Below are 72,089 nucleotides of genomic sequence, written 5' to 3' on the forward strand. Positions count from 1 at the left end.
ACCACAGGAAACTCAGGAAGAAGGATGACCAAAATGCATATGCTCCTACTCCTTAAAAAGGGGAAAATATACATAAGAGGAGATATGGAAGCAAAGTTTAGAGCAGCGACTCAGGGAATGGCCATTCAGAGCCTGCCCCATATGTGGCCCATATATATATATACAGCCACCAAAACTGGATAAGATTGATGAAGCTAAAAAATGCATGCTGAAAGGGACCGGATATAGACCTCTCCTGATAGATGCATCCAGATCACATCCAATACAGAGGTCAATGGTAGCAACAAACCACTGAACTGAAAACAGGACCCCCTTGGGGGGAATTAGAGGAAGTATTGAAAGAGGTGAAGGAGCTTGCAACCCCATGAAAACAACAATGCCAACCAACCAGGGCTTCCAGGGACTAAACCACTATGGAAAGACTATACACGGACTGACCCAGGGCTCCAACTGCATATGCAGCAGAGAATAGACTTGTTGGGGCACCAGGGGAAGGGGAAGCCCCTCGTCCTGCCAACGCTGGACCCCCAGTGCAGGGGAATATAGGGGGGCAGTAAGGGGGATTTATAGGGGGAATAGCCATATGGGGAGGACAAGGGAAAGGGGAGGGAGTGGGAGCTTGTGGACAGGAAACTGGGAAGGGGAATAACGTTTGAAATGTAAGTAAAGAAATATATCTAATAAAAGAATTTAAAAAAAGAAAGAACTTCCACCTGCATCATGTGCAAGAATTTTCTTGTACATATCAGAATCGCAGCATTTCTCAAGAGGGCACTCATGCGATATTTAATTCTGGTCTTGGTGTCCAAAGGATGTATGCTTTCTGCTGAATAAATACAGATTTCTTAACTAAGAACTCTTTGAAATCACATTGCCTCTGAGGCTTTCTCAGACATCCTGCTAGACATTAGAGCAAGCATTGCTCCTGTCAACGAGGAGTCCTGAACTTCAGTGATGAAGAAGGTCTAGAAGCTTCTTTACCATGGGCTGGCTTTAGCTTTCTAATAACCCTTCCCTTCACTGCTTCTCTGCGTGTCTTAGGATCACGTGCCTAATATATAAAAACCTCTTGGAGTTCATTAGCTTAGCAGGCTCCTACCTACCACCAACCGCCAAGTTAAGACGGCCATCAGAGGGCGCCTGCTTCCTGAAGCAAAGTTTCCTCGTTGTACTTTAATTATCTCTTGGATGGACCAACAAATGTGTTTTAAACTTGCATTGATTTATCGTCTGTTTTGTTGTATAATATTATATGATATTGGGATAATCTGAATCTGTGCTGCCTGACCACAGTCACTCAAATTTAAAACATTTATTTCTGGCTATTATGACTACGGCTGCTATGAGCATGGTGGGACACATGTCCTTGTGGGATGGTGGAGCATCTTTTGGGTATGTGCCCAGGAGTGGTACAGCTGCGTCTACAGGTAAATCTATTTCCAATTTCCTGAGACAGCACCGGATTGATTTTCAGAGTTGTAAACATTTGCAGTCCCACAATGGAGGAGTCTTCCCTCTTTCTTCACATCCTAGCCAGCATCTGTTGTCACCTGATTGGTTGCCATTCTGATTGGTGTGAGGTGAATCTCAAGGTCATTTTGCTTCGCATTTCCCTGACGACTAAGGTTGTTGAACATTTCTTTAAGAGCTTCTCCTACATTTGAAATTTCTCTGTTGAGAATTTTTTACTCCGCTCTGTATCCCATTTTTTAATTGGGTTATTTGGTGTTTTGGAGTCTCCCAGATGTCTATCACCTGGAGAATGGATACAGAAAGTATAGTTCATTTAAACAATTCATTACTATTCAGCTATTAAAAACAAGGTCATATTGAGTTTTTTGGGAAAATAGATGGAACTACAAAAAGTTCATCCTGAGCAAGGTAACCTAGACTCAAAAGGCCATGCATAATATACACTCACTGATAAGTTGATATTAGCCAATAAGTAAAGAAGACCCATCATACACCCACAAAGACCCAAAGAAAGTAAGTAAGAAGGAAGAACCAAATGAGAATGCTTGAATCCCACTTAGAAGGGAGAACAAAATAGTCATGAGAGGCAGAGGAAACAAGGGGTCTGGGTTGGAGAGGGGCTGGGAAGGGGAATAGGAGGACAAGATCATGTATGGGGAGAGATAGGAGAGAGGTCCAGAGGTCCAGGGGGATGAATGGAAATATGCAGCTCCAAGAGGTGGAATATATGGGGAATCTCTCGACACTCCCTGAGTCCTGGGATGGGGGAGGCTTCCAGGAGTCAATACGGCTGACTATAGCCAAGATGTCCAACAGTAGCGATGTGGAACCTGAATAGACCATCTCCAATAGTCATAAAGGACACCCAGTGGAGGGATGGGGAAACCAACCCACCTACAAAACTTCCAACCCAAAATTGGCCCCATCTAAAAGAAATGCAGGGACAAAATGGAGCAGAGACTGAAGGAATAGCCAACCAATGACTGGCACAAATTGAGATCCATCCAATGGGCAGGCACCAATCTCTGACACTATTAGTGATACTATGTTGTGCTTGAAGACAGAAGCCTAGCATGGCTATACTCTGAGAAGCTCTAGTCAGCAGCTGACTGAGGCAGATGCAGATACCCACAGCCAAACATTGGATGGGGTTGGGGGATCCCTATGCAAGATTTAGGGGGCAAGTAGAACTCCCTGAAGGCATCACAATCCCACAGGGAGACTAACAGTGTCAACTAACCTGAGCTTTCAGACACTGAGTTACCAAACAAAGAGTTGGTGTGTGGTCCCTGGCACGTATGCAACAGAGGGCTGCCTTGTCTAGCCCAATAACACAGAGACTTTATGCGCCAGTGTGAGGGGTGATCTGGACAGGGGCCACCTTCTTAGAGGCAAAAGGGAGGCCGAATGGAAAGAGGAATTCTGGGAGGGGAGCTAGGAGGGGAGACATCATTTGTGATGTAAATACATAAATGAATTAGGGGGATGTTTGCCCGGAAACGGGAAAGGGAATAACAATCGAAATGTAAATAAGAAATACTCAAGTTAATAAAAAAATAAATAAATAAAAAAAATAAATAAAAATGGAGGTTGGGGATTTATCTCAGTGGTAGAGCACTTGCCTAGCAAGCGCAAGGCCCTGGGTTCGGTCCTCAGTTCTGGAAAAAAAAAGAAGAAAAAATAAAAATGTTTGTATATGGCAATAAATAAATATGTAATTCCTAAGAAACATCAGCAACAAAACAGCAACAACAAAAACTACTTATTTCCTTTGAGGTGAAAGGTGTGTATTTGTTTTGACAGTTGCAGACAGAAGAAGGATTTAAAGGTGAGACATGCTTTTCCACCCCCCAGTTCACTTCATAAAACCATTACTTTTTAGTCTGGTTCCAACTTGAATCTAAAATCTTGTGTGCTGCTAACATCTGTTTTCAGATATTCTTCACGACAAGTAAGCTGGGCTGACACATGGTGTAGCAGATGGCAGGGTAGACTGGCCTATGTTGGTTATTGCAGAGAGCCTCCAGGAATTGCTTGTTTTGGAATTCCTGCAGTAACTGTTGGTGGTGATGTCGCTAGGGTTTCCCTGAGCTCTTTGTCAAGACATGCTACAGTAGGTAGATGGGAGCAAAGTAAAGTCAAAGTGGGATATGAAGTAAAGACACATATTTAGTAATGAATTGACCTGTATTGATATAAGCAACTGAGACCCATGGGGAGATTCTATGCAGTAAGGGACCCCTTTAAAATTAGGTATAAATAAATCTGATAACAGGTTACTTATGATTGATGATGATGCAGACTTATCAGATGAGACCAAGAGCACATGATGACTGATCCCTCTAAATCTGATACCTGTAAAAGAGATACAGATGACACAATATCATTTTAACATTGTAGGAAAATACAGAAGTAGATCTGAAATTTTGACTGTGTAATGTGGTACAGAGATAGACAAACCTCGTCCAAAAATCATTCAATTTCAGAATTTAAGTTTTCCTGTGAAAATAACATACGACTAAAAATGTGGGAATAGAAGCACAGGTAAATAGAATTTTATTTCCCGGTAAGAAAAAAATCTTATTGTGTGTGTGTGTGCTTAAGATGAATTCCGTGAAAGGATTATTCTGGCATTCAGATACTAAGAAGAAAGAAAAGCTATCTTTAAACTACTAACAGTTAAGATATAAGCATCTTTTGTTTGCTTGTTTTGGGGTTTTATATTAAAATTTTTAATGGTTAGAAATTAATAGGATATATCACAGTTAATCAGCTTTTGACTTTTCCATAAAGGAGTACTCTTTTTTCTTATATTTATTGGTTATTCTGTAGTAACATCAATATTTTGGTTGCTGTATAGATATTTTGTTCCAAACAGCTATTTATTATAGAAATATGCATTATTCAATGAGCTACTAAATATACATTAACACTAAATCCTATTGGAAAGGACTTGTTAGAATTAGCTATTAAATCCCTTGTATAATTTGATTGTTTCGTAGAACGAAAGAGTCTAATTTGACCAATTGACATGTTAGAGCTCTTTGAGAATTTGATTATACATCTGAGAATGGTGAATGCCATTTCAGTTAATGTTGGTCAAAGAATTCTTCCTGTCACCAAATTTCAAAACTCATTTTGTTATTATTCACCTATTCATGTTAGTTCAGGGCTGAAAACATTCATAAGGTGTTATTTAAGTTACTGTAATCTTATACATCTTCACATCAATGAAGAGTTGGACGAATTAAATAAAATTCACAAGAACATCTAATTAAAAGCAACATTGAGGGCTGGAGGGATGGTTCATCTGTTAACAGTATTGACTCCTCTTTCATGCTCCTGAGTTTAATTGCCAGCAATGAACATGTGAGTTCAATTCCAAGCAATGTCATGGTAACCCAAAACCATCTGTTATGGATTCCAGTGCCCTCTTCTGGTGTGTCTGAGTACAGAGATTGCAGACTCATGTGCATAAAATAAATAAAATCATTAAAAAAGAAAAGTTGAAAAATTGTAAAAACAAGTGACATTGAACAAATTATATATATTCATATAAATATATATATGAAGGGAACAACAATAATTTGGGGAAAAGGCTATGGTTTTGATAGAGAGTAAGAAGAGGTGTATATGAGAATACTTCTGGGGGGTGTGATGTAATTATAATCTCAAAAAGAATGAAGTGAGTGTCCCAAGCCAATTTCCACTTTCTAGCATCCCTACTGGAGACACACCCAGCTTTTAGCTTAAGTTTGCTTTTTATTGTTGGTGTGATTAGACATTGGTTGCAAGGTTTGCAGCATCCGTTGAGTGGTATCTCCTTGTTCTCCAATGTAAAAATGCAGGCTGGGCCTCTCTCGCTGCTCACACTAGCTTTTTTTTTTTTCCAACATTTTAATCTTGTACTGAACACATTAAAATAAGATACTAAAAGTTTATTTTCATCAAACTCATATAATCTGGATACTTTATTAAATTTAAAGGAATAAATGCCCAAGTGATTTTGTCTACTTATGCATAATCCTTTCTACCTACCAAATTCTACCTTTACATATTTCATAAAGATTATCATTTATATTCAAATATATTATACCGTTCCTTTCTGCCTCTTTTCAATTTTGTTTTAAAAATGTGATAATACCATAAATATTTCCATCATAAATATGTGAATTTTATGGTAGAAATCAAGACGAAACTATGTAGTAATAACATGCAATCGATGGAAAATATAGATTTCTTTTTTTCCCTCCATCTTTATTAACTTGGGTATTTCTTATTTACATTTCAGTTGTTATTCCCCTTCCCGGTTTCCAGGCCAACATCCCCTAACCCCTCCCCCTCCCTTTCTATATGGGTGTTCCCCTCCCTATCCCCCCCATTACTGCCCTCCCCCGAACAATCACGTTCACTGGGGGTTCAGTCTTGGCAGGACCAAGGGCTTCCCCTTCCACGGGTGCTCTTACTAGGATATTCATTGCTACCTATGAGGTCAGAGTCCAGGGTCAGTCCATGTATAGTCTTTAGGTAGTGGCTTAGTCCCTGGAAGCTCTGGTTGCTTGGCATTGTTGTTCACATGGGGTCTCGAGCCCCTTCAAGCTCTTTCAGTCCTTTCTGAATCCTCCAACGGGGGTCCCATTCTCAGTTCAGTGGTTTGCTGCTGGCATTCGCCTATGTATTTGCTGTATTCTGGCTGTGTCTCTCAGGAGAGATCTACATCCAGTTCCTGTCAGCCTGCACTTCTTTGCTTCATCCATCTTATCTAGTTTGGTGGCTGTATATGTATGGGCCACATGTGGGGCAGACTCTCAATGGGCGTTCCTTCAGCCTCTATTCTAAACTTTGCCTCCCTATTCCCTCCCAAGGGTATTCTTGTTCCCCTTTTAGAGAAGGAGTGAAGCATTCTATTTTTGAAGCTAATAATTTATTTTACATTGACAGTTCTGAAAAACAGGTCTTAGTTTGGACATATTTCAATAACAGGTTTGCACATTTACATTTTTAACTAAAAGTTATATTGGCTTCTTAGTCATTAATGAACTACTGATAATGTTTAAATTTCAATAATAATTGACAGTTTATTGTATAATGATTCCTTCCTTAAATTCCAAATACATTAGAGCTTATGATTATTTTAAAAGTGGATCTATATTACAAATCCTTTCATGAATAAAATAAATTCTTCAGTCTTCCAGGTTGGTTTTAAATTAAAAGATATTCTTCTCCTTTTATGATTTAATTTGTCCTTGAATTTTGAACTAACAGGATGGATTCTTATGCCTCTTCTCTTTATCTATGTTCTTATTTTTATGGCGTAAACCTTATCATAATTTCTTGAGAATAAACAAATGGCAATTTTAATTCTTTCCAAATATCATTTCTCCTTCTATGTTGGAAATTTTGTATTCAAAATCTAGGTTTATCTCTCTCTCTCTCTCTCTCTCTCTCTCTCTCTCTCTCTCTCTCTCTCTCTCTCTCTCTCTCTCTCTCTCTCCAATCACTGAATCACTTGTTGGATTTCTACCAGACATCTCCTGTGTCCCGCTCTAGTAAGATATGTTGTCACTGAGAATGAAGTATCTAGCAGATTCACATGTGATCACTATAAATGGAGAATTGAGGAGGACGACTGACTTAGGAAAAGAACCCTAGTACATGGTAATCATAATCGCAGTAGTGAGAGTACTTCAGAAGAAAGTGTGCATTCTCATTCTGTATTAAAGTTATTAGTAATTTCTTTTAAATATCTCTTATCTACTCTTCATATCTGTCTGTAAGTCCTTTGGAAGATGGGCATTTGAAGTGAAACTTGGTATTGTTTTTCTCTTGTTCCTTTCTTCTGTCAACTTTTATTACCATTTATTAACTGTAAAAAAACAAGGGCTTTCTTCACAAATACACATAGTATACTGAGATCATCTTCAAGCCACTATTGTCCTATCTTGCCCTGCCTTTCCATTGTTCCCTTTCTTTACCTACAGTGGGTTCTTCTATATTCATGAATTATCTGCCTTTTCTCTTTTAAGTTTTCTTTAATTACCATTATTGCATGTAGCATACATATAAATGTACATATACTACCTCAAGAATTGTCCTATGTGTGTCAGTTGGTTTATGCATGCCAGGCCCTGCTCTGGTCCTGTGTTCTTTTCCTCCCTCTTAGGAAGTCCTGGCAATACTGCACACCAAGAAGGAAGAATGAGTGGAGTCCATAAAGGGTAGGTGTTGGTATTAGGAATTGCCTTCAGCAGTGACACGGGCCACTGTTGCCAAGGCAACGGCCATACATTCTTAGAAGACCTTTTGGCTCAATTCATACCTCCATCTGGGATCTTTATGTCACATTCCAAATAAAAGGCCGACTCCCTTTGCCCTTGTTCTCTTTTCTCTTCTTTCTCTCACCCCTTCCCCTGGGCTTGCTCCCCATTAAATCTCACCAACGTGGAACTCTGTTGGTGTTGCTTTGGTGTGCTCTTTCTGGATGGGCAGGACCGATATTTAATAGCGAGATTTTAATAACAGTAGGGAGTGCAGGATCTTGGTTTGGCTAGAAGTGAGTTCAGGCCTGGGGGCAGGGGTAAGTTTCTCTGAGGATTTAATAAAACAGGTCTCTTAGATTATGCACATACCAAGTTAGCAGGTCGACTAACTAGTACTGTTGTTCAGATCCTATCTAGGCAATCATACATTTAATATGTGATTGTAGTATGTAAGTGTGTGGGGAGAGAACAGCAAGTATTATTCTTGCTGTATGATTTTCTAGCATATTATATGAATGTTATCACACTGTCATTTTGGTTCATAAACGTCATATTTTCTAAATAACAATATTATTATTTAAATACATATATATATTAGCTATATATATATATATTTAAGTGTGTATGTCACCAAAACAGCCTGTGAAATAAAACTTCTCAATAATCACATGTGTGTACAAATAAAAGTACTTCAGTAGTTATAGTTAAATTTTCCATAGTCTGATCACAATGCATAAAGGAATAGACAGAAAAATCAGTGGCATGCGTTACCTACTTGTCCAGTGATTTAAGAATTCTTCTAACTATGTATCACAGGATGTACACATTGTGAGTGTCATCCCTGAGCATTCTCCACCTGGATGATACCTTAGGTTTAGCACAAAGCCACAGTGAAGTTAATTAAAAAATCAATCCCAGAAGACATTTAGGGAATTTGCCAATATCTGAAATTAGATAACACTTTTATAAATCACTCCAGGTGAAAAGATCACACAGAAGATAATAGAAAAGATCTTCAGGGTACAAAGTGAACAGTTAAAAATGTGTACTGAATTAATGAGAGGGTTCAGTATAAATTTATATCTCTCAAAGTCTATTTGAAGAGAAAGATATAAAAAAAAATCTATAACCTGTGGTTGTACATCAAAGAGATTGAGAAAATAAAAATCATTTAATCCGAGACTAAAGACCAGATTAAAACAAATCAGAAAATAATGAATTTTTTGAAAATTCTAATATACCATATTACTATTTAGATAGACACTCCACTCATATATATATATATATTGCTGGAAAAATGGACTATTTCATGTTGCTACAACAATTTTCAAAGGTCCTGAGAGAATTATGAACAGATTTGTGTGCAATCATATTTGGCAGTCTAGAAAGCCATGGGTTATAAAACCTTAGCAAGTTGAGAAAAAGAACTAGCAATAAAGACATTGAGTTGTAATAAAATAATTTCCTACCTAGAAAAACCAAGGCTACACTAGTAATTCTGTCACAAATTTGAAGGGATGGCAATTCCATCCAGCACATACTCATTTTACATTAGGAAAGGAGGGTGTATTATTTTTCATTTAACACTTTGAGTCCACTATCACATGGGAAGGAAAGTCAAAGGCACTCATAGCCATTCCAGAACTCCTTCTATTACACACAAACAGGGAAATCTGTATGCATGTTAAATTAGTGATTTATTAATTAGGCAACTATTATTGTTTTACTTCATGATTGCTTCATCTGTAAAATTGAAGCATAAATATTAAATAGGAATAGTGAAGGTAAATGGTGGATGTATCCTAAGTTTTATTCATTTGGGGGTTTGGAAAAAAATTAACAATAGCTGCATAAAATATTCATTTGGGGATTAGATTTTAATGTTGTCTGTGGAACTTGAAGACTCTATAATTAGACTTGGGAAAGTGATGTAAATAAAGAGCCCAAATCATGAATAAACGAGAAGTGACATAGACTTTGGAAAGCAAGGTGACTGTGCAGAAATGCAGTACAGTGGCCTTCATGCTTCTAACTGTTGCAACAGTGAGGTCTTGAGTTTGTATTGGCAGCTTCTTTTCAAATCCCACAGCTTATACGTGTTTCATTACATACCTCTTCAAGGGACCTGACACTAGCTTAGAAAATAATATATATTTCTATGTTTTCCAATGACAGAGGGCTTTCTCATAAGCCAATCAAAGAGTAAATAAATAATTTTCTAGGATTAAGCAAATGTTTAGGTCTGGGGCCCAACTCAAAGGCACAATGTACATTTTAATAGAAAATATATCATCGTTTACTCATATCCAAAGAACATATATAAATATGAATATGAAAATTAATTCAATATTTTAATGAAGCAGGAACAAATTTATCCTTCCTTCACTTTACCCATGCTTCCTTCCATTTTCTTTATGATTTATAGAGAGCACCAAATATAAATATAAAGATGAAGGAAAACACATTTTGCCTAAAATAAAGTCATTTTGGTTATCAATATACTCACCTACAGACTTAAGGACATAGAGAAATTTGAAACACTTTGTTATTACAAGATGAAAGGCTCACAGCTTAACTACACAAACTCCAAAACAATGAATCCCTCTTTCCCAGCAGCATATGCACATGACTAGATTGCCCTAAAGAGACCTGGGACAACCCCCTCTGTCCCTGGAACTGGAGTAGAAGCCTGTTCTGAGTCAAATGACTTGGGAAGTGGGGAATATCTATGTTCTTCAAGAGAAGTATGTAGTCTTAACTGAGTCATTTCTCCTCCATAATTTCCAGAATTTTGTTTAAGAGTGAGAACTTAGACCTGGAGTGATTACTCATTTATTATTAAGTGTGTTCACTGTAATGTGTGTTACTTGTTTTGTCCCTAGATGTGGTTTTCACAACAACAACAACAACAATTAGGACTGGCTATAACTCCAGTTCCAATCCGGCATCCATCCTGCCGACCTGACCCTGAAGCCTCAACAACTGAGCCTTATGAAGAGCAATGGCTTCAGGGGCTCAGCTCACTTTGCTGATCTTTCGAGAACAGTCCTTATCTGTTTGTGTGCTTGCGTGTGTGCATATGTGCATGTGTGTCTCTGTGTGTTCTGTTACTCCGTCTCTTCATTTAAAGTGCCCTTTGCCTCTCTCATAACCTAAACCACGGACTTTGGTTCTTGATCCCCAATAAAGTAAACAATAGTTTACATGAAATGAGGCTTTCATGATCCGCAGACTTATGGGGCCTGAATCTGCATATTAATTATGGCAGAAGTTGCTGAAACTTGTAATGAAGAGAAAGAAACCATTTCCAACAATGATATTATGATGCCATTCTTTTCTTACTGTCATTATAATTAAATTAGGGTACCTGATCCTGTAGGGCTTAGGCACCTGCCTGACTTGCCAAAGAAGTATAAGAAGTAGAACAAGTGCTAAAGAGTATGCGTCTCGACCGGAAATACAGAGTCCTGCAGTGACCAAACAGGTAATTAGTTTTCCCAATGTGTAGTTTCATTTAAAGGTAATGAACACCAAAGGAGGAAAAAAAAACCGAAAACCAAACATAATTAACTTTTAAAGGCATTCCTTTCCCTTCTCTGAACTCATTTCTGTTTGCCAAAGACATTATTAGCCCTTCTATTTCACTCAGTTCCCTTTCTAATGTGAGCAATCCCGTAGGCAGAAGCTAGAAATAATGAGTTTCGTTTGATCCATCCACCAATCAGCTGTCTCACTTTCCTCTTGGAAAACCATGATACCAAATGATACAATGGTTAAGTGTCTGGTAGCCCAGTTCTGTGCTATTCGAAGTTCTTCCTGCTACTATTTAATATCTATGTAGTATATATAATATTATTATTTAATATATTATAAAATAGGCAGCATTTATTTTTTTAAACTAATCATAAATGTCATTTTGGGTGTAAATACATTTAGGTGACATGTATTTAGCTTCTGAATATGATAATATATTTTACTTAAAATATATTTAATTAACTAATATATAAACATAGTTACTTATTATTTATTTAAATCAATTTATTTAAATTTATTGCATATAACAATTAATTTTTAATAATATTTAATCGGTCTATAAAGAAAGTTTATTGTGGTTTATGACTTGGGAGATTTCAGTAGGGAATACTTGACCTCATTACTTATTCTTACCATCATGGACAATATATCAAAACTCATGACAGGGCAGAAAGAAGCTTGTTCACCTTACTGTCAGAACTGGGAGAGGAAAGGACTAGGTTTTTATTATCGCCATCGAGGACAAATTTAAAAGACCTTCCACCAGGTCCTACTGCAAATTCTTCTTCATGTTTCACCAATCTCAAGTGGAGAAGCCAGCCTTTAACACAGGGACCAATGGGTATTAGATACTATCCACAGTTACAATATTTTCTTAGCTGTTCAGGTAAGTGCAGTAAACTTAGAAATTGTTAAATATTAAGACTGTGTACCTAACAGAATGTTTAAACTGCTTAGGATTCATGTACGACTTCAAATATTTGGGTCCAGTTGGACTAAATTATACTTTCTTAGTTGTTATATTTCCTACCAAAATGTCAATTTTAAATTTTAAATGTTTTCAATATCTATGTTGCATTCATACACCAGGTCTATGCTATCATAACATATTTTGATATATAAATCAACACATATATTTTATAGGGCCTCACACTATATCCTGAGCTTCCTTAGCTGGCACTGACCTCACCATTTTCCTGTTTCCATCTTTCCAGTATACATGGACATGTCTGTTTCTGGTGTTACACGTTGGGGTATAAATATGGCTTAAGATACGTACACTATAAAAAATATTAAGAAGTGTGTTTTAAAAACTAAATGATCTCACTATATTTATTGTATGTATGTATGTATGTATGTATGTATGTATCTTGGCTTTTCATGATATTCATTTACAAAATGATTCAGAATTCCTTAGCAATGTAGCTGATTCTAGAAGTATGCCAACAATTTATAGGTAAGCATGATGAATACTGTTTTTTATGACAGACAGTTGAGAGAAACTAAAGAAGTACTTTTAAAACAACTTCTTAGTTCATGTTATTTCTGATTTTCTTTTTAACAGTGGTGTATAGCAAAAAGTATGATATGCCCCGGAATCAAAACCATACTGTTATGTTAAGGGGGCAAAATAGCCACTGAAGGCCAACTTAAAAAAAATGAACAAAAACTTATTGTTGACTAAAACTAGAAATAAGTAGACTTGTGTTCATAAACATAAAAACAAATAATTGCATAAAGAAATGTATGATAATAGATTCTTTCCCCCTGAAAGTAACATCACGTATGGCTTTTATCTAATGGAGCATGACTTAAATCCATCACGAAGTTGTTGGACCTCCCATGCATTGCCAGACTTTTCTTACTGCAGCTTTTGTGGTAAGAGCAAAAACTAGTTATCCTTGTGGACCTAGCTTCTTCTAGCCCTGTGAAAATTAACCGAAGAGATGAAACTTCCAGGTGATTACCTACTTTCTTTGTCCATATTCTGTCTTTCAAATATGTGGTGTCATTATTAATAATAACTTAGCATAAAGCTCAGGAAGGTAAACAGAAGCATTAGAAGTAGCCTGTAATATACGTAGGCATATGGTACCTCACTGGAGAACAACTCCAAAGTATGTAAATCATTCTTGATAATTGGATTTTTATTTATTAACCTGTAGTGTCTAATCAGATCAGTGTTGAACCATTATAGAATAACTCCATTTAAATTTTGTTTATATATATCTATATATTTTAGGAAGTCCCTACAGTATACTTATAGCTTATAACTCTTTGAAAAATCTTGCATCCATACCTGTATCCTCTTGTCTTTCCTTGCTTTCCATATCTCAATCCATTTAACATGTTCCATTGCATTATCCATGTATGATGAAATCACAAAGGAATTTTAATTTGCATTTTCCCAATAAGTAAGGATGCTGAAAATCTAAAAAACACGATTCTTAGCCACTTGAAATTGTCTTTTAAGAAAACTCTAATTAGTCTAATTTTTTAAATTGTATCATTGTTGTTGGTGTCTATTTATTTTATTTAATTTTTATTTAATTTGTTTATTTTTTCAGTTCTTTGTATATTCCAGATTCTACCCTTCTCTTGCATGTAAAGCCTGTAGATAAATTTCCCCATTCTTTGGTCTAACTCTCCAATAATCAAATGATCTTTTCCTTTACTGTTTGAAAGCATTTTGGTTTCATGTATCAATTATCTATCTTAAAGGATATTCTCCTAATGAAATATCCAGAAGATCTGTTGATGACATTTTCGCCAATGTGTATTTTAATTTTGTTTTGATCTCTGTAAAACATCAGCTGTCAGCAGGACTATGGTCTGTACAATCATCCTCCATCTATAATGTGGATTAGCGTGTATTTCTATATCTTAATCATTATGGTTTTATTTCTATAACTCTCATTAAAACTCAAAATCTGCCTGGTAGTACTTCACTTTTTATTATTATTCATGTTTGTTTTATCTATTATGATTTGGGGGATTTAATGTGGAATTTAAGGTTATTTTTCAATATGTCTGAAGATGGCATTGAAATTTTGATGAATATTTTTCAGTCTACAAATTGCTATTGGTAGAATGACTATTTTCGTAATTTTAATTTTACTCACCAAAGAACATTTTTTTCCTTAAAGAAAAAAAAAACATTTTTCTTGGATATTTTATGTATTGACATTTCAAGTGTTATCCCCTCCCCCATCCCATTAATCCTTCCCCTCCCCCTATTTCTATGAGGTTGCACCCACTCCCACCTACCCACTCCCACCTCAATGCCCTGACATTCCCCTTCATTGGGGAAATAAGCCTTCATAGGACCACAGGTTTTTCCTCCTATTGATGCTGGACAATGCCATCCTCTACTACATATGTGGCTGGAGTCGTGAGTCCCTCCATGTGTACTCATTGGTTTGTGATTTAGTCCCTGGGAGCTCTGGTGAGGTCTGGTTGGCTAATATTGTTCTTCTTACGGTGTTGCAAACTCCTTCAGCTCTTTCATGAAGTCTTTTCTCTAACTCCTCTATTGGAGTCCCCTTGTTCAGTCCAATGGTTGGCTGCAAGCATCCTCATCTGTATCTGTAGGGCTCTGCCATAGCCTCTCAGGAAACATCTATATCTGGCTCCTGTCAGCAAGCACTTCTTGACATCAACAATCTTCATTTCTTTGTACATAGTCCTAAATTTTCATTGTTCAAGTTCTTTATTTCCTTGTATAGATTTATTCTAAGATATATTTTTATTTTAAAGAATATCTATATTTTACCCTGATTATCTTTCAGTATTCTTGTCATTTGTTTATAGATTATCTATGCATTGTTATGTTATGTTCATTTTATATTTTCCTTTTCTCCTTCATTTGTCTTATTGCTATAGATAAGAATTCAAACACTATATTAAACAGAAGAGGAGAGAGTGTACATCTTTGCCTTATTCCTAAATTTAATAGAAATATTTAATTTTTTCCTATTAACAAGATGTTATCTGCAGGCTTATAGCATAATGATGCTATATGATGGTATTATATTGATATATATATTATGTTGATATATATATATATATATTATGTTGATATATATATATATATATATATATATTCTTGATTCCTCAAGAATTTTATCATGAAGGGATGTTGGATTTTTGTCAAAAGTTATTTCTACATCTCAAGAGATTATCATGTTATTCTACCATTGAGACTGTTTATGTAATAAATTATGGTACTGATTTATTTGTGTTGAACTAGTCCTTTATCTCTTTTCAGGCAGTACAGAGATGTGTGGTAAATCCCAATGGGAGATAGGGGTTGGAGCTACTGGATGCCTGGGAAAAATGGGCATTCATGATAAGAATCTATGAGGCTTTAGAGTAACCTGAGTAGCTGGGTCGTACTGTCAGTGGGCCAGCTAGAGATTCCATGGTGCTGAATGGGCTGGGAAATGACAAATCTCAAAGGGCCAGAGAGGCGTTCTAACAAATAATAAACTTAAAGAATAATAAATGCTTTAGAATTTATTCTGAGAATTAGAATATGAAATTATCAGGAAGAAAATGATTCATATTTAATAAAAATTTATTCGACTTATCAAGTGCAGTAAAATGCTAAAAGATACTTCACAGTTAAGCTGTTATGGCATGCATGAACCTAATTAAAAAAAAAGAAAAAAACCCAACATATAAGGATTTCTTAGTCATTTCATTTTCAAAATAATTTTCAGCCAGGAACTGTTACTTTTATTACAGAGTTTGGCTGTTGGTGTATCATTTTAGTTTACTACACACATAAGCTTAATTGCTTTTAATGTAGACCTAACTGTAGGTGGATTCAAATGTTAAAACAATTAAAGGACTAGAGAATTTTATCTTGTAGTGTAGTATATAAAATGTCCCATTCTGTCTCCTGCATCTTCTTTGTCCATCAATTTGATGGAAAGAGCTGCAAGGCTGGAAAAGGAATGTAAACATCATCACGTTCTTATATGACCAATCCATTGGAAATAAAGACCTTATTTTATTGAGTTACAACAAATAATTTCAACAAGAAAGCTTTGGTTGTGACAAACTACTAAAATATAAAATGCTTGGTATTTAATGTGACTAACATGATTTAGTAGTTGATTGTCCTTTCAATTCTAATATAGGTTCTTTGAATAGCTCATCACCACTATTGGCTTTAAATCCAGTTATTCCCTACAACTTTTGAGAGTCTTTATGCAAAAACTGAGTTATGAATTGTTCATGTGTGAAGGCACAAGTAATTTAAAAAATCATGTATTGATTCAGCCTACCTGATTGCTCTGAATCTGTTAGTTACTTTGAAATCTATTTAAGAAATACAAAACTCAAAACTCTGCACTGTGTATTTTCAGTAAAATGTATCCCATAAATACATCATGAATTAATCTATTTATTAATTTACTTTTGAAAAAATATATACACTGGCAGCCTAAACTTGTAGGAGATAACGGCTGCTTCTAAGCTGGAAGATATAACTGCAAAATATTTTAACCAGTTTTATATGTATTTATTTCTTACTCTGTCTCATTCTCTGTTGTTATTTATTAAAATATACATAAGGGCTATATCCAAACAATGGACTTGATTATATAATAAACTTATGAAGACAATAAAAAGTAATTAGGAAAATCTTTGCATAATTACTTCTTCAGGGCTGAACTGACAACTGTTTAGTGCTTCTTGGTATCTCATATAATTGCAGAATCGCCACAAATACCACAGTATTCATAGATAATATTGCTAATGATACCCTTTTCTTGAAGAGGGTACACTAAACTGATAAATATGAGAAATAGATCATTTAATGCAGTTCTGTTTCCCATGAAATGCTTATGTACTTGAAGGTACAGACAGTAAAATTAGAGTGATTCAAATTTGCTTCTTTGGAAATTCTTGTAGTTACAATGAATAAATAACTGAAAATACATATGTCTTTCAAAAGAAAAGCTTATTATTACTTTGTTTTGTACTTGCTATGGGTTTTCCTTGTGAAATGAAAGATTAGTATATACAAAAATTTTAACATTCATGAATATTATAATTTACATAAAAAGCCTCATAAGTGTTGTAAAAGAAAGGAAAATATATAAACCACATACGTATCCACAATTTTAGATAGTAGAGCTTTAGGTATTCATTTCAGTGACAAGAAAACAATATAAAATACTTATCCTCATAGGAAATGTTTATGAGCATTCTATTAGATTTCTATGCTCAATACTTTCAACATTAATAACGGATTTTATTTATACTAAATTGATAGACGTGTTTCCTGATGTAGAAAATGGAAAGAAAAATACCTCCAAAGAATATATTTCCTGTCTACATTGATAAATTCAGATCATATGGATATTAATGCCTACTCCTAGTCACATGCTCACTATTTATCTCCCATGACATTAGAGAAATATTTATATATGTCTCCATGTTTTGCAAATATTAATGTATATGTCTTTCCTTAGAAATTATATAATCAATGCTGACCAAGAATATAACCCACAATCAACCATGTTAAATTGTGTTAATGATTGCCCGGAAACTGGGAAAGGGAATAACACTCGAAATGTATATAAGAAATACTCAAGTTAATAATAAAAAAAATAAAATAAAATAAAAAAAATTGTGTTAATGAAATAATATTGTTATAAATGACAGATAAAGACAGCCATCTACACAAAAATGCTGCTCCTAAAATGGTTGAAACATTGTTATACACACAAATGGAATTAAAGGAAATTCAGTAGCAAACATTAAACTGCTTTTATGGGAGGAGGACATTCTCAATCTGTTTGTAATATGAACAATATATTGAAATATATGTTATTTACTGGAAAGTATTATTCAATTCTCTGAAAAATATTTTGTTTATTTAACATATAATATATGTAGTATTTGTATATTTTTGAATAACCAATATAACTTAAGTATAGTATTTCCAAGTCTAAGGTTGTTGGTTGTCAAAGAAGATGTATTGCATCAAAGCAGAAGGAATAAATTCAATACCCATTTAGGGGCTAAGTCGCTATAGCTAATATTGTACTTTATCCTAGAAAGCTATTGAAAGATTTTGATAGTGGTCATGACATAAAAATATAAAACTTTTTAAGGTAATGGAAATGCTAATGTTTTGGAAAGTATATTTGCTGCTTAGTTTTAACTTATAACCTGAGAGGTCCTAGAATGTCTGTATAAAAGAGTCTTAATGAAAATATACTCTAATCAGGTATTCTGTAGTGAATTGTCTTGATCAGTAACTGTTGCAGGGAGTCCCAGCCTGATGTAGAGGGTATTATATAGGGCTGTGGGTCCTGAATAGTAAGAAAGGAGGGAAACCAAGCCGAGAACAATTCAGCTAGTAAGAATCCACGTTTTAATTCTCTCTGCCCTTGAATGTTCCTGCTTCAAACTTTGGCCACTATCATTTCCCAACAATAATGGAGTAGAACCTGGCACTATACCAAATAAAACCTTTCTCCTCTCACTTGCTTTCTGTCCGGTGTTTGATCACCACAATGGAAAAGAAACTAGAACATCATGTGTTTATTGAAATATCATGTTACATAGCACAAAGGTATGCAATTATATCTGTCCACTAAATTAAGAATGACTCATACACTCAAAATGCTAAGTGTACATTTGCAATCTGCAAGCTGTTGGTGACTTCACAATTTATTACGTGAATCATTTTCAACTGAATTTCATTAGCTGAAGTAATCGTGAGACAAATAAGGATACATAATGCATGGTTAAAGCAATGATATTTTTATTTCTGGGATGTTTTGTTGCTTGTAAATAATTTTTTGCTATTTAAAATATAAAGGTTACAGGACCTAACACACCAAAAAATCAACATTTCAATGTCAATTATTTATTAGTTCTTAATAAAATACGTGCTTGAATACTAAGGGTATCATATTAATAAAGCTATCTGTGAGCAAGTAAAATGGAAAACTTCTGAGTTAATGTCTTACCTGTTAGGGAATTAATGACACAAGTCTAAATGTGTAGCAATTAAGATTAAAAAAGATGAAATGGTAATTATCCATTAAACGAGTTTACAAAAGAAAGTCAAATGTGGAAGAAGGAAACTCAGCAAAATAAAAGCACTTGAGTGTGTTGGGAGCAAGAATAGTAATGGTATTTTCTGTGTAGGACACTGTGTTATGGGAACTTGTAATTAGAAGGCAGATTTAAGTATATATTTTCAAGTGCTACTGAAGGGAAAATGTCCAAAGTACAGATAATGGAGTAATTAGTTTTTGAGATCTCACCAGCTATAGCTCGGTCAATGTTGTGCTGAACTCTACACTAAGGACCTAAAGACATTGTAATTAAAAACTCCAGTCAAGTCGTCCCAGAGCTACACTAAACACTCTCTAGGGACAAGTGCTGTGGCTGGCTTCTACAGGTGACATTAACATTTTGGTAAGACCTTAAAAGGTGACCTACAGATCAACGCATCACGTTTTGTAAAAGAACAGTTTAATCTCACTGTTTTAATGAAATGGGCAATAATTTGGAAAAGTGGCCGAAACAGTTGATGACTGTATTATTATAAGTTTATAGTAAGTTGATAATTTAATAAACATTTGCTTGATAACTGATGTTGTTGGTTTTGTAAGCCATTTTTTTCTGAGTACATTTTATGAGAAATGAATATGAAGTGACAGAAATTGTTATAGACCATGCAGTGAATGTATCTTAATAAGTACAGTATGTATTTTAACCAATTCTTCATTGTGACACCAGGCTCATGTGGATAAACTAGCATGCAAAGTGATAGGATGACCCAACTGGCAAATTCAGAGAAATGGTTTGTTAGCAACCTACATTCTACAGTAGTCACTCTTGATTTGCATTGTCTGCAGAAAATGATATGCTCTTGACATTCTAAGGACAAAAATTATAATTAAGTTGAAATTATAGACAACTAGTTTGCAGTGAATTCATGAACAATCTGTACTCTTAGAAAGTTGGAAAATCATGGCCATGCTTTCGTTTTCTTAAGTCTTAATTTCTTTAAACTCTAGTATACGACTTACCTTTATATTTGAGCATGGCCAAGCATCCTAACTTTAATGATTTTACCACTCATTATCACTGATTTTTAGATTGACAAAATTGTTCAATAGTGTCAATTGTTTCCCGTCAAATAGAAATGAATTCATGCTCATAATTTCTACATATTACTAATATGAACATTCAAGGAATAAATAAGAGAATAAATTATATAGGGAATCAGGGACAAGTGAAGCATTAGCACTGAAAAAAATGAAAAGTGGAGGAAGAAAGAAAGAAGGAAGAAAGGAAGGAAGAAAGGAAGGAAGGAAGGAAGAAAGGAAGGAAGGAAGGAAGGAAGGAAGGAAGAAAGGAAGGAAGGAAGGAAAAATCCTATGTTGAGTGTATTCACATCTAACTCTGAGAGCCAGAGGCTGGTGCTCCAGCACAAGCTCACCCTGGCACAGGCTAAATCGAATTGCCACTTGATGAACACCAGGGCTAAGAAGCTCTTAACATGAGTAAATCATGATCGAATTTACATTTTGAGAGAATACTGTGATATGTGATAGAATTTTTCTTTCCGTTGCTTTCTTTTGAAAAGTATTGATAAACTATAAATAAGAGGAATCTAAATACTGAGAGTAATTATGAGGTGGTCTAATGGAAATAGGTCTGAGGTAATTGAAGTAACTGGATTTTCAAATATACTCTAGGTAACAGACCTAACTGGCTAGGATGTTGGACTACTCCTATGCATAATGTTGAGATGAATGAAGCTCATGTTAGGCAGCTGTGAATAAAAAATTTTCTCTAATTTCTCCAGAAGCAGAGGATTGAAAGAAACACATTTTCCCCCAGTCAGTTATAATGTTGAAGGCTAATGGATTAGAGAATAACCCATTATAAAGTTTGTAGACTCATGATCTAATGTCTAATCTCCTCTCAATGGTATTCATAGTTAGGTACAAACCTTCAGATTTTGAGTCTTTTGAGGAACACTTAAATCCTAACTTTAACAGGAGGGAAAAGACATAAATGTGTTCATTACCTCACGATCCCTCATTCATTAGTAGGCAATGAATATGTCACTTCACTGATCTTCTGTCTGAGAAAGGCACCCATTACATTATCTGCCTGAGGTTTGAAGGCCATTCCTTGTGGCATATGAAACCACAAGTTTCCTAAAGTCTCATATTAATTATTTTAAAATTCCCAAAGTGTGTTATGTCCCCTCGGGCCTGCAAAGATCAAGCCATACTTATTAATGTTAATGCACTGAAGAGTTATGTTTACAGCATAAAGGAAAATAAACCCAGGGAGGGAGGCAGAATCTTGTAAAGTGTAAATTTTGAAATCTGGTAGTATCAGTGATTGTAAATGGGAAAATGGAAAGTCAATCAAACAGATGTGGAGGTGTGAGATACCAAGGACATCTGAGGGTTAGGTGTAAAATGTTTTAAGATAATGTTGTATAGTTGTATTAGGCATTAGTTACATTTTTAAAATTTCAGATTATTCATTGAGAAAAAAGACATACAATCTAATGTACCTCTCTCTTCACATAAACACATATATGAATATATGAGAGGACAGAGAGGGCGGGAGGGAGAGATGGAGCGAGGGAGGAAGAGGAAGAGGAAGAGAGTGAATACCTTATGTCTGCATGGATGCGACACCTGTCAATAATAAATCTGATAGCCTATGGCTTAGGCAAAAAATAGGCGGTGGTACATCCAGGAAACAAATGAGTCTGGGGTAGAGCCAGGCATGGGAAGACTCAATGGGAAGATGGACACGGGAAACTGAGCATAGGTAAACAGGCAACATGGCAGAATATAGGTTAAAATAAATGAGAATTTTAGGTTATATCTAGTAAGAAAAACTATAGCTATATGGCCAAGTATATTGGCTCAGAGTCTTATGTCTGGAGCATGATGCTATGAGGATAAAACAGACCTAAGCTCTCCAATGCCATGAAAGAGAGTCCAGAAAGAGGCCTGACATCCATAATTGCTTGATAGCTATAAAGTATACTTCTGATGTGTTGCTAATCCATGTCTCAATTCATAATTCATGACATTTTGATAGTATACAGCCCTTTCCCACTTCTGACAAAGTGTTTACTCACTTTCCTGCATGCACAACACTTCTTTCTTTTTTCTCTTTCTCTCTCCTTCTCCCTCTCTCTTTCACCCACCCTTTTACAACAAGTCAATATTTTTGTAGAGAATTCCTAAATATGGAGCCTCTCAAGTACTATAGTCGATATACTGTCACACCACTGATAATTCTTATTTCTGCAGCAATACAACACCAGTAGCTGGTCATCTAGGGATGGGACTTCCTGCCCACCTACTATTTTCCAAGCTGTTTTTATTTTTATTTTATTTTATTTTTTGGTCTGGCTTGAGCTTGATTAGGCATTACACATGCTGTCATAATTATTGTTAGTTCAGACAAGCAATAGGAAAGAAAAAGTAACTTCAGAGAACATAAACAAACCTGAAAGAAGATATGTTAAATAAAGCATAACAGTCTATACTGTATTACCTAACATACGTGAAGAATCAAAACTAAATGTTGAATTCATAAAAGAATAGGATGACACCAGAGGCTGGAAAGGTCAAGAAGGAAGGAAAGCCTGAGGTGGGTAGGAGATAAAAGCTTGAGATAGATGTCAGAGAAGGATGACTAGAGCCAACTGTAAATTACTGCCCCTTTCAAAATAACTAGGACAATATATTTCCAATGTGTCACCATTGAAAAATAAGTTAGTAGTTAATAATTATCAGGTATAACAAAATAAGTATTAAATATAGTTGAATAAATTATTAAATAAATAATTTATTAAATACTTAATAGTCAATAGATCTTCACATGTGTCTATAGGAGGTGAGACAGATATCCTACAAAAACTGGGTTAGCCATTCTATGCTGTAAACATGCTTTAAACACTCACAGCTTAATGCATAAACATGGATGACTTGTTCATTAAGACAACATGAATTAAAAATGAGCTTCTTAAAAAAGGACACCCTGGAGTTCATCCATTTTCCTACTGATAAAATCTAGATGTTTATACTGAACTTAATGCACATTAATGATTGAGAAGATGTTGGACAGCATTGTGTTGCACATTAAAATCTATGTGTCAAATTGGCTATTTTTCATTGTTAAATTTTGTGTATTGTACAACAAAATTAATTTTAAAAGCCTTATGAAATATAGTTTGAAAACATATATTAAATGAAGTTCTTTATTCTTATGGAAATTCATCCTGAACAGAATGTTACATCAGCTAAGGAAGAAGCAGCTAGTAGGCTGAAGATATGTCAAAGGGGTCCTGAAAAACAGATTGCTATTGGAGCCTTGAAAATTGGAAACCAGTTATTTCTTTGAATACTAATAAAATAGGAGTGGATATGATTGTAACATTGATTAAAACTATTCTAGGACATAGTGCTGAAATGACAAAGGTGCATCATTTGGTGGCCTCTTACTGATTAGGGTAAGAAGGCAGAAGATTATTTTGAAGGAGACTTCAACCAGAGCATAAAAAAATATTTTTACCCAAAGTTACTAGGTTGGGAAATAAATACACCTCCTATTTTCAGACTTACAGCTGGTAAAAGATTTTTAGAATACACTGATAGTCGTGATAGTTAGAGGACGTTATCCATAAAACTCAGATACTCAGAAAAATCATTAAGGTTTGGTAACAATTTGGCTGCCCAGAGGCCTAAATATCCACCTGAGTCTGAGTCCCATTCACTGGAATTACAAACTCATAGCAGCATGTAGTATTACATAGGTTTAGCAATGAAATTCAGATATTCATGTTTCTCAGCCAGCACTTTACCGACTAAATTATCTCTCCTTTTCCAAACTTGTATAGTTTTGAATGCTGTTGAAACTATAAAAACCTTTAGGAAAGTCATATACAGATATCTTCAAATAGAAAGGACTGGTTTAAGCTTCTTTAGGGCATGTCTAACTTTCCAAAGTATGGAGGATATAATTCAAAGAGATTTATGTGTTGAACAAGAAGCACACAAAGAACATTACTTAGCTGTGATGTGAGCCATTATTTGTTTTATCCTCAGAGTACAGAAGCACCATACAAACTCTTTTTTATGCAACTCCTCTCTGTACACACTCGATCTTACTGTCCATGCCTTGCTTTGATATTGATACTGAAGATATGGCTGAGTAGTCTCTTGTACTTATTTTTAATGTGCATGTCTCTTACAAAAAAATGGGATCTGAAACTAAATCAAGTAGCCTCATCTCTATCTGGAATTAACCAAGTATTTTTGCATTGATTTCAGTATTATCTCTAGGTGTCTACAGGGTAATTAAAACTCATAAATGTCAGTGGCCAGAGGTCAAATGCACTGACTAGTGCTCTGGGCTCTTCAGAACTCCTTCGTAAACACTGCCTCATCTTTCTTTACAAAATGATAGACTATGCCTAATACACCAGCAGAAATGATCCAGACATTCTGGGACACATTTAAGCTGGCAGAGACATTCATGCTGGCAGCACTTTAGGAGCTACGCTCAGGTTTGAGTTATGCCCTCAGACATTCATGCATTGAAATACTAATCTCTAGTAAGGTGTCCTCAGAGTGGAGCAAGGCTTGGTTGGAAATAAGCTTGAGATAAATGCAGTCATGAATTACAGTTAACATGGATTCTCATTCTACAAGGATCATGTCTTAATTCAGTGTGAGTGTTGTCTTCATTGAAAGGGAACATTTAGACAACCACAATGTTGGGAACCACCATGAGTAGATTAAATCTGAGAGAGATCAGTGAGGTTTTGTTTCCAAAAATCTATGGAATGTCAACCAGCAGACAGTCAGGAAGATACAGAAAATTTACTCTCTCATAGGTCACAGAAAAAGCCACCTCAGCCAAATACTGAATCTCTGATTGCAGCCCTCAGGTCTAAAAATGGAGGTGGTTAAATATCCATTAGTTTTCAGCATTTTTAAGCAAGCCTGTACTACAACTTAATGCCTTACTGCAAAGAAGAAAAAGTGCCATTTGCTGAAATTGGGGAATTACTGAAAACAAGCATTTTGAGAGGAGGAAGTACAGCAGGTGTCTTTTAAGATTCTTCCAAAGCAGCACCAAAATGTTTCTCCAGATTCATTCTCATGTTCATGGAATCCATTTAATTACAGAGACGCACAGATACACACTGTTTAATTTATTTTGCCACAACTTTTTACATAGCTGTAATTGTTATAATATATATTCTGATAAATATTACAATATATTTTTGTATGGTTGAGACAGTGTGGACTTGCACACATTCACTTTAGTATGTCTATTGTTCATTTTCAGCACATATTTTGGCTGCCATGTTGTTGAGAAGTCGTGGATGTGGCTAATGAGATAGTAATAACTATATTTACTAATGTAAATAACTATATTTACTAATAACATAGTAAAAAGGTGTCTGTAGATTCTTCTCCAAGTTTCATGATTTCACTAGTCCTGGGTAGTTTGGTAAGTTTCACAAAATGAATATTATTATAAGATATCATCATTGTCTTTGGTTGTCTGGAGTACTTGAATATAAGACTCTTGTCAGAGACACAACTCAGCCACAAACCATGAAGAAATCAAGCTGAATCTAACCTAGAAGCCTCCTCCTGTAAGACTAGCATTCATAGTGCTGAAAGTTGCTATGCAGTTTGGCAAGGCAGAAGAATTACTTAGTAGTTCTACCAAGTGAGACACTTATGAAACAGAACAATAACTAATATGGTGAAATATTCTAAATTTGCCGTAGTGGAAACTCATAACTTGCTGATAACTGGCAGCCATCTAATTTGACATTCAATAGGAGGTAATTCATGCCTGGCACCATAAACTAAGCCTTCTGTCCATAGATGATAAAATCTTAGTCTCAAGAGGACAACTTATGGCTGTCACTTTCCCAAGCAAGTATATTAAACTTAATTACCAATACTCACTCTTATAGTCATAGACAAGTATGGCTCACATCACTTGTTAAAGAACCTTTGTTCTTCGGTAGACGGAGATCATTATAGAAAGTCAAAACCAGTTTAAATACTCCGAGATATGGGTAACCAACCCCAATCAATTCATGTAAAGTGCAGTTCTGATACATAAAGCTCAGGAGACATTGTAGAAGAGGGGGAAGGAAGATTATACGGCTGGGCCACTGGATATCTGCAGTGAGATAGTATCTTCTAAATGTAACAGGGAACTCACCCATAAAATCTCAAAAGAGACATTTGGCAAAGAAAACCTGAACAATGACAACAGAATTTGATATGCCAAATTGCGTGGGTGAAAGACTTACCAATGAATGAGGAGGTAAAGTACCCTGTGTAGAGAAAAGGAGTCAGGATTCTCTAGGGGAAAGTTACCCCAATGTTTATCCCAAGTGGTTAGTCTGAAATATACATGCACATGAACAATATGGGGACTTAATATATGAACAGTATTGGACTCAATATACAATGTATACACACACACACATACACATACACACATGCACACACAAATACACACATGCACACACATACACACATGCACAAAGATATTATTAAAATGAGAACATGAGTTTGAAGGACTGTAGAGTGGAGAGGATCTGGGAGGAGTTAGCAGAGTTGAAGTGAGGGATGTTATAAAGTAAACATAGTACCCATTCATGTAGGAAACTCTCCATTTAAAAAGATGAAATAAAAATAAGGGAAAACATAACCAACAATATTACTTAGGATAGTGAAAGCAGATTAATAGAGACTAGAAAGGGAGCCTGCTTATGAATTGGGAGAGCAACTGTAAATTTATTACAATCCATACTGTATCACAAGTGGGGGTTAGAATGTATCTTGTATTAATATGTGAAAATGAATAAATATATTATTGGGTTAATCCAATGAAATTAAAAATATATTTAGGAAAGTGATAACACATGACTTTTGGAAATAATATAAAGATACTGTGTTTCAGAGACGAAAAATAGCAAGTTAATATATTCAGGGACTGGAAATATTTCAATAATTGAAGCCTTAATAAATAGTCAGTCACAAGATAACTTACTAATATAAACTAAGTAAAAAAAAGCTTTAACTTACTTATGCTATTAAATATAAGCCTACTTACTACGAGTAAATGACTCGTGTTTATAAGTAGGTGAAATTTGAGATAATTTCTTAAAAATACCCTTAAAAACTAATGGTCATATCCTTTTGAGTTTAATCTGGAAATTAATCAAGTGTCTAAAGCATTACAACAAACATAAACGTACTGAGAAGAACATACAACGTTCAGATACTTGGTGTATATGAATGTCAAGACTCAATACTTTGCTTTATAGAAAGAAATAAACAAAGACTATTTTCAGATTTTAGTGATCCTTTGAAAATCAAATTTGAAAAAGCTAAGAATGCTACTTAACTCTATCAGCCCAGTTGATTGGGAAAACAGGATGAAGACTTTTTTTTTTTCTGTATAAAAGAAATGATCTATATCAACTGCCAAAGCCATTTCATTTGCTCTTAGAATTTCTGTACGTAATACATGTAAAATGTGGCAAATGCAAAACTGTAAATTATTTTGTTTTCTCTTGTTTATTTTTCCCATTGTAAACATTTTTTGTTCTTATGTCCTTGAGCAAATTATTAACTATATTGAACATGCTAGGCGTTTAATTAATGACAACAACACAGGATGACTATTAATGATAAAAGCAAAAGCAATTATGTTATACATAAATTAAAAGGCAGTTATATCAGGATAATGTATGGAAACAAATGTGTGTATATGCATTCATGCATGCATTTATTACATTATAGAGTACCCAGGAACACAGATATTTCCTAATCTTTACAAATGGCCACAATGAAACCCCCAAATGTTGCTAGCAAGCTAGTATTCTCTACTTCAAAGAGGTTTGCCTCTTTGTAGGGATGATTTACTCAAAGCCTTAAGCAGAGAAGATATAAAAAAAAGTCATTAATGAGTTTTTTCAATTTAAAAGATTGTTAAAAGAATAATCAAATTTATCAAAGACAGGTGAAAATTTAAACAATGAACAATTTTCTTCATTTCAATTACCCCTCTCTCTCTCTCTCTCTCTCTCTCTCTCCTCTCTCTCTCTCTCTCTCTCTCTCTCTCTCTCTCTCTCTCTCTCTCTCTCTCTCTCTCTCTCTCCCCAAGTTGGTTTGTTTCCAGCATTTAAAATATGCTTAGTACATTTTTACCTGTTCTATACTGACCTCATCAACAAATAGGACACTATTTATATACATGCATACAAATTGTAAGTAGCCATGCAGTTAAGGAAATGTAAAAGAGCACCTCCTTTTTCTAGCTGAAACATTAACATATGTGTGAAAGAAACCATGCGATTAGAAGATATTGGATTGATGCTCTGTGAGGACTGAAACATGTATAAGAAAAGAGATGAGTATATTTTCACAAACTAAATCTACATAATTATTAAGTTCAAACAGAATCACCATCAGTTATTACTTGAATAATATCCCTCATATTAAAAGATATTAATTTTAAATCCATCTGTAATGAATTAAGGATGACATACTAGGTCTGTTGTGTTCCTCCCAAAAGTTCATAAACCCTGAATTTAGATAAAAATCACTATATAGGCCGAATTTTAAGGGCCTTTTGCACAATTACTTATCTCTAAATTAAAACATCAAAGTTAACATATTTAAAACCTGATCTCCTCAAAATTTATCATTTGATAAATCATACTATATATTCGTATAAACTATAATAGATGATACTAATTTTAATAAGTATAACGAATTTCCTCAGCAATAACCCTTCGTTCTAAGATGAAATACAGAGAATTTCATTTTTAAAACTTTAATAAGTTTATTGTTTGTGAACTTCATACATCATCACTGTATCTACTACACTTCTCCCTTTCTCTCTCCAACCTCCCTATTATTCCCAGTAAACATTTTATAATCCCTTCTTTAATTATTCTTACCTTTAATTTAATTTTTACACTTAATATTCTTTCATTATTTTTGGTTATTATGGTATGTCACATGCACACCCATTTATATATGTATATATGATTATATATCTCACACACATACATACACATACATACATACACATACATACATACACATACATATACACACACACATACACACACACACACACACACACACACATATATATATATATATATATATATATATATATACACACACACACACACACACACACACACACACACCATTGCAAAAAGGCATTCCTGGAGGAAACTGTTTTTCTGCTTCTTTCACCCATTGGTTGCCTGTAGCCTTTTTCCTGAAGTAGCGTATGTGGAATTTCCCTTGACTGTAGTCCCATGTCAGCTGGTGTTATGAAAGCTGTTCTTATTAAAGCAACTATGTTGTCAAAATTGACCGAGTACATTTTTTTTCTGTCATGTCTAGCGGACAATACCTACCAGCAGGCTTTCTTGGCACTGTTACTCTTAATTTTTTCTTTATTCTTTGACACTCCCTGAACCGTAGGTTCTGGCATAGTATTGGCAGATATATCAATTTGCTTGGAAATCCCAAAGTCACTATTTATTTCTGTGCTATGCATAATGACTACCTGCGCATCTTGGTAATGGTCCTCATCTGCTGCACAAAGAATCTTCTTGGTGAGGGGTGGGAGCTACATTTATCTTTGGATAGGAATTCAAATAAGTCTTTCTGCAGTTAGAATTTTAATAATGTGTTTTAAGTATACAGCAGAAGTATGTTCTCTGCCAAGGTCTATGACTGTCAAACCTCCAGCAGCTGTCTAGTTTACAGTACTGAGCATAAATTCTCTCATATGGAGTAGGCTTTAAATATAATTAGATACTTTCTGATATGTCCATGATCAATGGGTCCGTTTATATGATGGGGAAATGTTGTTGGGCCAGTATTGTTGTAGTTTTGAGGCTTTACGGCTGGGGAGAATAACGACCAGCCCTTTCCCTTAGAAACTTGAATATAGGAGGAGACTTGGAGAAATACAAAGGGTCAAGAATTTGAATGAAAATGTATAGACGGGGAACTAGGGGTAGCAACTAGAAAGTTTCAGATGCCAGGGACCCAAGAGGTTCCCAGGACCCAACAGTGATGACATTAGCTGAAATATTCAACAAATGGGAGAAAGAATCTGTGGAGACCAAATCCAGGGAATAAGCGCGGCCCCCGGTTGAGGGATGGAGCAGCCACCCATCTCAAAAATATTAACCCAGAATTGCTCTTGTCTAAAGGAAATGCAGAGACAACGAGTGGAGCAGAAACTGAAAGAAAGGTTATCCAGACACTGGCCCACCTAGGAATCCATCCCATCTGCAGACGCCAAATCCTGTCACTGTGTCGGTTGCCAAGAAGTGCTTGCTGACAAGAGCCTGGCATAGTTGCTTCCAAAAGGCTCTGCCAGAGCATGCCCAACACAGATGAGGATGCATGAAGCCAACTATCAGACTGAGATCAGGGACCCCAATGGAGGAGTTAGGGCAGGGACTGAAGGAGATGAAGGGGTTTGCATCCCCATAGGAAGAATAACAATATCAACTAACCAGACTGCCCAGAGCTCCCGGGGACTAAACCATCAACCAAACAGTACACATGGAGGGACCCATGGCTCCAACTGCATATGTAGCAGAGGATGGCCTTATCTGGTATCAATGGGAGGGGAGGCCGTTGGTCCTGTGGAAGCTCAATGACCAAGCACAGGGGAAAGCTAGGACTGCTGATGTTGGAGTGAATGGGTGGATGGGTGGGAGAGCGCCCTTACAGAAGCAGTGGGAGGGGGTTGCACTAGGGGGTTTGTGGAAGGGAAACTGGGAAAGGGGATAATATTTGAAATGTAAAAATAAGAAAGAAGTAAAGAATCTTTCAGATCACCTTATAATGCTATGAAAATTAATCTTCAGAGAGAGTCTTCAAGGCCAGTTCCCACTTAATATCTTTGAACTTCATTTTCTATGTTTGTGCTGTCATCGGCCAAATGATCTTTTGTTCAGTTTATGAAATGCAACCAAGCAAGGGCAAGAACTCATTTTATTAGAGAGACTCTTACTCCTCAGACCACAAAATTGAGATGAAGTTTCCCAGGCCTACCATGACGGTGTGTGTTAGCTACCTTCTAGTCTTTAGGGGTTCGCCTTCATCGAATCAGGAATAAATTATTTATAATATTTAAAGACGTTTATAAGTGGTATGTTTCACTATTGCATTTTCAACCACGCATAATGCTTTTCTTCTTTCCTGCGTTATTTCTATAGCTTCCTAGGTAAATTCTTTTTCCACCATTCCCATTACTCTTAACAGTACCTGTCTCCTATCTCTGTTCACTTAGAGTTCTTTATATACCTGCATCTTCATGGCAACTTTCCACTTTCCTGACTTCTTCGGGTGCTTCCTGTTTTATACTCAAATCTAAAGTGTAGGGCACAGCATCCAAAAATCGGAGGTTTGTCGTTCTTGGTCTACCCAGTTCCATTTATTTAACTTTCAAGTTTCATTTTTTTTAGTATTGCAATGTCTACATACATCATATTTTCACTGTCAGTTAGAGGACATTGATGTTGTTTGTATTTCTTAAATATTGTGAATGAAACAAAAATGAATGCGACTGATCAAGTCTTTCTACAGTAGAGTATTCAGCCATTTGGGACCATGCTGACATGTTATATAGGTTAGGCCAATGGTAGATACACTTGTAGCTTTTAGAGAACTCTCTGCATCTATGTCTTTAGTGGCTGCACCAGTTTGAGATCGTCCCAACAGTAAAATTAGACTTCTCCCTTTTCTACATCTTCACCAACATTTGTTATCAATGATTTTTCTAAAAAATTGTATTTTATATTTATATGTTCTTAATTGTTATAGAAACACATCAGTTTTCTCTTCCCTTCTGCATTTCTGACTCTGACCAGCTGCTTCTCCTCACAATCCAGATGTATCCATCCCATTTTTAAAAAGCCTCTCTTTCATTTTATTATTTTTACATGCATATTTATGTATATGTGACAGTAAATTTCCACCTTTTGTTTGCATGTGCATTGATATTGCCAAGGTCCCATACTTGCTTATATTTCTGCTTCCAAGAAAAACTGTTTAACTTGTATTTTGACACTTAAATTATTTCTGTGCCTTCTCTCAAAACTCTCCTGAATGTAGATTCAGGAGCTGTGATGTACACTTATCTTTTGAGGCTGGATGCCCAATATCTAATGATCTCTGAATTGTGTACAGTATGGTTTTCAGTGATATATACCATTGATGGATTAGTGAGACAGTTTTATAAGGGTTGGTAGCTACATTTATGGATACAAGGACTTAGTAATGTAATTTTTAGTTTTCATATAAACTCGAAGAGGAATTACATAATAAACACACACACACACACACACACACAGAGATAGATATCATAGACACCATTTTTTTTAAAAAAACAAAAATAAGATGTGGCACTGAGAGAAGGTAACTGGACAGAGCCACCAAAGTTATAATCATTTATGATGACAATGACAAATAACTTTGAGAAACATTCTTGTAGTTTATTCTTCATTTAATGTACATTTCTTGTCTGGAGAGTTTGTTTAGCAGTTAAAAGTACTTTCAACACAAGCCTGGTGGTGGTCTCAAATTAACCCTCTAAAAAAATATAAAGGGGAAATGAGTCCAGAGATGTGGCTCTGATGCCCAACCCTCTCCCACAACATGGACACACACCAAGTCACACACACACAGAAACACACAACATATAAGCACAAAGATATTCATCATTAAGAAGTCCTTACAAAGCAGGCCAGATTTTAAGGATTCACTAAAGTTAAAGACCTTTGTTTGGGGTTGTCTCTGGAGGTAAAAGTGCTTACCGCCATTCTTGACCACCCGACTTTCATCCTGAGATCCACATGGTGAAAGCAACGGACTGTCTCTCGCAAGTTGCCCTCTGATCTCCACGTACATAGACACTGTGGAGTGTCCATTCATACACATTCATGCACATTTACACGTTAAATAAATAATTATAAAGAAAATACTTGAAACCTCTGTTCCCATGGAAAACTAGATGCAATAACTTATACTTGTATTCAATCTGAAAAGAGTATGAAACTGACACGTAATTTTTTCTTCACTTTTCTTTTGTACAGTACACCAGGAGCATAACCTCCCCTCCTTACACTCTCACCATTCTCAAACACCTCTCCCCTCACTCACATCCACTGCTTCTACATTTCCCTTCAGAAAAAGCAGAATTCCTAGAATAGCAACTGGGCATTGCATAACAAGATGCAATTATACTAGGTACAAACCCTAGGTACAAATCAAGGCTGAATGAGGCAAACCAGTGGAAGGAAAAATATTTCAAGGCAAAAGAGTCAGTGATATGATTACTACCACTGTTCAAAGTCCCAGAGCAAACAGAACAATTTAATTTTCATCCATCAAATGTGTATGACTCAGGAATCAATAGTAGCATATTATGAATATGACTAACTAACTTGTTTGTTTTCAGACATACTAAATTGGCCGGAAAATCATTCTGTAAGGGAAGCTTTGAATCTCTAGTACTAATGTATCAGCCTTCCATTCCTGAGATAAATAGCATGAGATGCTTGCCTGGATTGAATCTTCATGACTGTCACCGCATGAAGAAACCACACTCTGAAGGTATATAACTCTTTGCAAAGGCATATGACTCCATTCAGACGGAGTTTAGGAAAATCACAACTAAATTTCAGTCAGTAATGCTCAGGCCCAGTGGATATTATAAATTAACAATATGACTGTTTTTTAAACATTGAGTATTAGATAATGTTAGAATGTTATAACAGCTTGATATAAGTGGGATAGGGCAGACAGCATCAGAGAGAGTCATAAGATTTCCAGACTACAGTGTAAATTTTAATGTGTTCAAATTAAAAGAAGAAGAAGAAGAAGAAGAAGAAGAAGAAGAAGAAGGAGGAGGAGGAGGAGGAGGAGGAGGAGGAGGAGGAGGAGGAGGAGGAGGAGGAGGAGGAGGAGGAGGAGAAGAAGAAGAAGAAGAAGAAGAAGAAGAAGAAGAAGAAGAAGAAGAAGAAGAAGAAGAAGAAGAAGAAGAAGAAGAAGAAGAAGGAAATATCAATCACAGTTTGGATGTGCTATCACAAAAAAGTAGACCCAAATGTGTTACCCAAAGAGATTGGAAGTATGTGACATGGTCTTATGACATGAAATAGAAAGACATGAGACAAAGGTTTGACTGGCTCCAGTAAGGCAATCACTAAAATAAGTTCACTCAAGTACACTTGTGGAGACACTATAGGTAAAAAGAGAGAGGTAAGTATTAGTAATTGTCAAACTATTCAATATGTTCAATACGTGGGAGAATAAATGAGATAGAGAGAGATAGATAATTAAGACAATGCCTATCAGAGAAATACAACAATTATGCAAATAGGAAAAAAGACATTGGAACACACTACATGGTGGGGATCATCGATGAAATCACGGATGTTCTGAATACTCCACAGCTAAGTAGACCTATGTAATGGGCTTACCCAGTTGAACTTCAGACCCAGGATACCAACACAGTCTTATAAATATACTGCCTTAATTCTTGCTCAGTTCTCTGCACAAATACCTTACCAGAACTTAGTGCAACTTCATGCTCTAGTGCCTTTGCATCTAAGTGTGCTCAAGAAGGCATCTCTCCTTTCTCTTATATATTTCTCTCTGTGCTATTTCATCATTTCCCTTTCTACCGGGGAAAATAACTATGGTGGACTTCCTCTTTGTCCTGCTGTCAGAGTGCCTGAAATAAATGGTTTTTGATTATTTAATAGTTGTTCCCTTTGTTAAACAATGAATATAGTTAAGGTAGAAGTCAAACTAGTAAGTCTATGGAAAGATTTCATAGGTGAAAATATTAATGATATGTTTAGTTAAATGGATTTTCCTGAAAGGGATTAAAATACAATGGAATAATATCAGAGAAGTAGTCACTAATGAATGTAGTAGTCTTCACACAGAAATGAATTTTTAAAAAAGTGTGCACAAGAATCTCTACATATATATATATATATACGCACATATATACACATATATACAAACACTCACATATATGTGTGTGTGTGTTTATGTTGTACCACTTTGGAATTTTTATTTATAATCTGATTTTCAAATTAATCCCATGTATAACTCCATGCCTACTTTGCCGAGATTTGTGGTGAAGGGTCAATACTCTGGTCAGACTTTCACATACAAAAACTTACTCTGAGCACTAACTCACACTTTATAGAGTCCCCTACTACATCACTGCTGAGAACATGCCCTAGTTTCCAAACCATAAGATCCCAAAAGCCAGAATTTCATTTCCCTTTATCCATATTTGAACACTTATCTCTTTCAATCTGAGATCGACCTTGCTGCATGAGAACTCGCTATATAAATTATGAATGAGAGAATTCTCTTCAAATATTTTTCCACTTGAATAACTTACATTCTCTAAATGTATAAAGGTAAATTACATAGATAAGAAAACCTGAGTCAAATATTTTACATATCTCAATATGGAAATGATCTAGACTTACTCAGCCATCAAACACTATTTGTTTAAATAAATCCATTTCCTTTGTTGCAGAGATTTCAATATATGTGGTGTGGGTTTTCCCCACAAATGCTTATAAGTGGTGATAGAAAATGAATCCACTTCCAACATTTTTATGATTTTAAAGTTTAATGTAAAGGGTTTGAAAGAACTTAGAACTATCAAGATTTGCTATAAGTGTGTATAGTTTTTGAAGTATCCTTTCTGTGGGTAATGATTTTCTGTTTAAATATATGAAAAATTATGCTTTAAAACCTATTGAATAATGCAACATTTATCATGGCAAGTACATTAACACCTCTCAAAACATGGTCAAGATTTTATATGTAAGGATCATCATAATTAAATGGGTAAAAATATAATCCGTTTCTATTTGTTTCAAATTTAATATTTGATCCAATTCACTAATGCCAGTTATTCTAGCTGAACTTTATTTCACAAAGTAGCTAAAAATAGTCATTTAACAGAAAATAATTTAAAAACAAGATTAGTGAACCTTTATAAGGTTGTATTCAAAATAATTCTAGACACTATAAAAACAATCAGCGAACTCACTCACTTAGTCCATTGCTCTGCTCAATTTCTAAAAATCCAAACAAACAAGGAACAAAACAAAACAAAAGAGAAACAGGAAGCAACTACACATCTACATCAAGTCATTTCTCACGTTCCAGACAAAACGACCTCGCTAAAGGGATCATTAGAAGCAATGCCTCAGTGTGTTCAACGTTTGAGGGTCAGTTAGGCCAATGCTATGAATGCTGTTTACTTTATCTCAGCACTGGCACAGTGCTGACATCACACACAGTCCTGAACTCCATGTATTACCTGAAAATATGAGAAGTACAGTTTATCTTGCTGTGTCCGGTTTTGGTTCCTCACTATAGTTTACAGAAGCTAAAGGAGAACTCCATGCATGACTGTTCTCAAAAGGTTGCATTTGATCTGTAAAAATAGAATAAGAAGACGGGACAAGCAAGCCGATGGAGTCCTGAGCAGAGTTAATACCTATGAAATAGGACAGGCAACTAGCGATAGCAGATCTGACTAGCCTTGCTCAGTACTTCGCTGTTCATTTAAGCTTACTAAACTTTTCTCTCTTGACATATTATTTATTTAATTACCATACATCACATTTTCAGTTTTCATTGTTTAAATTAGCATGAGAAGTTAGTTTTGTTTTAACAATTGTAGACATGTGTATATTTACTTGCCCATATCACCCTGCATTGCCTTCTCTTCTAGATTGTCCTTGATCCCTGACTGGTCCTGTTTCTCCTTTCACGGCACACACACCAAAAAATAAACACACACACACACACACACACACACACACACACATACACAAACTCCCAGCCCCCTAAACTAATATAAACACGTACACATACACTCACACACATAGACTCACATCCCTTGCACATAAACTCACATACATTTTCTTACACTCACATCATACATAAAGACACAGAGACAGCCATAAAAAAATTCAGAGTCCCACACATATAGCTATATATCGATACATTTGTGTGTGCGTGTATGTGTGTGTGTGTGTGTGTGTGTGAGAGAGAGAGAGAGAGAGAGAGAGAGAAAGAGAGAGAGAGATTTGATTTTACATGAGAGCAAATCCAGAGACCATTCTGATTTTTACATATTAGCCTGCCCTATTTCCTCTACATTTGTCTTTTCTTCGCAGACTATTCCCTTTTCTATTATGTTCTATTATGTCATATATAGATATAGATATAGATAGATAGATAGATAGATAGATAGATAGATAGATAGATAGATAGATAGATAGATAGATAGATAGATAACAAGATGCTGCAAGCTAGAGAACAAGCAGCAAACAGACCTTTTGCACAGAACTCAGGAAGAATTTACCATGTCAATACCTTGCCTCTAAACTTATGAATCAATAAATTTCTGTTTGTGGCTAATTCTAGTTTGTGGCTATGACTATTCCAGGAAGGTAATTCTAGGAAGATATTCCCATAGAATATAATTGGTGAGTTCAATTATAGTGATTTGAACACTGATGGTCTCTACTTCTCTGTCTCCACAAGAACTAAATTGGTGTCACAAGAAAAAGCACTGTAAGACCAATGACTGAGCAAAATTAAACAGGGAAGAAATGCTATATGCAAAGAAATTATATAAATCAGACTAGGTGATAGCAACATGACAGCAATGTGGGTTTAGAGTGACCCAGGAACCAGTTCAAAGGAATGTGGTCTTTGTTCTTCATTGTTATCTGGAATGAGGGAAAATCAACTGAGGCACGGGTTGTAACTGGTACAAAGACATCAGGGAGAGGGAAGAGGAGAGAGATATTTTATAGTTTAATAAAAATTCCTGACGATGTCTATGCTAAGGAATGAGAATGGACTGATCCTATGTTTGCTTTGGTCCTCGAGGACACAGATCATATTTGGTATGTACATGTGCCATATAAAAGATTCGTATTTAGCATAACTCACCTTAATCAGATTACAAAGCCAGCTCAGCTCACACTAATAAGAAATAGATTGATATGGACTATACCACATTGGCTGATAGAGGTGAAAATATTGTGATTGATAAATATTTAATCAGAAGTAGAAAGAAAACATCATGAATTTAATGCTTAATATACATATTTGAAGATATGTTTTCTAAAGACTTATCAAAATTACAAGCAATCACATACAACAAAATTTGAAAATAGTCACTAAAATAATACACATAATTCTATCTTTGTTGAGTATTCTTCAAATCCCTTTCATTTGTGATCCCATGTAACACATAGGTGTAATATTTATACATTTAATAATATTTTTCTGCTATCTTAATCCTAGACACTTTGGAAATTAAGTTTGAAATTAGAAGTACTTTTCAACTTTAATCACCTTACTTAAATATTTCACATTTTTAAGACTCATGCTTATTTATTTCTAGAATAAATTAATTTCAATATTTTACTTAAAATTACAGACTCTCTATTACATGACTTTATATTTGCTAACATACGCTGCCCATTTGTAGAATGTGTGTGTGAGTATATGTTCATATATAAATGATCTGTTTACAATGATTTAACAATGCAAGTACATTTTAAAATTCACTGCGAATTACTGTCATTTCACACATTTGACAAGTAGTATGAAAAATCAAATTGGTGCTGTCCATTTGCTATTACATTATTACTTTTAACCCTTGATGATTTTTAAGTAACTTTTTTATAATAATAACCATTACAATAATTTGAAAAACTACTTGCCAGTGCCTAGAGGGGATTAAGGCGTCAGTAATTGGAAAGTGGTCTATTTCAAACAACTTGGCTTCCTTCCCTAAAGTTAACCAAAAATTACAGTTGCTATTATTGAAGTTAAAATGTATTCAATGACTTGAATTTCAGGAATAAAAAAATACATTAAGAGGGGAAATGACTTGTACTTACACCACAGATGACAATTGTTCTGATGCTCATGATTAAAAACATCTTATCATATGCTCGTTTCCTTTTTATTTTGTCATTTTATTGAAAATACATTTCTCATATATATATATGTATATATATATATAGATTATGGTTTGTCCTCCTTCTATTCTTCCCCGTTCCACTCCACCTGATGATCCACACATTTTCTTTATCGTATTAGAAAACAAACAAGGTTCTAGGGACTAGTAATAGGATAAAATAATATTGAAATAGCTAGCACATAAAAATAAAACAAAACAAGGAAAAGGAAAAGATTCCAAGGAAAGGCTTATGGAAAAGACACAGGCAGAGATATACCCATACTTACCCTCTGGAATCTCATAAAAATGCTAAGCTGGAAGTTGTTATATATACAGAAAGAACCTGTAGGGTAAAAGGAGAGAAAATATATAAATTAATTTAAATGTAAAGAGGAACCTATGGCTCTAGCCACATATGTAGCAGAAGATGGCCTTGTCTAGCATCAATAGGAGGAGAGGCCCTTGGTCTTGTAAAGGCTTGTTTCCCCCAGTGTAGGGAAATGCCAGGGCAGGGAAGCAGTAGTGGATGAGTTGGAGGGGGAGTGGCCTCATAGAAGCAGGGGGAGGGGGAATGGGAGAAGGAGGACCCAGGAAAGGGAATAACATTTGAAATATAAATATAGGTATAAGATACCCAATTAAAAGAAATAAAGATTGGCATGTGTCCTACCTTTAAATGTAGCTTGCTGTCTCCAGTTGGACTCCTTTAGAAACTACTAAAATTTCATTTGAGAGTGGTTATCAATGGAAGAAAGCTTGTGAGTGAGGGATATGGTCATGAGTCCATTCTTTCAGATCTCAGACACAATCTGATACAGACCTACAGATGCATTTGCGAGCTCCCTGAATCTCTAACAGTTTACACGTGCATCTGTCCTGCTGTTTAGAAGGCTTTTCCCCCCTTGGCGTCCTCCAACTACTCCAGCTCTCTTGGTGTTTTTATGTCCTTTACTCCAGGTTCCCTGTGGCCTGACAGGAGGCATTTACTGGAGACAGTATTTACAGATGGGTGTTCCAAGGTTTCTCACTCTCTGTCTTTTGTTTGTCTATAGAATCTGTATTTGTTTCAATCTGCTCCAGGAAGAAGCTTCTCTGATGATGGCTGAGCAAGGTACTAATCTATGACTGTTGCAGAAAGTCCTTAGCAGTGATGTTACTGCAACATTGTTTTAGTAGAACAGTTCCCCACAGGTCCCTGTGCTACCATGTGTCAGGTTCTTGGTCTCCCAAGCACTGTTGGGTATGTGTCCCATCACATGGTGTGGGCCTTCTGCAAAATCAGGTATTTATTGGTTGGTCAATTTCAGATGGTTTTTGTGACCTTTGTACTAGCATATCTTGCAGATAGGACAAAGGGTTTGTAGCTGTTTTCATGTCCTTGTCCCATTGCTAGTTTGCAGAACACTTTGCTATACCAAGTAGGGTTGAAGGCTTTATGTAAGCAAAGGCTTGAGTTCTCCATATATAATGAGTTGAGTAGATTCTTCTTAGGCAATAAATCCCTCATGTCAATCTTTGGAGAACAACTTATTGTATTGGCAAAAAATCTGTTTGTAGCTTAATATGGGGCCCCCTTTTTCAGTAATTCAATTAGATGCAATCCATTCCAGGTACTGGAAACTTCATTTGGTGGCAAAATATGTCCAGTTGGGTCTCTATCTCTCCCACTATTTAGGGATTTTATTTAGACAGCTCTCACATATGGTTTTATTTTAGAAAACATCTACTTTATTGGGTATCCATACTGCCCCTCATGTAGTCCTTAATTTTAGCTATCTCTCTCCATATTCTCTCCAAACTATCCTTCAACCTCTTCCACCTGATTTTAACATTCTGTCCCCTGTTTATGACCCTTTCCTAGTGATAGCTACCTGCCCCTCCAGGCATGAAATTCTTACAATATAATAAAATATGATTAAAAGTAAAATAGTTGATATATTCTGATATATCCTTGGAAGAATAATTTAATTTCTTAGATTCAAACGGGAAAGGGTTTTATGTATTCCAATTTATAGAGTTTATGAAATAAATCTCATTTTACATTTAAATATACTTTCTAGATATTATTGGAAATATGCTCATTTCCAGTATTTTTAAATGCATATCTCACCTATCTCAAACCTACACAACTTAAATACAGAAGATGGAGCAGACAGAAAAGAAACTAACTATTCCTCAGAGTAACCATTTTTTTTTTCTGATTCGTCAGTCTACATGAAGTTTCTGAGCAGACAATTCTCAGTTTCTGGTTCTTTGTGACAGGCAAATACCAAATATCCATTTTCAGTTAATGCATATGAAAGATGTTAGTTGACCCTTGGTTTTAGCTATATTTTAATTTTATGATTAATTATTTTATTTATTTACATCCCAAATGTTGTCCCACTTCCTATTCCACCCTGTCAAAGTACTTCCCTCTATCTCTTTTCACATTCAACTCTGAGAGGGTTATAACTTCTGGCTTCCCAGCCTCCCAGGGGCATCAAGTTTCTACATAATTAAGTGAATCCTCTACTAGTGAGGCCAGACTAGACAGTTATCTGCTTTCTGGGGCCTTGGACCAGCCTGTGTAGGCTCTTCGGGTGTTGTCTCAGGCTCTGGGGGCTTCCAGGGGTCCAGGTTAGTTGACAGAGTTTATGTTCATGTGGGGTTGCCATCCCTTTCAGTGATTTCAGTCCTTCCCTTAACTATTCCATATATTCTCAGATGTACCTTTGGATAAGTAACTTAATTTCTTATATTTGATACCCCAAGTATAATGCTTGGTGGTGAGTACCTGCATCTGTCTCAGTCAGCTACTGAGAGAGCCTCTCAGAGTTTTTTTTCTTCTATCTTTATTAAATTGTGTATTTCTTATTTACATTTCCAATGTTGTTCACTTTCCCAGTTTCTAGGCCAACATCTCCCTAACCTCTATCCCTCCCCTTCTATATGGCTGTTCACCTCCCAATCTACCCCACAATAACACCCTCTCCCCAACAATCCCGTTCACTGGGGATGCAGAATTGGCAGGACCAAGGGCTTCCCCTTCCACTGGTGCTCTTACTAGGCTATTCATTGCTACCTATGAGGTTGGAGTCCAGGGTCAGTCCATGTATAGTCTTTAGGTAGTGGCTTAGTCCCTGGAAGCTCTGGTTGGTTGGCATTGTTGTTCCTATGGGGTCTCTAGCCCCTCCAGTTCTTTCAGTCCTTTCTCTGATTCCTTCAACATGTGTCCCGTTCTCAATTCGGTGGTTTGCTGCTGGCATTCACCTATGTGTTTGTGATATTCTGGCTGTGGCTCTCAGGAGAGATCTACATCCGATTCCTGTCAGCCTGCACTTCTTTGCTTCATCCATCTTATCTAGTTTGGTGGGTTTATATGTATGGGCCACATGTGGGGCAGGCTCTAAATGGCCATTCCTTCAGTCTCTGTTCTAAATTTTGCCTCCCTATCCCCTCCTATGGGTATTCTTGTTTCCCTTTTAAAGAAGGAGTGAAGCATCTGCATTTTAGTTATCCTTCTTGAGTTTCATGTGGTCTGTGCATCTTGGGTAATTCAAAAATATGGGCTAATATTCACTTATCAATGAGTACATACCAAGTGTATTTTTCTGTGATTGGATTACCTCACTCAGGATGATATTTTCTAGTTCCATCCATTTGCCTATGAATTTCATGAAGTCATTGTTTTTGATAGCTGAGTAGTACTACATTATGTAGGTGTACCACAATTTCTGTATACATTCTTCCATGGAAGGTCATCTGGGATTTTTCCAGCTTCTGGCTATTATAAATAGGGCTGCTATGAACACAGTGGAGCATGTGTCTTTGGTGTATGTTGGAGCATCTTTTGGGTATATGCCCAAGACGGTTATGGCTGGGTCCTCAGGTAATGCAATGTCCAATTTTCTGAGGAACCTCCAGACTGATTTTCAAAATGGTTGTACCAGTCTACAATCCTACCAACAATGGAGGAGTGTTCCTCTTTCTCTACATCCTCGCTAGCATCTGCTGTCACCTGAGTTTTTGATCTTAGCCATTCTGACTGGTGTGAGGTAGAATCTCATGGTTGTTTTGATTTGCATTTCCCTTATGACTAAAGACACTGAACATTTTTTAGGTGCTTCTCAGCCATTCGATATTCCTCCTGAACCCCATTTTTAATAGGGTTATTTGTCTCCCTACAGTCTAACTTCGTGAGTTCTTTGTATATTTTGGATATTAACCCTCTATCAGTTGTAGGATTGGTAAAGGTCTTTTCCCAATCTGCTGGTTGCTGTTTTGTCCTAACCACAGTGTCCTTTGCCTTACAGAAGCTTTGCAATTTTATGAGATCCCATTTGTCGATTTTTGATCTTAGAGCATAAGCCATTGGTGTTTTTCTTCAGGAAATTTTCTCCAATGCCCATGTGTTTGAGATCCTTCCCCACCTTTTCTTCTATTAGTTTGAGTGTATCTGGTTTGAAGTGGAGATCCTTAATCCACTTGGACTTAAGCTTTGTACAGGGTGATAAGAATGGATCAATTTGCATTCTTCTACATGTTGACCTCCAGTTGAACCAGCCCCATTTGCTGAAAATGCTATCTTTTTTCCATTGGTTGGTTTTGGCTCCTTTGTCAAAAATCAAGTGACCATAGGTGTGTGGGTTCATTTCTGGGTCTTCAATTCTATTCCATTGGTCTATCTGCCTGTCTCTGTACCAATACCATACAGTTTTTTATCACTATTGCTCTGTAATACTGCTTGAGTTCAGGTATGGTGATTCCCCCGGAAGTCCCTTTCTTGTTGAGGATAGTTTTAGCTATCCTGGGTTTGTTGTGCCAGATGAATTTGCAAATTGTTCTGTCTAACTCTATGAAGAATTGGATTGGAATTTTGATGGGGATTGCATTGAATCTGTAGATTGCTTTTGGTAAAATGGCCATTTTTACTATATTAATCCTGCCAATCCATGGGCCTGGGAGATCTTTCCATCTTCTGAGATCTTCAATTTCTTTATTCAGAGGCTGAAGCTCTTATCATATGGATCTTTCACTTGCTTGGTTAAAGTCACACCGAGGTATTTTATATTATTTGGGACTATTATGAAGGGTGTTGTTTCCCTAATTTCTTTCTCAGCTTGTTTCTCTTTTGTGTAGAAGGAGGCTACTGATTTGTTTGAGTTAATTTTATATCCAGCCACATTGCTGAAGTTGTTTATCAGCTTTAGTAGTTCTCTGGTGGAACCTTTGGGGTCACTTATACATATGATCATATCATCTGTAAATAGTGATTTTTTTTTTGTTGTTTTTTTTCCAGAGCTGAGGACCTAACCCAGGGCCTTGAGCTTTCTAGGCAAGCGCTCTACCACTGAGCTAAATTCCCAACCCCTGATATTGTGACTTCTTCCTTTCCAATCTGTATCCCTTTGACCTCCTTTTGTTGTCAGAATGCTCTGGCTAGGACTTCGAGAACTATATTGAATAAGTAGGGAAAGAATGGGCAGCCTTGTCTAGTCCCTGATTTTAGTGGGGTTGCTTAAAGTTTCTCTCTATTTAGTTTAATATTAGGTATTGGTTTGCTGTATATGGCTTTTACTATGTTTAGCTATGGGCCTTGAATTCCTGTCCTTTCCAGGACTTTTATCATGAAGGGGTGTTGAATTTTGTCAAATGCTTTCTCAGCATCTAATGAAATGATCATGTGGTTTTTAATCTTTGAGTTTTTTTATATTGTGGATTACACTGATAGTTTTCCATATATTAAACCATCCATGCATACCTGGGAGGAAGCCTACTTTATCATGATGGATGATTGTTTTGGTGTGTTCTTGGATTCGGTTTGCAACAATTTTATTGAGTATTTTTACATCAATATACATAAGAGAAGTTGGTCTGAAGTTCTCTTTCTTTGTTGGGTCTTTGTGTGGTTTAGGTATGAGAGTCATTGTGACTTCATAGATGGAATTTTGTAGTGCTCTGTCTGTTTCAACTTTGGACAGTATTTTTATGAGGTCTTCTGTGGAGGTCTGATAGAATTCTGCACTAAACACATCTGGTCCTGGACTCTTTTTGGTTGCGAGAATTTTAATGACTGCTTCTATTTCTTTAGGAATTGTGGGTTTGTTTAAATAGTTTATCTGTTCCTGATTTAACTTTGATACCCGGTGTTGGTCTAGAAAATTGTCCAATTCCTACAGATTTTCATGTTTTGTTGAATATAGGCTTTTGTAGTAGGATCTGATGATTTTTTGAATTTCTTCTGATTCTGTTGTTATGTCTCCCTTTTTGTTTATGATTTTGTTAATTTGGACACACTCTCTGTGCCTTCTGGTTAGTCTGGCTAAGGGTTTATCTATCTCTTTGATTTTCTCAAAGAACTAACTTTTCGTTTTCTTGATTCTTTGTATAGTCCTTTTTGTTTCTACTTGGTTGATTTCAGCCCTGAGTTTGATTGTTTTCTGCCTACTACTCCTCTTGGGTGAATTTGCTTCTTTTTATTCTAGAGCTCTCAGGTGTGCTGTCAAACTGCTGACATATGCTCTTTCCTGTTTCTTTCTGCAGGCACTCAGAGCTATGAGTTTTCCTCTTAGCACGGATTTCATTATGTCCCATAAGTTGGGGTATGTTGTACCTTCATTTTTATTGAATTGTAAGAAGTCTTTAATTTCTTCATTGACTAGGTTATCATTGAATAGAGCTTTGTTCAACTTCCACGTATATGTGGGTGTTCTTTCCTTATTGTTATTAAAGACCAGCTTTAACCTGTGGTGGTCTGATAAGACGCATGGGATTATTTCTATATTTCTGTATCTGTTTAGGCCTGTTTTGTGACCGATTTGGTCAATTTTGGAGAAAGTACCATGAGGTGGTGAGAAGAAGGTTTATTCTTTTGTTTTAGGATGGAATGTTCTATAAATATCTGTTAAGTCCATTTGGTTCATAACTTCTTTTAGTCTGTCTATGTCTCTGTTTAATTTCTGTTTCCATGACCTGTCCATTAGTGAGAGTGGGATGTTGAAATATACTTTTATTGTGTGAGGTGCAATGTGTGCTTTGAGCTTTAGTAAGGTTTCTTTTATGTATGCAGGTTCCCTTGTATTTGGATCATAGATATTTAGGATTGAGAGTTCATCTTGGTGAATTTTTTCCTTTGATGACTATGAAGTGTCCTTCCTTATCTTTTTTGATGACTTTTGGTTGAAAATCTATTTTATTCGTTATTAGAATGGCTACTTCAGCTCGCTTCTTCAGACCATTTGTTTGGAAAGTTGTTTTCCAGTCTTTCACTCTGAAGTAGTGTCTGTCTTTGTCTCTGAAGTGTGTTTCCTGTAGGCAACAGAATGCAGCGTCCTCATTGCCTATCCAGTTTGTTAATCTATGTCTTTTTATTGGAGAATTGATTCCATTGATGTTGAGAGATATTAAGGAATAGTGATTGTTGCTTCCTCTTATATTCATATTTGGATGTGAGATTATGTTTGTGTGCTTTCCTTCTCTTCGTTTTGTTGCCAAGACGATTTGTTTCTTCCTTTTTTAGGGTGTAGCTTGCCTCATTATGTTGGGCTTTACCATTAATTATCATTTGTAGGGCTGGATTTGTAGCAAGATATTGTGTAAATTTGGTTTTGCATAGAATATCTTGGTTTCTCCATCTATGTTCAATGAGAGTTTTGCTGGATACAGTAACCTCGACTGGCATTTGTGTTCTCTTAGGTCTGTATGACATCTGTCCAGGATCTTCTGGCTTTCATAGTCTCTGGTGAAAAGTCTGATGTAATTCTTATCGATCTGCCTTTGTATGTTGCTTGACCTTTTTCCCTTACCACTTTTAATATTCTTTCTTTGATTTTTCCATTTGGTGTTTTGACTATTATGTGACGGGAAGAGTTTCTTTTTTGGTCCAGTCTATTAGGAGCTCTGTAGGCTTCACATATATTTATTGGCACCTCTTTCTTTAGGTTAGGGAAGTTTCCGTCTATGATTTTGTTGAAGATATTTACTGGTCCTTTGAGCTGGGAGTCTTCACTCTCTTCTATACCTATTATCCTTAGGTTTGATCTTCCCATTGTGTCCTGGATTTCCTGTATGCTTTGTGTCAGTAGACTTTTCTGTTTTACATTATCTTTGAGAGTTGTGTCAATAATTTCTATGGAGTCTTCTGCTCCTGAGATTCTCTCTTCTATCTCTTGTATTCTGTTGGTGATACTTGTATCTACGTCTCCTTGTCTCTTCCTTTGATTTTCTATATCCAGTGTTGTCTCCTTTTGTGCTTTCTTTATTTTTTCTATTTCCATTTTTAACTCTTGGATCATTTTGTTCATTTCTTTCTCCTGTTTGGTTGTTTTTTTTTTTCTTCATTAGTTTTTTAACGGATTTTTGTATTTACTCTTTAAGGGCTTCTAGTTGTTTATTTGTGTCCTGTATTTCCTTAAGGAGCTTATTTATGACCTTCTTAAAGTTCTCCATCATCATGATAAAATGTGATTTTAAATCTAGATCTTGCTTTTCTGGTGTGTTTGGATATCCAGTGTTTGCTTTGGTGGGAGAATTGGGCTCTGATGTTGCCAAGTAGTCTTGGTTTCTGTTGCTTGGTTTCCTGTGCTTGCCTCTCGCCATCAGGTTGTCTCTGGTGTTAACTTGTCTTGCTGTTTCTGACAGTGGCTTGACAGTCCTGTAGGCTTGTGTGTCAGAACTGCTGTAGACCTGTTTTCCTGTTTTCTTTCAGCCAGTTATGGGAACAGAGTGTTCTGCTCTCAGGCATGTAGTCATTCCTGTCATCTGGCTTTCAGCTCTCCTTGTGTGCAGGAACCAGAACGGTTCTTTCCTTACTTTTCCCAGGTCCCTGTGCACAGGGACACAGATGGCACAAGGTGTTTTCCTCTTGAGTCAGGAATGTGGGCAGAGAGTAGTCTCCTCTTTTTTCCCAGGAATATCTGCCCTTCTGATGGTCTACCTCTCCCCGCTCCCTCCCTGCCATGGGACTTGGGTGTAGGAAGTTGTTTGACCGGTTCATTTCAGATCCAGGTTCAGTCTGGACCATGGGGATCTTGCAGCTTGACTGTTCCTATATACCTGTACCCAGAGGCACTATGCAGTTTCTTCTTGGACCAGGGATGTGGGCTAAGGTGGGCAGAAGTGGCAATCTCTCCTGCCCTGAAATATCAGGATTGCCCACACTTCTTGGTGATCAGCTCTCTCTTCCACAGGTTTTTGGTCAGGATCAGCAAAGCCTGAGCTCAGCTAGAAACTGGAAGTACCTAGTCCCAGAGGAATTCTGCCTTTGTGTGTCCTGAGTTCACCAGGCAGCTCACTAGGAGCAGAAAAGTTTGTCTTACCTCTGGTCTCAGACCTAAGTCGCTCCTCGGGGTTAGCCTTCAGTTCTCTGTGAGGTGCCTCTCAAGAGTTTTAATTGTAATAGTAGATTTACAATAGGTTTTCTGAGTATATAAAGTGGTTTTGCTAACATCTTTAATATAAGGGATACATGACACAAGAAAGTACTGCCTTTATCTAGGCAATAACCATTGAAATCACTGCAGCACCAGAGCAATTTATTTTCAAATCTAATTCTTTTATCTTTTCTTTACAAATAGTATCCATTAGATAACTTAATCTTCATAAATCATTAAGGAATGTGTTTATGCCTGTGTATTTTTTGTTTCTCTTTCTCTTTCTTTCTTTCTCTCTTTCTTTCTTCCTCTCTCTCTTACACACACACACACACACACACACACACAAACACACATACCACCTGCATAACTATATAACTATGATATATTATAGACTCACTTTTACATTACCATGATTTAAGAAATATTTGACAACTTTGGCTGTCTAAGTAAATGTTTACTGAGTGTGATTATTCTGTTCTTAAGCAGTCATTGACCCTGAAACTCAAGTCATTGCACATATTAAGCACAGATACCACTGCTTAGTTAAGCCCCAGTTACATACTTAAAACAACTTCAGTTCTTTGCCCAGTTATTGTAACCCATCACTAAGAAGTCATTTATGGTGTGACGTTAGTCTGATTTCTCATTTGACCTTCTCAATTTTATAAACATTCACACCACTTAGACATTTTAATCAATACTAATCTTTTACAAATTAACATCAGCATAGAACTTGATGCTAAAAGGGATTCATATACTTGAAACAACCATTATAGTCGGTTGATACAAATTTCAGTTAGAGGAAAAATAATTCAGTTGAATGGCTACTTGTATCAATACAATCTCAGCAGAAACTGTAGAATGTGTGATTTTCTAAGTTGACAGTACTGTTGCAAAGGGAAACTAATAAAAACAAGATTTTAATGTTTCTTACAAAATATATATGTAATAAAATGTATATTACCCTACTTTCTCAATTTTAAGGGAGTATAGCTTTTAGCAAAATAAAACCTCAGGAGGAAAAAGGAAAACATGTATATATATATGTATTCAGTGCTCAGTGACCCTTTTTAGAAATTTACATTTGTAGGAGTTCTCTAACATATTTTGTATATGCACCATGTCTTTAAAACATAATGTATTAGTGATTATTTTTTGGAATTTCATGTTATATCATGTACTACAATTACACTCACGGCCCAGTTCTCCAAGGTCTGCCCCAGTGCCAGATCTCTCAGATTTGCCTACTACCCTTGTGACATCCACCAGCCCACTCCAAAAAAAGAAAGAAGGAAGGAAGGAAGGAAAGAAAGAAAGAAAGAAAGAAAGAAAGAAAGAAAGAAAGAAAGAAAGAAAGAAAGAGAGAAAAGACTGAAAGTCCAATTTGTGTTGCCCATATACTTATATACTTACTGGAACATGGTTAAAAGTCCAGTAGCCAGACCCTTAAGGAAAACTAAGTCCTTCTCCAACTTTACCGTTAGCAGAAGCTATGAAATATGAAGAGTCTAAGAATTTCATGCAGTCATTGATTTTAATAGCTGAGTAGCACTCCATTCTGCAAATATACCATATTTTCTGTATCCATTTATCTGTTAAAAGACATCTGGGTCCTTTCCAACTGCTGGCCATTATAAATAAGGCTGCTATGAACATACTGGAGCATGTGTCCTATATGTTGGAGCATCTTTTGAGTATATACCCAGACACCAGAGGTAGTATAGCTGGGTTCTCAGGTAGTACTATGTCCAATTTTCTTAGAAACTATCATACTGATGTCCAACATGCAATCCCACCAACAATGGAGGAGTGTTCCTCTTTCTCCACAACCTCACCAGCATCTGCTGTCACCTAAGGGTTTGGTCTTAACCATTCTGACTGGTGTGAGATGGAATTTCCCTGATGATCATGGATGGTGAATTTTTTAGGTGCTTCTTAGTCACCTGGTATACCTCAGTTGAGAATTTATTTGTTTACCTTTGTATCCCAATTTTAAGAGGATTATTTGATTCTCTGGAGTCTAACTTCTTGAGTACTTTTTATACATTAGATATTAGCACTCTATCACATGTAGGATTGATAAAGACCTTTTCCTAGTCTATTGGTTCCTTTTTGCCCTATTGACAATGCTCTTTGCCTTATAAAAAGTTTGCAATTTTATGAGGTCCCATTTGTTGATTCTTGATCTTAGAGCATAAGCTATTGGTGTTCTGTTCTGGAAATTTTCCTATATGTATGTGTGTTAAAGTCTTTTCCCCATTTTCTCTTCTATTAGTTTCAGTGTATCTGCTTTTATGTGGAGGTCTTTGATCCACTTGGACTTGAACTTTGTACAGGGCAATTAGAATGGATCAATTTGCATTCTTCTACATGTTGACCTCCATTTGAACCAGCACCATTTGTTGAAAATGCTCTCTTTCTTCCATTGGATGGTTTTAGCTATTTTGTCAAAGATCAAGTGAACACAGCTCGGTGGGTTCATTCCTGTGTCTTCAATTCTATTCCATTGATCTATATACCTGTCTCTGTACCAACACCATGAAGTTTTGTTTTTTTTTTTTTATTTTTATCACGATTGCTCTGTAATATAGCTTCAGATCAGGGATGGTGATTTCCCCAGAATTTCTTTTATTGTTGAGAACATGAAATTCTTAGGCAAATGGATAGAACTAGAAAATATCATCCTGAGTGAGGTAACCTAGTCACAAAAGAACACACTGAATGATAAGTGGATATTAGCACAAAAGCTTAGGATACCCAAGAAAAAAATCACAGATCATGTGAAGATCAAGAAGAAGGGAGACCAAAATGTGGACGCTTCATTCCTTCTTAGAAGGGAGAACAAAATACTCAAAGGAGGAAATACAGGGACAAGGAATGGAGCAGGGACTGAAGAAAAGATCATCTAGAAACTACTCCACCTGGGGATCCATCTCATATGCAGCCATCAAACCCAATTTAGGCCTCTCACTGGACTTCATTTCCCTCAAACTCTTTTCCATTTTTTGTCTCTGAAGTTCCTTCAGACAGGAACCATTCTGGGTCAGAACTTTTGACTCTGGTATGGTAAACACATCTCTTCACTTGATGCCCTGCCCCTCCACTGGTAATAGATTCTATAAGTTTCCCCTCCCTGCTGTAGGGCATTTCTCCAAAGTCCCTCCTTTTGAGTCCTGAGAGTCTCTCGCCTCCTATGCCTCTAGTACATACCTGAGAGTTGCCCTACATTTTACCTCCTGAAGTTCTGTTTCCATTCCTTCTGCTTGCTCTCAGGGATTCATTCCTGCCTCTCCCCCCAATATCTGATCATGTTTCCCTTTTCCCCTCACTGTTTCTTCTCTCACCTAGATCCTTCCTTCCCTTTGCCCATCAGTGATTGTTTTCTTCTCCTTCCCAAGAGGGATTGAAGCATCCTCACTTGGACCCTTCAACTTGTTAGTCTTCTTGAGTTCTGTCGCTTGTAATCTGGATATTCAATACTTTTTTGGTTAATAACCACTTATTGATGAATCCCTACCATGCATGTCCTTTTGGATCTGAGTTTTCTCACTCAGGATATTTTCTCAACCTTATGTGAAGACCAGCAGTCCTAATTGATCTGGACCCCTGAGATTTCTCAGACACCTAGCCACCAACAAGGCTGCATACACTTCTGATGAGGCCCCTGACACATATACAGAAGAGGACTGCCAGATATGGTCTCAGCAAGAGAAGATGCAACTAACCCTTGAGAGATTTGAGGACCCAGGCAGTGGGGATGTCTGTTGGGGTGGGGTTGGAGTGGGGAAGTGGGAACATTCTCTTGGAGACAGGGGGCATAGGTATTGGATAAGGAGCAGTCAGGGATGTAGACACTGAGGGGGAGGAAGACTGGATTATAAAAAAAGGATTGAAGAATAAAAATAAAAATGAATAAAAACACCTTCTTTGGTTCTTACAGTTAGCCCACACATGGAACAGGGAACTCCTTCCACATGTTTTCAGAGTGGTTATGGACACCCACATGTCTTGGTACAGACCATGGTCATCAACACAGCCCTCTACCACATCATGGGGCGTAGACACCATTATAGCCCTTGGCGGCGGTACAGGCTGAGGATATCAACATGGGCACTAGTGCACCTGCACCATGAACACCAGTGTGGTCCCCAGTGGCAGCATCACTAAAGGAAATCAGCAATGCCTCGGGAGGCAGCAGAGGCTTCCCACATGAATGTGGACCCCACCAACAGCGCGGCTCATAGACATCATCATGGCTTCAAGTGGCAGCACAGACCATGGATGAGTTATGTGGATCAGAAAACCTTGTCCCAACCCCAAAGAAGAGTATTCGAAATTAATGAATTTCATTTAATTTGTCTATATTTGCATCATATATGAGTAGAATGCATAGCATCACATACAATACTTTGAAATTTAGACCCTTTAAGACCCAGTAGCCACAATAATTGAATACTAGCCACAATCTAAACAAAATTATTTGAGGTGCTGCTTCGCTTTTCTAGCGTCTAGCGTTTGTACATTTTTTTTTTTGGCTCTTGGTGCTTTACTAACGTCAATTCAAATTATTCCTATCATCTTCCTTCTTCCTTTTAATTTTGTGTCTTCATTTTACAAGGATCCTGACAGGATTGTTATGACAGAACTTGAGGCCTTTCCTACAGAGCAGAAATAATGATCTCATTAATTCACAATCCTTAACTTGATTCTGAATCTACAATCGTAGTTTGTCATGCAATGTAACAATTAGAGGCTTCTGTTATTGAGTTAGATACTGTGGACAGGTAGAGTTGGGGTGGATGGGGACAGACATTTAGCTTGCCATACTATCGTTAATTGTACATGAAGGAAAGCTCTGTGAAACCTGAGGTATGTCTTGGTCAATGATATGAGGTAATGCATCTTCTTCTCCTTTTATCTAGTGTTCCATTCATACTGACTTGTCCTCAATTTCATGAACTTTCTCTCTTTCAGGCCTCATTTGTCTCTTTCCCTTCTGAGTCTCACAAGCTTAACTTGATACTATATAATCCCCCAGGACTTACATCTCCAACTTAGGACATGGTGCAATACTACTCCAAATGTGTCAGGCAGTCTTTACATTGGATTGAATTTGTATTTTTAGGCTGAATATCAAGTTACAGTAAGTTTATAAACTGAACACAACTTCTATGTATGATTTCACAAATTCTAACGACCAGAATTCTGTGCATGACTTAGGAGAATTATTGTTTCTTAAGTTGTCATAGCTTAGAAGTGAAGATGGCAGTCAGAACAGTGAACTAAGATAGATTGGTAGAACTTAGGTAGTGCTTCCTAGTTTCTGGTGTTGTGTCCTTAATAGCTGACTAGATTAAATGTGTTCAGCCTCTAAGGCTACAAACAGGTTTTCTGTCACAGATAGCATGTCAAGTTTCTTGTTCCTTCTGTAGCCTCAGGACAAGACTGTCTACTATTTCTTTTAATTTGTCATATAGTTTTATAAGATCTTCCCTCCTATGAACCTTTACCAGTTGTCCCTGTTCTGACTGGGAATTTTAGCTGTTTGCCCAAATCTTTTCTTTTTTTTTTTTTTTTTTGGAGGTGGGGACCGAACCCAGGGCCTTGCACTTGGTAGGCAAGCGCTCTACCACTGAGCTAAATCCAACCCTCCAAATCTTTTCTTTATGTAATGTAATTTTAGCTAAGCAGTGATGTTCTGTCATGTTCATTAATCTCAATAACATTTAAGCTGGGGAAATTGTACAGGGGGTACATGTCAGTAATGTCTATTTCGATGGCCATATTGATCTGTTGGTGTAACATGGAGAAGTTGTCACGGTATCCCTACTCACACTGAACAAATGTACTGCAATTGTCATCTCTCACTTAGCATCACTCCACCACTCACCTCAATACTGGACTCCTATTAAGGACTTAAGCCATATTTGCCTTATAAATTACTATGCAAATAAACAGGATGCAGAAACATAAAACTTTTGTGTATTTTTCAAAAAAAATGTCATATGAGTGTTTTCTAAAATTAATGAGTTATTTTGTGATTACAAAATAGGTTATGCACACAGAATTATAATTGATATGACAGCTAAATTAACTTCCCAACACAAACATGTATCTAGAATAATTATTAAATCTTAGAAATAGGCAGTTATAATAGAGATGGTCCATGACAACATTTCATCAGAGAAAAATTCTGTATGTATAAGACAGTTGCTTGTTCAAGTTGATTCCCCTTCTTTAGGAAGAAAAATACTTACAGAAAAAAATATAATATGTAGTACATTTCAATCTCAAAATAGTATAAAAATGAAAAAATTGGACCCGAATTCTCCAGAGTAATTTATATAGCACTTGTCAAAAGTGGCCTTGTAAAACATTTATTTATTTTTGAGCAAAGCTTTATTTTAATATTCTGTGGTTAGGGGGAAGGTCTTCTAAGGATTATCCTTCCTTTTCTGATTCCTGTGCTTAGAAAATAAAGTTCAAGATATCTACATAATTTAGTGTAAATTATACTGACCTTAATTGTCTACACTATTTGTAACACACTGATGCCATTGTTGTACACAATGTCAGTATCTTCAGCTACATCACAGAAGGACATCTGTCTTGTGCTTCATATTTGGGAAAACTGAATTTTTTCCCTACTTTCTCCTGTTCCCATCTACTGTTCTTCCTGATTTTTTTTACAAATGTTCACATGTTCTCCAGTTCTTTCATCATCCTCCAACCCTATACTTTCAAATTTGTCCAGTAAACCTGAGTAGTTGAAGAAATTAAGGATTATCTAATATTCTTGCCACACCTGTAGGTGATTGTTTATAAATCTGTGGTAATAGATGAATACTGGACACGTGAGTGAGACTGATAATCATTTGAATACTATTCCTATTGCTTTTAGATTATTATATTTTTTTTTACTGTCAAGCCTTGAAAATGGATGCCTGAATCTTCATTTTGCTATGAGAAATAAGCTGGTTCTGTAAAAGTTGTACTTCTCTGGGTTATAGATTCTCTGGGATTAAAAAATCCTACTTCTTATCTCTAAACACTGCATACATTTTATACCAGACAAATCACTTTATCTGCTTATACTCTCGAGTCAAATCATAAAAGCTAATTTCAGGACTAGGGTTTTCCCATAAAGAAAAGAGCTTATTATAATGATCTTTTTCAGTGTTTATTTGTTTTGAGAGAAGCAATAAATCCATCAAAGCAATCTCATAGTGATGACAACCTCTAGGGTTCTGGAAAGAATACACAGGGGCAATCAAAGTATTAATAATGTATTTTTAATTGCAGTGTCTTCATTGTACATTGTTAAACACAAAGTAGGCCATATAAAGAAACAAACTGGTATTTTAAAAGAGCTGTTTATGGATATTGCTGCATACCGATTCTTTGATTAATGAGGCAGAAAAATTAAAAATAAAAATAAATCTTAATAAAGTAAGAAGATGTTGTAGAATGGGAAAGAGGATTATGAGTCAAAACATAGAAATTAAATGAAATACATTAATGCAAAGATCAGCTAGGTAAATGAGAGGGCTTTCAGGAACTGGTTCATTAGGCAAGTATAAGTACCAGATTCTTCTTTTCCATGTCCTTACTGTGAATTGTGGCGTTGTGAGGTTAACAGTTCTATTGAGACTGAACTCAATGACTGTTTGAGAAAGAATTTTGGTCCCAGGCTGTAGTCAAACACTGCAGTCCCAGCACATCCTCACAGACACATTTATGATGAGGATGCCACTCAATTACTCCTCACATATGATTTAGGGTTTGACAAAGTCATGGGAAGGTCTAGGGCACCTAATGCTTACTGACAGTAGGTTAGTTGACCATCAGAGCCCATACAAATTACTTTCACTGATGAAATCCATTGCCAATAAATTCACTTATCATTTGTCAGAACTCAATAAATGAAGGGAAATTGAAAAATATGGCATCTCTGATATAAGAATTAACATATAAAGGAGGAAAGCAAGAATCCCAGAGTAAGACAAATACAAAGGTGGATGCTCACAGCCAACTATTTTACTGAGCACAGGGTCCCCAGTGGAGGGGTTAGAGAAAGGAATGAAGGAGCTGAAGGGGCTTGCAACCCCATAGGACGAACAATAATATCAACACATCAGACCCTCCAGACCTCCTAGGGACTAAACCACCAACCAAAGAATAAACATGGAGGGACCCATAACTCCAGCCATATATGTAGCAGAGGATGGCATTGTCAAACATCAATAGGAGGAAAAGCCCTTGGTCCTGTGAAGGCTTGTTTCCAGAGTATAGAATAATGCCAGAGTAGGGAGGCAGGAGTTGATGGGGAGCAATGTTACTACTTTCATAGAAGCAGGGGGAGGGAGGATAGGATGGGGTTTCCAGAGGGGAAACTAGGAAAGGGGATGATATTTGAAATGTCAATAAAATATCCAGTAAAAACTCTATTGGAACAAAAAATGAATATTTGAGAGGGAATTTTTTGTATGCAGAAAAACATGTCTCATATTTATTGAAGCTTACTACAACAATAAGGAATTCTTTCATGAATTAAAGGTATCAAGACACGAATAGAAAAAGAATGGCTCCTGTCTGCCATATCATACTTATCTCATATAAATGTGTTTGTAAATAATCAACTAAATGTCAACTTAAAGCATTGTGTTTGAGTATACCTGCTTTGAAAATAATATGTATGAAACCTATTTCAGAAAAAGATCAATTACAAGACTAACTCACATTTGCAAGTTGAGGTAAATGCAAGTCCATGGTTTGTGTATTTCTGCTAAACATTAAGGCAAAGAGCAGGGCTTTGCTCTTGCTGTGACAGGACACTAACAAAAAGCAATTGGGGAGGAATGTGTGGTATGGGCTTACAAATCACTGTCCATCATGAAGAAAGGCCAAGTAAAGAACTCGAATCAGGAACCCGGAGGGAGGAACTAAAACAGAGGAAATGGCAGAATGCTGCCTATTGTACTGCCTACAAGGCATGTACAGCTAACATGTTTGTATAAACCAGGGCCACCAACCAAGGAGGGACACTCTGGACTTGATCCTCTTAGATCAGTTCAATGCCTAAGAAAATACTCTACAGACATGTCCAAAGGCCAAGCAGATAGAAACAATTATTCAACTGAGACCCATTCTTCATGTCTGACTAGGTTTACATTTACATTAAGTCAACACAAACTGTGACAAGTTACTCCTTGTCAATTTTGAGAAATATAACATGATGGGCCATGTCCTTTATATCTCTTGTTAATAAGATGTCGAAGATCGCTTAAAAAAAAGATTATAGGAACCAGATTTGAAAGATAATAAAATAGGTGATAAAGCATAAAAAATTCAGTTTCCTGTTACTGTCTATAAAGTCAAAATCAAAATGTTTTTATTTCAAGAGAGAAGAATGTAGGACCACTGAAAATTAAATCAAAGCAAACTTCGGTCTAGCAGTGTGATTCAAATACAACAAATCCCTGTTTGTTATCTAGCACCAACTACCTATCTTCTGGGATCCAAAAGAATTGGGCAACTCCTTTTCTCTGGCTGTATGATCCAAAGTACGTAACGTTCATCTTAAGTGCTCTGGCTGGTCCCGTTATACATGGTCCACTGTCCTTAGTTTTGCATCATAGTCTTGGTCTATCTGCTACATTGGCTTCCATGCAATTGAGGCTGTTCCATTGCAAATGGCCTTTCCTGACCTTACACGGTATACCTTTTCAGCAGTTCTTCACGACCCCTTAGTGGCCTCAAAACCAGTACTACATGCAAGACTCTTAGACATTGCCAATTTGGTTTTTAATTTGAGTATCTGTATTGACTCCCTTATAAACCATAGGTTCTACATACAGTCCCTAAAGATAATTCTTTCCAGATGATCCCCCCCCACCCCGAGATGCATGTACTAATAGTTTTTGCCAGCAGGAGAAAAACTAGATTCATCTGGGAAAAGTAAATGTCATTCTACAGAATGCCTCCATCAGATTGGCATATAGGATTGTGGGAGGATGGATGGCCTTGAAGAGCCCAACCCCCCAAGTGTTGTGGCATCTCTGGGCATCTGGTATGGGCTGTATAAATAAACACGTTGAAAAAGCAATGAGATGCGAGCCTGTAAGCAGTGTCTTTTTGCTTCAGTCCTTGCCTTTAAATTCCGTCATTGTGTTGAGTATGGATGTACTGTCATTATGGACTGTAATCTTGATATGTAAAGCAAGTAAACCCACTTTCTCCTAAGTTGCTTTTGCTTGTGGTTCTTCATCACAGTGATTGAAAATCAAATTAGAACAATATAATTCTCTTATTAATCACTACTAACCTTTCAGCCTCTATGAGTCAGAGTCCATTTTCCCAATAAAGCACCAAACTTTCCTTTCCACAATCTCGATTCAAATGCATCAAATGAACTACCCAAATAGAGTCTTAGCGGGATAGCCAAACCTTCCTCTGAATCTTCACAAGCAACGCGTTCATGGCCTTCATTTCTCACAGCACTTTTATCTCTCAGGAATCCACAGAAGAGCTCATTAAGCTCAGAGAATGTTCAACACAAGTTTCCAAACACTTTTTCGATGAGCCCATCACCCTATCTGAAAAAAAAGAATCAGACACATCAAAGAAAAACTGTATGCTGGATGCTAATGTCTGCCCTCGCCTAGTTTCTTTTGCTGTGACTTTGGACAGAGCAGGTTAATTTGGCTTAAACTTACAGGTCACAATGTCACTGAGGGAAGTCAGAGCAGGAAAATGTAAACAGAAGCTGAAGAAGAGACCATAAAACAACTTTGCATACGGGCTCACCAAGCTACCAATACTATACAGTAGGACCTATCTGCTTAGGGATGACACTGTTCATATCAAGCTCAGCCCTATGATAATACTATGCAGTCAAAAAAAAAAAAAAGCCCAACTGCTATATACACAGGACAATCTAAAGACCGGGAGTTTCTCAAATGAGATTTTTTTTTCTTGATCACAATGTTTAATTTTGTGCTACTACATTGGCAAAACTAGCTATCACAATTCATTTAAAGATGTATATCTGAATAAAATTGCTACACTTATAGTGTCAGCTCATAGTTAGCAATAGAAACGAGGAAACGAACCTCCCATGCTTTTTGTTTCCTTTAGAAGTATAAGCAAGCATTATGTCCACCTTCATTCTCTGGGGTATGTTCAGGTACATAGTACATTTATTAATGTCTCAGTATTCAAAAGCACATTTATGACCAGAAAGGTCATACTTTACCAGGACTTTGTCTCTCATACTTTTCATTTATACGATTAACTTTGTTGTTGTCATGAAAAAATAATTTATCATGTATCTGCAGAGTTATAGAATACTTATGCTGAAATTTAATTTGAGACTAGTTGTTTGTGCTTGCCAGTATGGATTAGGATACAACCCTGAAACAGTATAATGAACTTATCTTAAAATATTATCGTGATTGATGATATTCTACAATGTTGTAATGGCTTCTAATGGCATATGACTTTAACTTAATTATCTTGTCATTTATAATGCTATGCAAACCATACAAAGAAGCACTAACTGAAATAAGTGTATCACATAAACTTATCTGCAACTATCCTTATATATTCATTAACCTTTTGTAGTCAATGATGGTTTAAAATGGATACAAGTTGCAAAGCTATAGTAAAACTGAGGAAAAATCTTATTTCTATTGGTGTCAGTTTTCTTGTCTCGTGTTGATGACTCTGTCATGGCATCCTTAGAAAATCCAGTTTCACAAGGTGTATTTTCTTATGGCATCTGGAATCCAGATGCTAGTTAAATTCCATACAATGCATCGAAATGGATCCCCAGATATAAGCACCCAAGGAAAATCCTGAAGGGTAATAGAGATGTTGAGGGCTTGTGGAGTAAATCACTTGGTGAATCTTGGAATATTGCAGAAGCACTAAGGCTGAATATCAGGACATGAAATTACAATTGTCCCAGTGTCCTTTCACACTGTCACCATCTTCCTGAGCTCCTCCAATCATCGTAGTTTTCCCATAATTAATGTAAAAGCCACTCTTTTATAAAATTAGAATTAAATGTGACAACTGTTTCTAAGTAAGACTTCAGTAGTTGATCATTATACAAAACTTAAACAACCAATGAGTTAAGTCCTTTATTAATGAGAAAATTGCACCCTAACACTAAGCACTATAAAAGATACCTGCACATCATGTAGAATGTATAGTGTCTAAAAGAGAGAATATTGAATATTGAACATTATCCATTGTGTCTGTTATAATTATCCTAGTTTCAAATACATGAAGGTTTTTAAAAGTTATATAAGCAACTGAGCATACACTAGTCAGCCTCAATGTCAACTTGACACAACTTATTCATTCTGAGTGTGTTTTCCATTGAGGCATTGCCAAGATCAGGGTGACTTACAGCGTGTCAGTGGGGAGTTGTCTTCATTGTTGATTGACGTAGGGATTGCCTTGCCTACTGTGGGTAGCACCATCCCTGGGCAAGCGGTCCTCAGCTGCATAAGAAAGTGGTAGTTGAAGTGCCTTGGGGAATGCGCCAGCAAGACTTACTCTTCCACTCTCTCTGCCATGATCCCTTGGCTGGGAGTTCCTGCTCTGAGCTCCCTGGATGAGGGGGTCTGCCAGAAATTGTTAGCCAAAGAAATACTTCCCTTTCTTTCTCCATGATGTCGTTGGTCAGTGACAGAAAGGAAACTAGAATGCCATGATAGCTATTCAAAATACTGTTCAATACTGTAACCTAAAATTAAATGTAAGAGTCCATACTAAAGTTAAAAGAGAACTGTGTGGGTTATTCTATGTTAGAGGGACTTGTGTTGTTGAAGCTATCAGTTAAGTTTTTTCTATCTTTTATTGTGTCCAGTAGCTTCTAACTTCTACTTCAATCCAGGTGATGCACAGGATGTTGATGTCTGCATGATTAACATCTATAAAAGAAAGGCTAGTAATCATTTATCTTATTACCATATCTTAGAAAGGAATAACATAACAAAAATCCCATAAACAAAGCAAAATTCTGGCGTACATGGGTCCATGTGTGTGTACATTTACATTTAAAAAACAGAACTTCAGGGAGCACAACGTAATGCTATTTGATTTCTCTGTTTATCACTGTATAATTTAATGTAAACAATGCATAGTCGGAATTTCATTGTGTGCACTGATCACTCTCAGTGAAAATAAATTTGTGTGATTTCATAGATTCTGAAAACATTTTTGTCTTCCACCAGTCTCTTCTGATCCAGCTCTAGTCACTTTGTTCACATGCACACTTAATTGTCACTCACGTGCTTAACGTGAACTTTGGTTTCTACCCCTGGATGTACACTCCATCATTCCTTGTCATTCATCTGTGCTGCTTGTACTTTTCTACACACAGCCATTTGTCACTGCTTCAGTCACATGCATGTGCCATTCTGCCTTAAATGGACTGTGACACAGTTGGCAAATCAATGGGATCCCCTCCAGCTCCTCATTTCTCAGAAAGCCTGACATAAAACATATCTACTCAAGGTGGACTCACTCACTGACTGCCTTCGGAAAGTAAATGGCATACAACTGAAAGCTACAGGAGTAGCCCAGGCTCACAGGCTGTTCATCATCAACAGAATTTTTATTTTTACAGGAGTTAGGAAGCAAAGCTCCATCAGTTTGTTTTTATCAGCCTGTTTACAGTCTCAAAGATTGTTAGTATGTATGGCAGAGGGGTCAAATGCTACATAGTTTTCCTCACAAGGAAGGACTATTCCTGAGGTAATAATTTTTGTTTGGACTCAAATACTTATGAACAGAAAGAGGAATTATCTGTAGGCTTTGTGCCTGTGCCTGTGCCTGTGCCTGTGGTCATCCAATTACTTCTACCTTCTCAGTGTGTGCTGGATTGGATGTGTTGTGAAAGACCTAGGAGTCTACCTGCCACCACTCCATACCTTGCAGATACTATCAGAATAAGTAGGTGACAATACAAAGCTCTTTAACAACAGAAAATTCTTTTCAAGGAAAGATTTTTCTTACCTGATAGACATTTCGTGGTTCTATGACCTCTTAACATTTAATATCTCAACTCTAGGCCAAGACTTCCTTGTTTAGACCTTGAAAAAAGAATGAGATGCAGCCTAATGAGGAAGGGTTTTGAAGGAGTAGAACTGAGAGATTAATGAAACTTTACCTTTGATCAACTGATGAACTTCTAACTGAACTTTCTAGATGACTTCCCAACAGTAAAACCTAATTACATGAGGTCTGTCACAACCCGTTTTAGAAGATGAACAGTTAAGTGCCTTTTACTTGCAAAGAAATTGCACAACATGCTATAGCTGTGTGATGGTATTTCACCTCAGCACCGAGTCTAGCCATAACTTTCAGAAAAATACTCCATTATAACAAATAGTTACATACCCCACTCAGGTGGTGACAATTTTAGACGTGACCACATTTTCTTCAGTGACACTCAGCAAGCCACTCATATGAGAAGTCAGAGACTGCACTGTAGAATCTGCGTCATATTAAATATTATGACATGGAAATAGATCTTATGTTCTCATTTAGAAAGGACCAAGAAGAATCTCTAATGATTAACCTTAGACTGGTTTCAGCTCATAAAATTTATCCCTATGCACACAGTCTATAATTATAATGGTGGGAAAAGCATGAATAAAATTTTTAGAAAGGAGTAAAACATTAAAAATTCAACAAATTTCATTGGTACATATATGTATGGTAAGTATTGAAGTGACCTAATTCCTTATAATTCATTTAGTGTTGTAAAGTAATGAAAAGTCAGTGAATTGGTAATATTTTTCCAAGAAGAGGATGATATCAATATTATATTGTTTCAAAATATAAATAATTTTTAAATTGGCATGTAAACTTTAGAAATCATATAACACTGACTTTGCATTTGATAATTTGGAGAATTCAGAGAAGCGGTTCTCTCTTTTGTTACTACTTACCACATTGCAGAATATAAATTTACCTCAGAGAATAAAAGACACAAAAAAGCAATGTCTTGAAGAGAGTTGGCACTAGTCCTGTTGTTGAGGTACATGGACTGTGTGCCCGATCTTTTCTCAGAAACCATTTAGACAGTATGACTGAGAGGAGATTTTGCCATACAGGCAAGCTTTTAAAAATTCATGTTGTGGGTCACTCACAAAGGCTTATAACTGCATAATTGTCTTTATTTAGTTGACCAGCTTGCATCTTCCATGGAAATAGCAAGGCTTACTGTCCCAGATATTAAACACACACCTGCAGCCTAAAGTTAAGCATAAAATTGAACTTGAATGGCCTTGTTCTAAGGTCTCGTTTATCAAAAATATTATTGAGATTCAAAGGATCGCAAGGTCCAGGAATTATCTCCCAAGTTCAGTATAGTTTTAATTTGTTGTCTGTAATTTTTCAAATATCATTGTGACAATATAAATTTTTAAATATATAAATATATAAATCATATATTTTATTATTTATTATTAGAAAACAATATTATATAATGATGAATTAAGTCAAACTGTTTGCCAAGCCATTTGTATATCGTATAAAAATGAAAAGCTTATATTTTGCATTGAAACTTGGAATATATTTCATAAATAAGTAGACCAAAGAAATTAAAACTCATGGTTTAAGTGTATTTCTTTTTACCGATTCATTGTTGAAGAAAAAATAAACTGAAATGCTGATGGCTTTGAAGAAGACAGGAAGAGTAAGGTAGAGAGTTGGGCTACTCTACTGAAGGCTTAATCAACCTGTCAAATAGTAAGATGGCCTCAATTCCTCAAAGAAGCTTCCCATCTGTCTGGCTAGCAGTTTACATATTTTATGGTAGATTTCTGTAAACCAACTGGCACGGTGCTTTCTTAATCAGTCCTTGAACTTCCCATGTCTATAACTTTAAATTACCATTTTCAAATTTACTATATTCACTTCTGATTATACTATAGCATTATGATGTGGAGTATAAGATAGAAAGCATCCAGTCAGGAGACTTTGCAAGCAAAACAGATATTTTGTAACCATAATCCTCTTATTTACTTTTCTTATCTATCTCACTAAACAAAATTAAACAATGGGATTAATTTTGTACCTTAATTTTTGTATGTTCATCATATAATAAAATTGAAAAATTATCTGGTGATGGTAGCACACACATTTAATATAGTGGAAAAAACTAATATGTGTCAAGTAATTTTTAATACATTTACAATTGAATAAAATCATAAATATAGTATAGGCATATGCTACATTTAAATTTTATCCAAAATAGGTAGCAAAAAAAAAGGTTATTTTAAACATATGGTAATACAAAAGAATGAATCTGCCTTTTCCAATTGAAAACTGAATGTCGATCTTTTGAGAACATTCTATGCCCTCCCCCTTGATGCTGTAAGCACTGGGCATTACACAGAGTTACTACATACTAATCACTACAGTGTCCATAGCGTAGCTTGCTATACTAATACCCTTGGTGTGAATGGTCCGGGGGTCAGGGACAATTGGTTTTGAAGGCTTGCTAATCTGCTTAACAACTTCCGTTCTACATGCCAAATTTGACTCCCATGACATTGTACCCCTCCTCCTATGAGATGTATTATTGTACTATGCTCAGTGATCAGCACTCAGCAGTCCCTGAATCACATGGAGCAGAAATATTAAAACTGCTAGGTTCTACTCTTACTCTACCTCCCAAGCCTCTACCCGTGCGGATCCAACCCAATTTCTCTCTGTTCTCATTCTCCATAAATATTACTTTAATCTCTGATGATGGCAATTAACACAGTGATACATTCTCAGTTTTGGATTTCCATAATACTGGGATTTATCAGAATTCAAAGAACTTTCTAAATGTTCTCAGACAGAAAAAAATAAAATAAGTCTATTTTGCAGCAATGAAAAAAAAAGACAACAGAAAATTATTTCACTGTGAATGAATACTCTGTCGACAGGAAAGTTCAAATCTTTAGCTATCTTAGTTTTCTAATAAATACTTTAAAATAGTTACAGCACATATTAACGTTGCTTGTATGCCATGGGTACTAATGAAATTTAGAATGAAATTTTAAAATGGATAAAATGACAATTTGCACAATTATTCAGTGTAGAGAAAGAACATGCATCTTTTCCACTTTGGATAAGGCTCTGTCTAATTTCCTCATACTCATGTGATGTATCTGAACCATAAAATGAGAAACTGGTAAAATAGTCATTCAGTCTCATAACATAGAGGTTTACTCTGCACAGTTTTACAGCTTATTTTAATATATATATATGTGTGTGTGTGTTTATATATTATATACAGTAGCAATTACTGTTTATATACAATATACAGTAGTTTATATATAATATAGAGTAACAATTACTATTTATATACTATATACAGTAGTTATATACTATATACAATAGCAATTACTATTTGTATAATATATACAGTAGTTTATATACTATGTACAGTAACAATTACTATTTATATACTACATACAGTAGTTTATATACTATATACAGTAGCAATTACAATTAGCATTTTATTAATTTACCAGCTGATTTGATATTTTGTAAGAATTTATAAAAAACTTTTTTTTTCAGCACAGATGCCAGACTTAAAAACTTGAAAGTATGGTACTGAAGAGATAAATGGTTCACAGATACATTGCTCTTACAGCGAAACAGACACACACACACACACGTACACACACACACACACGTACACACATACACATACACATAGATGCACACACAGAGTCACATGCACAACAAATGTATGCATAATCACACTTTCAATTAGAAATTAAATAAATTTTTAAAAATGTGCATACTTAAAAAATGAAGCTCAATGGGAAAATTCATATGCACTCCCCTGAGTTTCACTCCTAACCCCGTTAAAATTTTGAAGCAGAGGACTGCCTGGTCTGGCCTCAGTGAGAGAAGAGTGGGGAGATCTGGTGGGATGGTGGTGAGGGCGTAGGAGACAGGGATGGGGGTGGGATGGGGGTGGGATGGAGAACAATCAGAGGGATGACCAGGAGGGGCATGGTGACTGAACTGTGAACAAAGATTAAAGAATAACAAAAATAAAAATAATACTTGTAAAAAATTTAGAAGTAGAAGGAAGGAAGGTTGGTCGGATGAAAGGAGTGGAAGAATTACAAAGGAAAGAAGGAAGAGAGGAAAGAAAAAAGGGGTGGATCAAGGCTGATGTGTCCACAAGAAAAACGGTACAAATGTTAACACACGCATTTAGGATACTAATTCAGTCCAAGAGTTGTGAGTCTGCATATTTTATAAGAGTTTGTGTTTCTGAAAATTGCTTGACCACTTATCCAGGCAGTAGTTAGTAGTGTTCAAGTTCCGTGATGCTCAAGCAAGAGAGCAGACATTTCTATCTCCTGTGTTCTGAAAATCAGGATGGATTGAGTCCCTGGGGAAGGAGTGAAAACAATCTGACAAGCTGGAAGGTTGAAACCTCAGTGTTTCTAGCAGCATGGCTTTTCCTTCTGTGAATCCTAGTCTTGTCTGGGATCTTCCATCTGTTTAAAGCTTCTGTGTTTAAGCCAGAAAGAGTGAATTATAATTTTTTTTGCATTCTGGTCCTCCCATGAGGGAGATAATGGTGTGTTGTTTTTTTCCTTGCCGCTTTAATAACTCAGTGAGGTGTCATGCTCCTTACCTATTGATAGTTGTTAATCAGAAAATCTGTGCATGAAATTAGGGCTTTACTTAGAGGCTGGGTGTAATATTTCAAATCAATTTAGGAGTATTAAAGTTAATCAATGACTGATTGATTTTAATTATATCCCAAAGGTTCAGTTAAATCTGTTGATTAAATTGATTCGTGGCAACATCTTCAGCTCTGAGTATATAGCCAAAACTTTAAACTTGAGGTATTAGCTAGACATCAGCCAACCTCATTAAAAAATGCAGTGCAGAGAAATGTATTAGAAAATAAGGTCCATTGTTTGTTTTTTTCTAAATAACCTACATTTGTTTTATTGAATAATCTCTACATATAATTTATTCCTTAGAGTTCTATATTCACAGATTCTTGCTTAAAATTTTATTAAGAATATTCGATGAAATACTTTGCCCATGATTCATTACAGTATCATATTTCTGTCTTGTCTATAACACAACCGTGTTGCTGAATAAAATGACACTCATCCAGATTTTAATTCATTTTTCTTGACTTATAAAATTAAATCATTTTGTTCCATTCAATTGTCCATTTAAAGAATTGATTCTATGATTGCATGAAGCAACCCCATTTTTTCTTGCATTTAATGTTTTTTAATCTATGATAGCTTGGAAAAGGTTTTGTTTTTAATCTATAATAGTTTGGGATAACAAAATTAGGATTACATACAAAATAAGCATAACTTGGGGAAAGACTTGTTGATTCACACCAATAGACAACTGCGTGCTCTTTACTGTTTTACGTGCTTTGCAACTCAGTCATATTTTACGATCTTTCTTATTCCAGGAGTCTTTGTGGGAAAGAGAGGTTTACAGATGGTTGATTTTTGAAGTTGAAGAAACCATGAAGCAGTATTGCATGCTACAAAGGTTGTGTGAAGACACAAGAGAGCCTACAGTGGATTTTTTTCAATTTCAGTCTCCCTTAGAAAAAAAAATAGCGAGTTCCCAAAAATAATTTCCCGCCTAAAAACGACTTGGAAAAGACTGAATATTGTTGCCATTGTTAACATTAGCTGAAGTACATAAATTAAAATTAGTTTGATAATTTTCAAAGAACTGTGAGGAATGCATGCATAAGCTTTATTTTATAATAAACATAGAGCTTTCATGTCACTTGCTATTTGTATGGAAACTCAGACTCATCTTTCACAGTTCGCTCCTGAGAGATCAGTGGACAGCGACAGCCCGTCTATGCAGGGTGTTTTCTCCAGAAAATATTCTTATACATGAAATTTAGTTTGTTAAATTTTCATAGTTTTTCTTAAGCATTTTGTTTAATGATAATTTTAGAAACTAAGTTAATCCTCATACACCTTCTATGCTTTAAATCATTTTGATAATTTTTTTATTAACCTAGATCATCGTTCAAAATACAGCAGATCTTTAGTAGCTCTATCAGCACCACAACACAAAGTTCTAATGATGCATATCATACTAAGGACCATTTCCCTGAGAAGAGATGACAAAGGTGAGAAGTACAAGAATACTTAGATTATGTAACAGATATGCATTAACCAAGCATAAAAATGTATGCATATGTGTGTGTAGCAGTAAAAATAAAAAAGGTTCCTGTCCAGTTGTTCCTGCAGGAAGCACTTTCTCTGCCCGACTCCCTCTGACTTGGGTGGTCCTCAAGCCATTCCAGCAAGGCACCCTGCCAAGCCGCGCTGCCCTCACTCACAGCTCTCTTGGCGGGTTGTTACCACACCATGCCTACACATTCCGATTCTGTGGCGGGCCTGGTGCGTCCCACCACCACACACTCTATTAAACTCAATTAAGTTGCCACAGGAAAGAACACACCTCACAACAACCTCTGATCCAATTGATAAGATATAATTTTCCCATCTAGACAACTCAAAATCCTGTGTACATCTATCCCTTAAAAATAGTCATAACAACCTGTAACTATGTGCAGAGAAGAATCCTACCATCTGGCTCCATATTCTCCCAGCTCTCTCTTCCTCACTCCGGCCTCCTCTCTTGGCTTCTTCCTGCCTTCTAAAACCTTTGCTGTCGCCTCCCTTCCTTCTTGTCCAATGACAGGCCTCCATTTATCTTGTCAGCCTTCACCTACATAGTGATATCAACCTACATGTGTGCACACAGAAAAAGCAATGTGTGCTTCTGCTCTGGGGCAAACGCCCATAGTTAAATGACATAATTGAGTGTTTTGCAAATACTGTCTTCAATTGCTTTAATCTGTGAGCATTTATGAAAAATGTATATGAATCTAGAAATAATAACTTCTTCTAAAACTAATGGAGATCATGGGCTTGATCTAAAATGGTCTTATGAAATTGCTTGGCTGATAATAATATCAAACATGTAATAATTCCATAGCAATGGTTGTGTGTGTACGTGATGAAGAAATCTTTTAGAAAACCCTTTGCTATCAGTAGCTGTCTTATCTCTAATAAATTAATTAACCACCACTACTCTTTCATATCAAGTTAACAAGGTATCTACCAGTAGCAGCAACTTCACATAATTGATTAAGAGATAAATGTAAAATGGTTTTAATGAAGCTTGTTTGCTGTCATGTAGTGCTTGCGCCATTAAAAGCAACCAGTGAAACATGCATCATGTTGGAACATGCTTGTGTCGATGATGATTTAGCTGTTGTGGATGTATTAAAATTGTATTCCGTGTTCAGCTATATCTGTTATTTTGACTTTCCAAGCTAGGATATATTAGTCAAGGACATTGACCTAAATGGAAATAATATTTTATTCACATTTTTTATTAAAATAATTTGTAATCACTGGTTTTCATGATTAATGTGTTCGTTTCTACAATAAACAATGTGTTATGAATATGTTATTCACTAAAACTTTGACGGAAATTAAAGACAAAATATAGTAGAAAATTATTCACTCTTAAACCACTTTGCCACTATGTAAGTACTTGATGGGAAAAGGGTTTTGAAAATGGTAGGCACGCTTCAATTTAGTGTTTAAGCATTTTATCCTCATGGCCAAGTAGAGAACAGTCCCATAGACACAGCTGATTTGATTTTCACTAATGAGTATGCGGAATAAGAAAACAAAGAACTAGAGAATAAGAACAAGAAGAGGGAGAGAAGCAAGAAAAAGGAGGGCTGGAGCTTAGTTATATCTCTACTTTTAGATATTTTCGAAGAATAAAAATCTAGCATTTCTAGTCAGGCTTAAAGTCCAGACATTTGCCAGATGTTGATATCTTCTGTTTGACAGGATCTCAGGCTCATGGGGATCTTGGGCCGCTTCTTTTTTTTTTTTTTCCTTCTCTTTTTACAACTTGCTGTAAGATAGCTACATTTCTGCTGAAATGTTCTACTTCTCACAGGCAGAAAGCAAAATCCCTCAGCCTGATCTTCTCTCTCCAGGTATCAAGCCTTTAATCTGGTTAACTGGCAAAAGCCTTATCAAGGCCCAAGCCTTGGAGGTCAGTTCCCCTGATTTAAGTTTCTGGCCTTGTCTGCCCTCTTAGAACAAGAAAATCTCCCTGGGTCTAACTGCTGTGTTTAATACTAAGAATAAAACTGCCCTCCATACTTGTACGGGCTTGAAACAAAAACTCACAAGAGACGAATGTGATCAGTATGATAAGTATGGGTTATTATACAGACATAATTAAATACAGATATAGAAGAGTGATACAGGACTGATGCTGGTGCTGTGATTTTTAAAAATATATAATTTTCAGAAACTGTAGATACCACTTTACTACCTGTGGTCCAGGACTGCTTTTAAAGCTCACCAACATATCATAGACAATACATTTAACAAAAGGAAAATAGAGAGGCTCATGGGAAGGAAGGAGCTCTCTCATGGCCTGACAGAAAAATAAGTAGACTCAAGTTAAATGATAAGCTACCCACAGGCTTCTTTTCTGCTTAGAAACCTGCTGCAGCTCAAGAAGAATTATAGCAAGTGTTTTGGATGTTTATACACAGAGAGAGCAAGAATAACTCATAATTTAGAGTAGTGTTTCAGGGGTTCTTAGCGTGACCAAATCAACTTCACCATTTCCAAATGTGACTTATCGTTCACCCTGAGGACTCTGAATAATGGTAGCAGGTTAAGGTGAGTCAATCTGTCTGTAATGTCTTGTACAGGGTACCACGTGCAGAGACAAAATGCGGAAGTCGTAGACCAACTACATTCCCCAGACAATACCAAGGAGGAACTGCGTGGTAGGGCATGTGTCGTACTCAGCATTCACTGATGCTAATTTGCAGGAAAGTCTGCACTCAGAGGTGTGTGAAAAGACAGTCTGAGGAATGGTTTATTAACAGAAATGATAGAAATTGATACATCATCGGGAGCCTCTGACCTTATCAATAACTGCGCCTTAAAGGATGTTAAACATTTATTCCTTCTGAAGCACGATCTTTAAAGAACGCAGCTTCTTCCCTCGGCAAAGTTTATTTTATTTTTTAATTGGATTTTATTTGTATTTTATTTTATTTTCTAATTTGTTTACATTTCAAATGTTATCCCCTTTTCCAGTTTCCCCTCCGGAAACCCCCTATCCCATCCCACTCCCTCTGCTTCTATGAGGGCGCTCCCCCACACACCTAACCACTCCCTCCTGCCTCCCTGCAGTGGCAATCTCCTATGGAATGACAGTTGCAGCAAATCTAAGG

Source organism: Rattus norvegicus, chromosome 9 (genome assembly GCF_021556685.1).
Source record: "Rattus norvegicus strain SHRSP/BbbUtx chromosome 9, alternate assembly SHRSP_T2T, whole genome shotgun sequence".
NCBI lineage: Eukaryota > Metazoa > Chordata > Mammalia > Rodentia > Muridae > Rattus > Rattus norvegicus.